Here is a 57,419-nt window from a genome sequence, read left to right as displayed (position 1 = left end):
CCCCATAACGCAGGGATCACGCCCTGAGCTGAAGGCAGACGCTTAACCGCTGTGCCACCCAGGCGCCCCTTAAGATTTTATTTATTTATTTGAGGGAGAGAAAGCACGAGCTGGGGGAGGGGCAGAGGGAGAGGGAGAAGCAGACTCCCCGCTGAGCAGGGAGCCTGATTCCGATTCCGGGGCTCGATCCGAGGACCTCAGGATCATGACCTGAGCCAAAGGGAGACGCTTAACCGACTGAGCCATCGGCGCCCCTCAATTTTGTTATAAGTCTTAGAGAACCACTGGATATTTTAAAAAGCGCTGTACTGCTTTGACTAAAATTAGAGCTATGTGAATATAAACAGGAACCTTACCCTCAGGTTTGAGTCTGGAGAGTTGTCATTTACAAGATTCCTGCAGCCCAAGGAGCTTGACGGTTTCTGTGCGGATCCAGGGAAGGTGCCTCTTCTGGGAGCACTTTACTGCCCTCTGCTGGAGACCTGAAGTAATACCCCGCCAGCCCGCCAGCCACCCGGTGGGAGGGCGCCCCGCTGGCTTAGCTGGGGCCCCACTCTCAGGCAGCCACCGATAGGGGGCACGCTGACGGGGGCCCTTTGTCTTCAGGGTGTCTGGTATGTGTCCTTGTGCCAGGGCGGCCAGACCAGCAGCCTGTCCATTTGGGCGCTGTTGCCCACATTTGAGGAAGGGTCCCTTGGCCCTACCAGCCCACCAGATGTTTGCTGTCTATTGCTGTTTGCGTTGAGGCTCACTTTCAGGAATGTTCTCCAACCTGGCCTTACCTACGATGTGTTTAGAAATTCCTCACAGTCCAAGGTGTGAACTTGTCTCTTTACCTTATTTAAATACACCTGCAATCCCCATTTCCTGCCCCGCCCCCCACACTTGTACATTTTCTAGACGATTTCAGTCAGGGTGGGAGTGGGATTCAGGGAAGTCAGACCTCCGTGAGCACGCTTGACTTGGGTCTGCGCTTTTCTTACTTCTGGTCTCATCTTTCTTGGGGGAGAAGTTGTCCAGCCAGAGAGGGCATGAGAAATTCTTCAGGCTACACTTAGCATTGCCAAGATGGTAGGCCCTGCCCCTTGCAGGGAAGCTTGCCCACGAGGGGCATAAACCCCAGCAGCGGTGGAGAGCTTCAGGCAAGTGTCACTGGGTCTTCCTGTCGCTAGAATCCCGACATGTGGACAGCACTTCCCACACCTCTACTGAGAACTGTCTCACGGGGTCCGTGCGCCCACGTGCCGACCGCATAGTGCTTCCAGCTGAGAGAGGAACGGTCATTTCGGGCACGCGCCATCACTGGAGCCAGAAGGTGACACCCTCAGACAGGGCTGAGAGTATCATGGAATTCGAGATTCGAGAAGGGAAGCGACTTTATGGAGGAAGAGCCCATTCCATCCCATCCAGCACCTCCATCCCTACCAGGAGGCCCTCAGCTTCTGTGTACATTCCTCCAGTGATGGGGAGCTCATTAGCTGCTGTTTTTGGAAGGATCTGACCCAAAGTACTTCTTTCTCCCATCTTTGATCTGCCTCATTCCATTCCCTACATCTCGGTCTTGGTTCTGGGCCATGTGTCCTCCTCCCCATGATGGCTTCAAGTATTTGAGGAGAAGGAGCAAGTCCCCTGAGGGGTCCCCTCTCTAGGGAAGGTTGATTAATTTGGACTCTTTGAGCTGCAAGTATTAAAGCTCAGCTCCTACCAGCTTCAGGAAAGCAAGAGAAATTTCTAGGCTTCTCCCCCAGGACAGCAGGGTGCAGTGGGCTCCCAGAGAGCCAACAGTGCCATCCGGGAGCTGTGGTTTGCTTGGGGCTCCCTTCTCCTTGGCCGAGCTGCTTTCACTCCCGGGCAGGGTGGGAAGGATGGTCCCCGGCAGAAGGAGACCATCTCTCCTGATGGCCCTAGGGCACGGGTCAGGGTGAGCTACAGTTGCAGAAGGGCTGAAATTAGGGGTGGCTCCTGGAGGGTGACTATGCACAGGTCAGAGGTGAAAAGCCAGAGGTCCAGTGCACCCAAGGGGTGGCGCCCACACTTTCAAGTGTGCAGCCCCGAGTGTCCGGAGGTCCGTGGCAGGGAGCCCGGGGCACCTGTGAAGCCACAGGACAAGCCTGGCACCTTCCAGAGAGCTGCTTTTCTTCAGTGGAAGTAAGTTCAAGCACTATTTTTAGAGAAAACAAAGACGGAAACATCAGGGAGCAGAACGCAGAATCTGTATGTAATTTCGAGTCAAAACCTATGACTTCAAAGGAATGTCACACTTGTGGCAGGTACTTTGGGCTGATTGCCAGGCCTGCCGGGGAAACTTGCTCATGCTCACTGTAGCAGGCATTTCAGGGGGGAGTGAAGAAACGGCTGGAAGAGAGGCCCTGGGACCCACCGTCTGGGCAGGGGGTCTGGGGCTCCCCAAAGCTGCGGGGCAGGCCAGTGAGGCAATGGGTCACTTCGGAGACCGCGGCTCCTGCTGGGCCCTGGCTACACATGGCTCCGTGCTCCCACTGGCACCGGCTCATGCTCGTGCCCGCCTCCCCAGGTGTGCCGACCCATCAGGAGGCCATAACTGGCTCTAGAAACCGGCCCCAAGGGCAGGAATCAGAACCCAGGCCAAGTGAGGCATCTGCGGGCCGCAGCAGGACAGGCCATCCGAGAAGAGCAGGAAGCAGGTGTCAGCTCTTTCTTGCAGCTTTTCACCCAGCAGCAGGCACGTAGGCAGGGCGTTCCCCGAAATCTTTAACCCTGGAAGCTCAGGGAACCACCTCTTTGGAACAGACCTCAGCCTAAGTGCCTGAACGAGGTCCTAGGTGCCCCACAGGACCAGGGTCACCCCCTCAAGGTTCTGGATCATGGGGTGCTATGGGGATCCCAGGTAAGAGGCCATGGAAACTGGGGGGCAGGGGGGTACATGCAGGGTGAATGGGACAGCCATTGTTTACCAAGTGCCATGGACAGGTTTTGATGTGTTAGCAACTGGGACAGCTGTCCTGGCTGAAAACGGACCTGTAATGCAGAGCAAGATGGAGACTCAAATCCAGCCCACATTTATTAAGCCCCTACTATGTGCTGGGAACTGCACTGGGAGACTTCGTGTATGTTTTCTAGTTTAATGCTCACGAGAGCACACGAATCTGACCTACCCACATTCGAGAGGGTTAACAGGAAGACCGAAGAGGGAGAAGCCAGGCAGCAGACCTTCCAGGTAGAATCCCATTCACACCTCCACCCTGTCCCCCACTCGGCAAGGGCTTGGACATTCTCTCGAGGGCAGACTGTGTGAGAGTCCAGCCATCTGCTCCTGGCCACCCCTTTGCCCCTCTCCCTTCTAGTTCGTCGGTTCTCCAAGTTTGATTTCCATTAGAGTCACTCCTCACGGTTGAGCACATAAAACCAGGTGAATCCATACGTGTTCAGGGAGAAATCAAGGGGCTTTCCAGGGTCGTCGTGTCTGTACTCAAGTTTTGTCTTACCACTTTAGACCTTGTCCCAGAATAGGCTGTGGCTCTATGAACTCAAATTATCTCCATGTTGCAGGAGAGAAAGTGGGGCTTGGAGGTGGCGGGCTGCCCAAGGTCACACAGATGGTGCAGCCCAGGGTCGAGCCAGGGGTGTCTGACCCTATGACCCTGTGCCTAGCCGCCCCGGCAGTGCCTGGACTTTACATCCCATCATTCCTCAAGACACTCACGTGTGTCCTGACAAAGCTGGGATTGCCCTGTGTCTCGGGGGCAGAGCTGACCGCAGGCCACAGTTCAGACTTGGTGTTTGCATGTGTGCATCACACGCTCAGCCGAGGTGCCTGGGTCCCCGAACCCCAGGTGGGCCCCACATGGAACTACCTTCAGCCAGCCAAGCACAGCCAGCCAAGCAAGCGCGCTCGGGGACCGCACCCTCCCACCCTAAGACAGAACCAGTCCCGTCTTTGGGCTCTAACCGACCTGCTCCATTTCTCCACCCTGGAAACTCGTTCCCAGAACCTGGATGCGGCTCTGGAGAGGCTTCCCGGCTTACGGTAAAGGTTTTCCATAGCTCCCAGCTGTCTTGCTTCTTGGAGTTGAAGGAGTTGAAGGTTGCACGTCGGAAACAGTCTGCCTGTTGTTCTCAGCAAGCGACCGCTCCGGGTGAGTGGCCTGGCCGGCAGGCTGCCCACACATGGCTACAGTATCTCCCATCCCATGTTCTTCTTTCTGTGGGACCCTGACACTGCCGCCATCAAGGGCTAGGACGTGCGCACGACTTGGTGACTGCCTCACGCGGGAGAGTACGGCAGAAGATGCTGTGTGACTCTGGGGGCTACAGACCCCGCCGCGCTGTCTCTGGACACTCACGCTTGGCATCCCACCACCATGCTGTGGGGAAGCCCCAACTAACCCATGCAGAGACCCCTCATGGAGAGGACACCTGGTGTCCTGGCCCATAGCCAGTGTCAACCACCAGATTCCTGAGCGAAGAAGCTGCTTCGGATGGCCCCCCACCTCTGTCATCAGGTCGGTCCCCCCCTAGCCTGCAGGCCTCCCCGCCAAGGCTCCAGGCATTCGGAAGCAGAGACAGGCTGTGACCTGTCCACATTTCCAACTCCTAGAACCGTGATGGTAATGAAATGGCTGTCTGAGGCACACAGTTTGGGGACAGTTAGCACCACGGCCGTACAAGCTGGGACAAGTGGGTAGTGACAGAAGCAACATAGACAAAGTCGCTCCAGCCTGCTAAGGGGTCAGAGGCCACAGGACCAGAGAGTAGCTGGAAGCCCATCCCCGCATGCTGGCACACCCCCAAAGGGTTGCCAAGGCCTCCAAGGGGGGATGACGTCACAGCATACGGAGGGAAGCTGGACCCCAGTGGGAGCTGCCGACCTGGGCAGAGACTCCTGCCTCCACAGGCCAGGGGCTCCTCAGGCCTCGATGACCCCCCAGAGACCCTTCCCCATCCTTGGGGCTGCAGAAGCTTCTGTTCTGTGTGATCCTGAGGGGGGAACGTTCACTCACGGGTGAGACCAGGAGGAAGAGGAACTCAGAAGAACATCTGGAAGGAAACTTGAAGTAGGCGATTTCTTGCACATCTGAGTTTGTAGAGTAAGATCGTGCCCCGTGCCATGGCTCTGTGTTGCCCAGAGGAAATTTTGTTAGAATGTTCTGTCCCAAGCTAACCTGACCTCGTGGTTTCGGAGATGCCTAACCCTGCTCCCGGGAGAGACCTCTGTTCGGTTCACTCGGTAGCACTGGGGCCGGCAACAGGCACTTTGTAGGGGGCTCCGAGATGCTGCCCACTATAGCAGAGGGCTTCTGGGGACAGCCATGAGCTCCCCACCGCAAGCCGAGATCGGCAGGGCCCTACAGAGGGGAATGTAGGACCCGACACACGAGCCTCGTCCTGGCAATGCTCAGTGTGGCCACTAGATGGCGGGGCAGGGCCACACTGGGCTCCCGGAGGGGCCACCCTCCACAGACCTGACCCTGGGAACCTGTTTCTTCCACTGAGCTCCGGAGTCACTAAGGCTGGGAGGAGGGGTCGCGGGGTCAGCTGCAGCTGTGGGGGCTAAGGCTGTGCTGATCTGAGTTAATCAAAGGGCTGTGTTCTGGGATGCCCCGCTCTCCAGTCCCTTTGACCACATCTTCCCATTTAATCTAGCAGGTTTCTGGTCTGGTCTTAGGACCCGACACTTCTAGACCTTTGTCCCCCCCCCTTTTTTTTTCCTGGGCTGTGTTTATGCCACAGCTCATCCGGGGCTGAAGTCTAAGGTGGGAGCCCGGTAGGGTCTGCAGCGTTTAAACCTCAGTGTCCTCAGGGCGAGCCCACCCTGCAAGCTCAGCAGGAGGACCTGAGTGTCTTCACCCCCACCCCCCACCTGTCACTCCGCTGCCATGGCAACCTGGAGCAGCAGGAAGGACACGTATGGGATGAGGAAACCGATGTCCATGGATGAGAAATGACTCATCTCTGGTCACCCGGCAGAGCCTGGATTTAGACCCAGATCTGCCCCGCTTTTCTCACCCACCCACACTCCCACGCTGCCCTTGTCACCCTCTGTTCAGTGGGCTGCGTGACTCTTCCCCACTCACTCTGCTTGAGAGGGGCCCCTCAGGTGCTTTGTGACCCAAAAGATCCAGGTCTCCTGGGAGCCTGTGGCCAGCACCTCGATCAGTGCTTGACTGGGCAGGGTGGCCCCAGGAACTGCTCAGATGGCACATGCTGGCTTGAGGGCAAGGCCCAGGAGAAAAAGTCTAGAACACAGAATTAGACAATCTGGAGCACTTCTCACGAAGCTTCGATTCCTCAGCTGTGAAATGTAGGTCACCTTACGGAATCATAAAGCCAGAAGCGAAGCTATATTTGAAAGTGCTGGTGATGGCAGCGGTAATGGTCACCCTCAGGGCATCCTTACCGAGCGCCAGGCTCTGAGCTGAGCCCCCTTGTAATGTGGTCTCACTGAGTCTTCACAAAAGCCCTGTGAGGGAGGTTGGTATTATTATCGTTTACTTTGTATTGCTACATCTGTTTATAACACAGAGAATGCACAAACCTGAAATGTGAGGCTCTGCGACAATTTACAACTGTGAAGCCAGCACTGTGACAGAGATAATTTCCAGCACCTGGAAGGCCCTCTCGAGCCCCTCAGTCACTGCCTCGCCCAACGTAACACTACAGGGGCGCCTAGCCGGCTCAGTCGTGGAGTGTGCAACTCTTGATCTCGGGGTTGTGGGTTCGAGCCCCAGGTTGAGTGTGGAGATTACTAAAATAAATAAATAAATAAATAAATAAACTAAAACAAAGGTAACACCGTAAAGTTGGGTTTAGGTATGCCCATTTCACAGATGAGTAAACTGGGGACACTGGCAGGGTGGGACCAAGATTAGTCTGTCTCTTACCCAAGCATATGGTGACCCATAGAAGCTAGAAGGCAGCAGCGGCTTCCTCTTCCACCCCCTCTCACTTCCGCCTCCAACTTCTCCTCCACTTGGCCCCACAGCCTCTCCTTGAGGCCTCCCTTGCTGTCATTTCATAAATTTACCACCAGATGGAGCCAAAGGACTAAGTGCAGAATCGAGGCAGGCCTCTCAGGACCTGGTGGTGTGGGCTTTGGGTGGGAGGCAGGGGAAGTTACTGGTGGTCATCCTGGGCCCTGGCCAGCGGATATGGCAGAGGTGACCTCCACCCAAGTCCCAGGCCATGGACACCCAGACAGACAAAAGGGTGGAAATGCAGGCGGGGGCTCAGACTGAGGGAACGTTGGGCTGGGAACAAAGAGACCCAGGTTCCAGCGTGACCCCCGTCACCCGCTCTCTGAGTCACCGACCTGCCTTCTGTGGGCGGCGTTCTCTACCAGTAAGGGTAAAGTCGGTCCCGCTCTGCCTCTGCTCTCCCTGCACTTGGCTGACTCTCCCATCCAGTCTGTCCAGTCCGTCAGCTAGCCTAAGAAGCTCATTGCCATCAAAGTGCCCCCTCCTCCGCCTGCCCCCCCCACCAGAAGGCTTCCCTGACTGCAGAGTCAAGGCATCGATTGCCTCAGCTGTCCCCTGTGCAGTGACTCAGTGAGAGGGAGACTCAGCCTGAGGCTGTTTGTGGTCTTTCACCCCGCTTCCCGGGAGTGGCTGGATTGGAGGGGGCCCCCGCTGGGGTGCTTCACCTTATGCAGGCAAGGGGGAGTGCTGAGAGGCTGGTCTGGTGTCTTCCCTCATCTGTGTCCAGCCGGCAGATGCATCTCCAGCCCCTGGAATGTCAGCCTCACAGAAAGCAGGTCAGGAAGAGCCTTCAGAGCTCATTAATCACACACCGACCCAGGTCAGGCAGCACCTTGGTGCTCAAGACCATGGCCCAGCACTGCCTTGGGCCTTCAGTGCAGGGCTCCCCAGAAGGCCCTACAGGCAGCCTCCTGGGTCTAAGGACCTGGCCACATGCCTTCCCTGGCTGAAGTTCCTCGCCAGTCCCCTCCTCTGATGGAGAAGACGCACCCAGGGCAGGGTGAGGAGAGAGCTCCTCTCAGCCAGCAAGTACGTGCGTCTGGTGGGCAATGGGGAAAGGGGTCTGAAGAAGCTGTCTTGTCAGGCTGAAGTCCTGTGGGGCTCCCTTGTGCCCCTGTTGGAAGACACCAAGGCTGTTAAGAGCCCAGTATTTGAGTCAGACACTCTTGGATTCAAATTTCTTTTCTACCATTTATCTTAGTGACCTTGGCCAAATTCTTAGACTTCAGAAGCTCCCCCACTCCCTCCATCCTTCTCTCCTTCCCTCCCTACTTCCCCTTCCTTCCTTCCTTCTTTCCTTCCAGAAGGTTGACTGCCACATGCAGAGCCTCGTGTGGATGTTTCTGGAGTCTTGGAAGTGTGACTACCCTACGTTCTCCTACAAATGGACCTTGAGAACTTCTTTGGAGGTTCCAGCAGGGGGGTGCAACCCCTTCTATACCCTTGGCGGAAGAATAGTCCTCCTTTTTCAGGCATGGTCCTCCTTTTTGACTGCACGCAGCTTCCAGAGGGACGCACATGGAGCAGCGAGGGAGGAAGGGGACAGCCTTCGCCATCCAGATGGAGAGTCAACCCTGGGGATCAGTGAGGTAGGCGGCAGATGACATAGCCAGGTCACCCACCTCACGAAAGGTGGGGAATTAAACTTCAGAAGTTCCTTAATCTGAGGAATGGGAATAAAAACAGTTGGGACCTCAGCCAGTTGCGCAGGGTCAGTGAGAGAACTCACTCAAAACTCAGAGCGCAACCTGGCCAAGGGAGTGTTCAGTAGAAGGCACTTAACTGTCCTGGTTGTCACAAACTCAGTCCCAGAGAGATGGCTCTCCCCTGTTGAGACGGTGGTCTGCAAGAGCGCTAGGTATTGATTGGCTGATGGGTATGCAAATAACGTTTATGATGTCACCACATGTAGCCTCAAGAAGGGGCGGGCTGTTGCTCAGGACCATCTCACCAGCCAATCAGCAGCAGCGGGTGTTGAGCTCCGGCGGGTGGGTGTGGCTTGTCCCGGAAGGGAGGGAGGAACAGGGAGGCAGACAGGGAGGACAGAGACCTCAGAGCTGGACCTACCTGTCTGGAGACCTGCGCTCCAGGTCTGATCCTGAGAATGAGGAACTGTTTGGGCAGGTTCTGAACAGAGAAGCATGAGTTTCTTCACCTGTGACATGGGGATGGTCCCTCTGCCTATTTTCCTCATGGCGTAGGTGTGAGGATCAGGTGAGCTGAGGGACAGGACAGGGTTCTGAAAGGTGCTCTGGAAATGCAAGGCGCAGAAAGTTTTCAGTCTCCTGGATCCTAGGGGCAGTTAGCTAACCTGTATAGCTGAGGGTCTGCTCTTTTAACGACTCAAACTTTCAAATTATATTTTAGCCTTAGGATGAAAGTGTTTTTTACAAAATATGACCTATTTCCCTACTTTGTTAAGTAGAGTATCCGTTAATAGAAGTTGTATTGGTGCTTTTGAAATCTACTGACGCCACTTCCTTATGCTTTTATTTACTTTCTTAAAAATTCATTTATTTTGAGAGAGAGCGAGTGGGGGAGGGGCAAAGGCAGAGGGAGAGAGAGGATCTCAAGCAGACTCCCCGCTGAGCACGGAGTGTGGAACCCATCGCAGGGCTTGATCCAAGGACCCTGAGATTATGACCTGAGCCGAAATCAGCAGTCAGTTGCTTAACCGACAGAGCCACCCAGACGCCCCTGTTAAGCATTTAAAAAATAGTTTTGGTCTCTTAACATCAGCCAGCATCTCTCATTTCTATCAGTGTGCCCACCTCTTAACAGCTCCTCCATCCTGTAAGACTTCCCACTTCTAATGTGTTGTGCATTTAGGAATCAGACCCTCAACTCCGTCAGAGTTATGTGTAAAATAAAAGTAACTAGGTCTTGAGCAATAGGGGCTCATGAGCAAAGTGCACGAGATTTACATTAGGCAGTGGCTTCCTCACTCTTGGTCTTGGTGTGAACCCTGGAGGTATGTGGCCTGGGCTCACGGTCTTACCCACAGGGTCATGTCCTCCCTCACCTGGTGTTCTTTAGCTGTCCCCTGGCTGGACATCCTACCCATCGATGGTCCCTGTCCAGTCTGCCCCTCAGTGCTTGGTCAGCCGCTTTCCAGAAGACACATGTGAACACCTTCCTTCAAGGCTTGAAACCCTTTATTTTCTCAGAATGACGCCCAACTCCCTAGCTTAGTACAACATTTCTCAAGGGCCCACCTTTGGGCACCCCTCTGGACTCTCCTTCTATCACTCCTCTGTCCCCATGGCCTTTGCTGTAGCCACAAGGATGCCCTAGAATGTGCTGTGTTTCTCTAGCTGCACACCAGTTGTTCTCTCTGCTCTTCCCCCATTTCCTCACCTGGGAAAATTCATCCCAGGGGTCCCCTTATCCAGGAATTCTCTGTTGCCTCTTTCAGGTTTATCCAAATGCCTCCCCACCATGAATGGTGGTCGTGGCTTAAATCACAGACTCTGGAGCCTGACCACCTGGTCAAGTCCCAGCTCTGTTCTTCATCACCGTGTGGCCTTGGGCAAGTCACCTGACCTGGTTTCCCCACCTGTAAAATAGGACTAAAAGCAGTAGCTAGCTCATTGACATCATCATGTGTGAGGCTCCTCGTGCCCTGCTTGGCACATAGTAAGCGCCCAAGTAGAGGGAGCTAGTTTGCTTATTTGCTTGTAATGATTGGTTTCTAGTCTCCTTCACTAACCCCAGGCTTTGCAGGGCAGGCACGGCCTTCATTCATCTGTATTTTTTCCCACAATGTCTGGTGCAGAAGCAGGCACACAGCAGCTGCTCAATGGCAGCCAAGCGCATGAATGGAAATCAAGTCCAACATTGGCTGGGAGGGTCCTTCCACAGCACAAGTGAACACCCAGCACTGTGTGAGTGAGTCTTCCTTGCCTGTCACTCTACTGCCTTGAACCAGATGGTAAGTTCCTGGGGAGAAGGGGAACAAGGCCATCCCTTCCTTGGGCAATGGTGCCAGTCATTGTGCCTGGTACACGAGGGGAGGGGTGAGGACCTGAAAGGTGATTCTGGGGTTGCTGTCCACGGTGCTGAAGAGAACTGACAAGTGACTAACTCCTTTGCTTGAGATGGATGCTGGGAGGTGGAGGGATTTGCTTTGGGGCCGCCAGGAATGGATTTTTCATCTCCAAATCTCAGCCAGCACATTTTGTTCTGACATTTCCTTGGCACCTTTGCCAATGACGTGATGTTTCCTGTGCGGCTCTTTCCCCAGCCTTCCAAATTCCTTGGAGAACTGTCATGTTCCCTACCATCCTCTCCCACAGCTGTAGGCACCTCCAAACTTGGACGCATCACCCAGAGACCCATATTAAAGAGACCGAAGTGTGACTTTTCTTTGATAGAGAAGTTTTGGAATTTCAGTTGGCGAGCAAGGCAACTGAGTCTCAGCCCGGTGAAGGGATTTGTTTAAAGTCACATGGCCAACGAGGGAGAAAATTCAGGATAAAAGGGGATCTTCAAATGCAGGAGCTATTAATATGTTGTGACACTAGGATGCTGTAGGCAGAGGTACGGGGTCGCCCACAGGATGGGGGTCAAGGTGTTTCCATTTAGCTGAAGGAAATGTCCTTGGTTTAAGCTTTGAAACCAAATCCCCTGGTCCCATCTTCATTCCATTGACCTCTCAACCAGCCTACAAGGGTGGTATTGGCATTATCCCCATTTTCCAGATGAGAAAATGGAGGCCCCAAGGGGACGAGACCACCTGCCCGCCACGGTTGGTGTGAAGACGGTGGGAGGAGCGGGGTCCTTGAAGCAGGCCTGGCAGAGAATGTGCTTGGAAATCGTACTGTCTTCTTTCTTCTCCTGAAGGAAACGATCCTCACATTTCAGAGCGGGAAGAATTATCTCTGTTCACGCCACCTGAAGCCTCTGTGATTCCACAGCCTTCAAGCACATTTTCCTGAGAAGATGATGGGAAAGACGATGAAAATCAGAGCCAGTGAAGTGGCTGCCTGGAAGGCAACGGGGAGCTGCTTACCAAGCGTGGAGAGAGGCTGGGCTGAACGGGAGGCATTAAGGACATCTGAGGATGCCTCTTATCTCCCAAGAGTGCGCAGTCAGGCCTGGCCAGGATGGCGAAAACCCACTGGACTCCATCCGAGGCACCTGGGCTCCAATCCCAGCCCCACGGCTTAGAGCTCCGGGGTCGCACTTTGAGTCACCTGTGATCAGAGAACCTCCCTTCCCGACTGGAAACACCTGAGAGTGTTAAGAAAGCATGAATGAGCTGACCACAGTGCCTGACACATAGTAGGTGCTCAATAAATGTCAATTCCCTTGCCAATTCTTGTCCTTCCACCCTCCAATATTTACTCATCAAGTATTTACTGAGCACTTACTATATGCCGGGGGGCTATTCTGAGTCCTGGCAATCCGGCAGTTAATGCGCCAGGTGCCTGCTCTTATGGACTTTACGTTTTACTAGAGAAGTCAGAAGAAAAGAAGCAAATAAGAAGCAAGAAAATGGTAGCTATCAGGAAGTGCTATAAAGAATATCGAGGTTTATTTTGTTAGGGAGTGGAAGGCAGTATCCCCTATTTAGATAGCAGAGTTGGGGTGGGTCCTTCTGAGGAGATAACAAAGAGCCGAGGCCTGAATAAGGATCTGGAGGGGAGAGCATTCTAGGCAGAGGGAACAGCTGGTGCAAAGGTCCTGAGGTGGATATAAGCTTGGTGCCCTGAAAAGAGGGTCAGTGTGACGAGTGTAGGCAGCAAGACAGGGGGTCACAGAAGATGAAGCAGGAGAGGTGGGTAGGGCCCCAATCAGGCAGGACCCTCTGGGCCCTAGTGAGCCACTTACTTATATTCCCTTCTCCCAGGCTTTTTTTTTTTTTTTTTTTTTTGGTCAGAAAGACAGAGCTCAAACGGCGAGCGGCAGGCAGCTCCTCTCTGAGCAAGGAGCCTGATGCGGGACTCGATCCCAGAACCCTGGGATCACGACCTGAGCTGAAGGCAGATGCTTCACTGACCGAGCCACCCAGGCATCCCTACCTTCTCCTACTCTTGATGGGCCTTCAGTGCTTGGAAACTTTTCTACTTTTCAGAGTCTTTTGTTCCGCTGTAGAGTTAATTCACTAGGGGTGCCTTTAACCTTAGCAACGAGCCTCCACCCTAGGTTCTGACCTTAAAAGTGAAAACAAGAAAGGCCCTTGGAGATACTCTATAAGTTTGAAATTTCATTGCTCTGGTGGATCAACTGAGGCCCAGAGACAGAAAGTGACTTTCCTAAGGTCATACCATAAGTTGCAGACTCTACCAATTAGGATTATATGCCTCTACAAGTGACAAGAAAACCCCCAAATCAGTAGCCTAAAACGTTCATTTCTCTCTCCAGTAAACAAAGAGAGGTAAGCATTCCAGCTGGTACAGCAGTTCCATGATCATCAGGGACCTAGGCTCCTCCTAATTTGCTCTACCATCCTCAACATGTAACTTCCACCTCATGACCCAAGGGGGCTGCCCCAGGTGCAGCCATCGTGTCTGCATTCCAGAGCAGAAAATAGAAGGGTTGAAAAAGAACGTGTCCTTCCCAAAAAGGACATGTCCCAGTGTTGCGATAACATTGCATCGGCCAGAACTTGGTTATGTGGCCACATCTACCTGCAAAGGAGGCTGGAAGTCTAGTCTTTACTCAGGACAGCTATGTGCCCAGCCCAGAGTCAGGGCTGCCATTTATCAGGAAGAAGGGGGAGAACAAATAATACGGACAGCTGGCCATCTCTGTCACAGTGACAAAGTTGAGACTGAAACCCACATGTCCCGACACTCTAGTGTTCTCCACACTGCCCTTTGTCCCAGCCTGCCCCCCACCATGATTAGCAAATAGCAGCCAAATGTAGGGGAACCTCTGTGGAGAGTGGCCTGGAGGAAATAGAGGGAGGAAGAGGGGTTCCAGGGGAGGAGCCATGACAGAGGGAGCCCCAGCTGCTGGGCCCTCCCCCATGGCTTTCATTGGGCTGGCAGCTGGCCCTGAGGCCCAGGGCAGGGAGACATTGTTGTCACCTCCTTTTGGAGAGGCAGCTGGTGACACAGCCCCTGACAGTTCCCCATTGTTCCCAGTGGACAGTGTGGCAGGTTGGTGGGATCCCACTGTGGTGGCAGGTGGGGGAGGAGGGAGGTGGTTCAGCAGCTGGCAAGGCTGGCCTGCCCTGCCCCCACTCCAGGCAGCCTCCCCTCACCAAGGCCTGGAAAGGGGCAGGGCTGGCCTGTGGTCCACGCTGGGTGACTCTCTCCTGTCTGACACTGAACATTTTGCTCTGTTGGCCTCCCTCTCAGCCTCCCTGCCTCTGCTTCTCCCCCAGACCTCCCCTCCCCTCTTTACTACTCTCTCTCTCTTGTTTGCTCCTTTTCCCCCGGATCTTTCTGTCCTCTCCTCCCTCCTACCCTTCATTCCTTTCTTCTTCCCACATTTCCTTACTTCCCACATTTTATCCTCCTTTCCTGTCAGAACTCCTCCCCTCTCCCTGTCCTCTCGGCTGCCTACCCTTCACTGTGGGATGCCCCACTCTCTGGGGGGCCCTTCTGCCTCTGGGGCAGGGCTGGGACAGAGCACATCCAGGAGTAGCCTGGGTCGAAGGTCACCCTGGTGACCTGGGGCCCCAGCCCTCCCCCAGATGGGGACAAGGGCCTCCGATCACTGAGCTCTTACTACATGCTAGCCATATGGGCGGCACTGACCTCACCGCAGATCACTGAGGCTGGTGACTGCTATATCCCCACGTTATAGTTGGGGAAACTGAGGCTCACAGTGGCAGGTTATCAGAAGTCACACAGTAAAGGCCGAGAGCCAGAACAAGGTGGGTCGGAGCCTCACTGTTGAGCCCCTGCGGGTCTCAGGCCCTCGGTCGTCGCAGAGAGTGAGAGACAGCACAGAGTAATGACAGTCTGTTGCTGACAGAGATGGTGTTTCCAGAACACCATCCACCATGCAGTAAGACGGAGGCCAGGCTGCGCCGTGCCCCCAGGGTAGGGCTCCCTCCTTTCCCTGCCTTTCTGCCTGCCTGCGGCTCCCTGAAGTGACAAGGCCAGCCCTGCTGTCCCCCTCTGACCTCCTAGGTTAGTTTCCAGGCAGCACTCAGTCCAGACCTGGGCTCACTTCTCCAGCCCCCCTTGGATTCATCCAGCACAAGCCCAGACCCCGGGGGGGGCCTTTATCAGATCCCCCTCACCGAAGCACCCAAGTCTCCCTGGGCTGTGTGCTTGCTTGAAGCTACAAGCTTAAGAAACCTCACGTTTTCTTACTGCAGGCGTCTTCCCGGGTGTGGGGTGGGCCGGCCTCAGCAACACCACGTTCGGCCCAGCGGCTAACGGGGGTGGGAGGGTGGGGAGCGTGCACAGGGCTGGGCGTGAGGGGGCTCGGAAGACTCTGGGAACGTGGCTTCTGGACTAGTAGTATCTGGCCTTTATTTGTTTATTTTTCATAAACATTTTCTTCTTTAAAATGTGTACGTGTTTTATACATTATTTTAATGTACATAATATGTTTCCCAATAAAAAGTACAAATTAACAAGTTAACATAAAAAGGAAAACAGAAGCCAGAGCCTTGCTGAATGACTCTGGGTTTATTTCTGTCACCAGTTGGGCTGAGACCTGCAAAGCATCTCCAGGCGCTGAGCTGCCGCAGCTGGTTCTCAGGACCTGGAGGGGGTGACCCTGGAGGGAGGGGACCTGGACAAGCCAGCTGCCCTCCTCTCCCCCCATTCCAGACCCTCCCCACTCACCCAGAATCTTTGACCCAGACCTTGGCTCCATCTCTCTTGGGGAGAAAAGGGGGGCTGTGTTGAGTGTTTATTTAGAGACATCATGTCCTTACATGGCTGGGTTTTTAAAAAATGTATGTGCCTACAGCTGACTTCATCTCTGGGACGGCCAGAGCGTCAGCAGCCAGAGGGCAGTCTGGACAGGAGCTGGGGGAGAACAGGTAGACCAGAAGACCAAGGAGGTAGGTCCTGAACAGCCTTGGGACCATGTCTCCCCCCGACTTTAGGAAGAAAGAGGCAAGACACAGACAAGAGCAAAGAGCACTCGGGGGTAGGTGGGGAATGGGGAGCACTCAGGGAGCAGGCATTCACCCAGCCTGTGAGTGACTTCGTGGGGATTCCAACCTGCTTGTCCCTTTTCGTCTCCCTTTAAGTATTTTCCTGCCCCTGGGCTTGGCACCCGATCTGCCTCCTGCCTAGGACCACCCTATTTTTGGTTCTTCTAAAGTCGGACCTCACTCTTCAGTTCTGAAAACCACCCCCTGAGCCCGGCTTTCCCTCTGCACCGGCTGCCTAAAGGAAGTGCCACCTCTCCACGCCCCTGCTTGTTAGTCACCCCATTGTCCTGCTGAATTGGTGAGGTTTGCTGATTGCGGGATAGACCGGTGGTGTAGGTTTCCTTCAGACAGGCGTCTGTTGTCTTTATTAATTAATTAATTAATTAATTAATTTATTTATTATTATTATATTATGTTAGTCACCATACAGTACATCCCCGGATTCCTATGCAAAGTTCGATGCTTCATTAGTTGCGTATAACACCCAGTGCCATGCAATACGTGCCCTCCTTACTACCCATCACCAGTCTATCCCATTGCCCCACCCCCCTCCCCTCTGAAGCCCTCAGTTTGTTTCTCATAGTCCATAGTCTCTCATGCTTCATTCCCCCTTCTAATTACCCCCCCCTTCTTTATCCCTTTCTTCCCCTACCGATCTTCCTAGTTCTTATGTTCCATAGATGAGAGAAATCATACGATAATTGTCTTTCTCTGCTTGACTTATTTCACTTAGCATTATCTCCTCCAGGGCCGTCCATGTTGCAGCAAATGTTGTCTTTAAACAGCAAGTTCTGTGTTCTGTTCACTCTTTTGCTGCTACATCAGAAAACCCAACGGAGCTTTTAAAAAATTGGATATAGCTAAGCTATTGGAAGCAGTCATTTATTGAGCATGTGAACTCTGTACTCCCAGAGATAGGTTAATCCCAGCCATTGTGAATGCTGGAGAATGATTTCTGAAATGAATTCAAGCCGGAAAATGTACCATTTCACTGAAAGAATGGGCTTTGGCTTTCTGGTTCTTTTTCTTCAGTGAAGTTTCGTGTAATTTTAACGGGCCTGAGTTTTGATTTCTGAGCTTTTAACCTTGTGGGCTTTTAAACTTTGAACTTTTAACCTTTTTAACCATTTGAAATGGTAAAACAAATAGAACAACATCAGCTTGGTCAATAAGAAACTTAAATTTGAGAGTATGAGGTTAATTTTCATTTCCTTGGTTTTTCATCGCCAAGAAAAGCAGTACAAGATTTCCTGCTTTTTAATTTCCCAGATGATTTATAGATTTGGCAACAATACTGGTTATGGGAAAACATTAGAAGAAAATAATCTTTCTGCCTTAACAGAAGGAATTTCGAAAGACATCATGCAATGAAACGTCTTCCTGCGTTTGTGGTCAGATTTCTCCCTGCTTGAACCTTTCAAAGGATTCCACCGTGACCCCGTGCTCTTAGAACAGAGCCCGAGCTCCTTGGGCACCCGCAAGCCCTGTAAGTTCTGGCTTCCATTACCCTTCTTTGCTCATCTGCGGACCCCAGCACTCTGTGCTGCTATTGACTGAGCTTCTCTAGTTTCCTAAACAAAATCTGCCTCGTGCTCTCTCCTTCCTGGTGCTTTGCACATGCGGTTCCCTCTGCAGGGCTTGCTTACCCTCCCGACTTGCTGCTCATCAGTTTCTCCGGACACAGCCTAGAGGTCGCTTCTTCCAGGAAGCCTTCCCTGACACTCCTGAATGAGTGTGTGATGCACGCTGCTCCTCTGCTCAAACAGCTTCCCACATGGTCTCACATGTGTTCTAGCGTGTCGCTTATCCTTCTATGTTATCTTGGCAACTCCTCAGTTTCTTGTCTGTCTCTTTCACTAGACTCTAAGTTCTGTGAGGGCAGGCACTGTGTATTTAGCTCACTGCTGGATCCCTAGGGTCTGCTATGCTGTTTGACACATGGTGGGGGCTCAGGCAGTGCTGGGTGAAGGAATGAATACACAGCCAGAATCTGATTGACCTCCACCAAATGCTGGGATCTCATCTCTTACAATTTATCATTAATAGCTCTTGGATGGCTTTCTCCTAGTTTTTAAGTCATTCACTCTATCCAGCCACTCAGTTATCTACCCATCCATCCATCCATCCATCCATCCTTCCATCCATCCATCCATCCATCCTTCCATCCATTTCTATGGCTAGGCAGAAACAATGAAGTTACAGTAAGTCTTAGGGAAAGAAGAAAACCAGAATCTCTGGTGTTAATGCCAGAATATAGATCAGACTCAGAAAATTGGAACCACGTTGCAGGCACACCTAGGCAGGGAATACCAGAGAAATGGATTATTCAACTAAAGTGATTCAAGTCTCACACATGCGCAGTGAGCCCGTGAATATAGACTCTCACTCCCTGCCCCCACCTTCCTCTCTTTTTGCTTTTCTCCTTCCTTCCTTCCTTCCTCCCTCCCTCCTTCCCTCCCTCCCTTCCTTCCTTCCTTCCTTCCTTCCTTCCTTCCTTCCTTCCTTCCTTCCCCAAGACTTCATGGAGACCTCTTTTTGTGTCAGGCCTTATCCTGAGGACCGTTGAATCAGACCCAGACTTTTGCCCTGAAGATGGCCTGAGCGTGTAGGGGATCCTACAGCAGGTGCACAAAAATGACACCAAAGGCGCTAAGAAAGGCCCAGATAGTGTTTCCTGAACACCTGGAGGAAGGTTGCAGGGAGGAGGGGACATTTGAACTGGATCTTGATGGATGGGTAGGATTTAGATATGTGAGAAAGAGGGGAGAGCATTCTAGAAGGAAGAAATCAAAGGAGCAAAGGCACAGAGGTGGGATAAATCCACACAGGTCCAGGGAATCCAGCAGCCTGGGGAGAAGGCAGAGGGAAGAGGAGACACGGAGTTTAGGAAGGGGCTTGGCCGCCATCACAGCCCCTGCCTCAGCAGCGAGCTGAAAAACGACAGATTGAGTAATAAATTCATCTTACAAGTCATTTTTCCCACTCAGTTGCCACTCTAGGGCCTATTGGTTCTTCCCTGATGGTCTGGGGTAGCACTTGGCCTGCGCCACCTGCCTCCAGCCGCGTCTGTCCTCCCCCTCCCCTGTAGGTGGCAAAATCTCCATTAAGGAGCATATCATGGGGCCCCTCCCTGGCCTATAGCCCTCCATGGCTCCCTTGTGTCCTGAGCATAAATTCTAAGCTCCTTGTCTTGGACTACTAGGAACCCCCTCATACACACACACACACACACACTCACACTCACACACACATCTTTAATCCCCCCACCCCTTCTAGGCTTCCTGGGGCCACTTTCATTTCCTTAACCGGCTCCCTACATTTTCCTCTCCTTGAGACAGCCTTCAGCTCCCACTGCCCTAGTCGGTGCAGGCCCGTCTGCAGATTCTGCCAGTTGGGGACAGATATCGATTCCTTGGGGACCCTTTCCCCCTCCCAGAGGACCGCAGCTGCTGTTGCCTGTCTATCTAACTCCCCCACCAGACCTTGAGCCCCTAGGAAGAGACAGTTTGCAGGGCTCCCTGTTCTGTGGCCATCCCATCCCTGGCTCGGGAGCGCCTGGTGTGGAGCAGGCCCCAGATTCCTGGGGCTCCAAGGGCAGGAGATAGAAGGCCTTCGACTGTGGGGGTGGAGAACGTCCCCCTCCCCTCCCCCAGCTCCCTGTGTTGCAGAGGCGGGGTGAGGAGGGGCGGCTGCCACCACAGCTCAGCCCGAAGGTGTCACGGGAGGACAGGTACACTTGGGGGGAGGCCCTGGGAGGTCTGGCAGGCTCTGAGGCTGGGTAGAGAGTGAGGCTGGGGCACCCCCCCAAGCAACTGCCAGAATCCAACCCTCAGGTCTGGGCGGGAAGGAGCCACCTCCGGGGTCTGGACAAGGAGTGCCCGTGACTTTGGACTTTGCCTCCATTTTGCCCTTTTTCCCCGGTTTCTCTATTTATCTTTCCAGCTAGACACGCCTGGGGCTATTTCTGCCTCCTCCTTGTTCGGCTGCCTGAGCAGCCTTGTGGCTTTAATTGGCCCATTTTCTACATGCTGGAAAGATGTTTCCCTCCTTGTCCTGCTGCCCGCCCCCCACCACCCAGGAGACCTGAGAGTAAAAGCTAGAAGTGAGGCTAATTAGGGAGAGAAAGGCGGACAGAGACAGCCCAGGAGAAGGAAAAGAGGATGGAGACAGAGAGAGAGAGGCAGATGGACGGAAAGACAGGGACAGAGACAGACAGAGGCAGGGCTCAGCAGGCGACACAAAAGAAGAGGGGGGGCTGGAGAAATAAGACAGACAGAAAGACAGGAGGTAAGAATGAGGGAAACACAGAAAGACAAAGGGACACAGAGAAGCAAACAGATGGATTTTTGTCCCTGTTTGAGCGACAGGAGAAAGAGGCAGCCCCCAGGGCAGAGGGGGGCAGGGTCTCCAGGGAGGTGGGGGCTCCTGGCATCAAGGTCCCTAGCAAGCATCACTCTTTTCTGGGCCAGAGTGCAGGGCAAGGAAGACACATCACAGACTCTCCCATCGGCAGGAGACTGGTGGCAAAGATGTCACGGTGCTTTGTCAGGGGTAATGACTTACAGAGGCAAGGAGGGAGGGAATCATTACTGGGAGGTATGGGGCCAGCTCTCTCGCCTCTTGCATTTTAAATGAGTTAGGGTGGGGGTGGGCAAGCCTTCCTGTCCTTCTTCCTTGTTGATTCCTGAGACAAACATTTACTGACCACTTACTGACCGTGCCCAGCCTCCTCTCTGGGTTCTGCAGATTGGAGGTGATGGAGATGCGTGGCTGCCCTCCTGCTCAAGGCCCGGCAGACATCAGGCGGTCAATGTTTAATGCCTACTGAATACACTGAAAGGAGGAGAAGCTAACCCACCTCTACTATACCCTGGCATTTGCTGTAGCTGAGGGCGGGCGGTCCAGAAGAGGGAGTCCCTACCTCCATCTGGGAAAATCAGGGACAGCTTCCCAGAGGAGGCAACATGGGAGAGAGCCTTGCAGTCTTTCCAGAGTGGAGAAGGCAGGGATGGAGTTCCAGGCAAAGGGATCAGCCTATGCAAAGTGCAGGGACATGGGGAGGAGAGAGCTACTCCAGGAAATGGAGGGTGAGGGTAGGGGAAATAGGGAGCTGAGGCTGGGCAGGGAGGCAGGGGCTGGATTGTGGGGACCTTGGATACCTGACTAGGAGTTGAGGCCAATGATGTCTAGCAAAAGCATAGCATGGTTCAATCTGAGTGTTCTCCGAGAAACCCCGCTGACACAAGCCCAAGCAGGAGCAGGGGGCCCTGGGGCTGGGAGAGCATGAGGAAGCTGTGGCCAAGGTCCGAGGGGAGGAGGAGGGTCTGATCAGGGGAGGGAGGACCATGGGTGAGTGGTCCTGCGCTGGGCTGGCCTGCCCCGGATGCCACAGCCACAGAAGCCTAAAGAAGAGCCCTGTGTAAACTCTGAGACCAGCTCGTCCAGCGGTCTCAAACTCAGGGGCCCTCAGGGGCCATAGGAGAGAGCTGAGGTGAGACAGTAGAAAATGGTGGGACCTGGACAAACTGGGGTGCACTTTCAAATTGCAATTTTTTTTTTAGATGTTTATTGAATACACAGCACGGGAGCCGAGGGCAGGACAGCAAAGGAGAGACTGTCCGCCCAACTGCAATTTTTTTTGAAAGTAAGATGTTGGTCAAAAGAGACGGCTGGCCAGATTGGTCCCTCTGTCATGGCTAAGTTCTGACCTCTGACCTCACCCCTCCCCCACATTTCACAAGGGGGAAACTGAGGCCCAGGATGGCCAAGAGACTTGTCCAAGTGTGAGCGCCCTGTAGTCATTATCCAGCTGGATTAATGCCCTTGTTTACAGGTCAGGGAACCGAGTCTCAGAGAGGTGATGTAGCTGGCCCGAGATCACACAGCTGCAGGGGAAGGGGGAGCGGGCCACTGCCTCGCGCAACATTCCTTTCAGGAAAATGATTCAGCCCTTCCAGAGCCAGCTTGGTCATGGAGGGCAGTAGAAAGCCAGGAGGAACAAGGAACCGCTAATTGCCTGACATGAACTAATTGGCGGTGGGAGGGGGAGGTGGGCCGAATGAGAGGGTGAGAACCACTGGGGGGAAAATGAGGCGGCCCCAGGGGGACGTGCTCTGGCACAGGGACTCAGCTGACCCACCTGCCAACCAGCTGCTGGGCAGGGGGCCTGGGCCAGGGCCGGGGGGCCGCTCCACCTCCGAGGCCCAAATCACCCCAGCCTGGGGGCCTGCTGAGCTGCTGATTATCTGCCAAGCTGGACTTTAGAGGATAATCATCGCCACCAATAATAATGCCTCCCACCAGCTCTGAGCTTTTAATGTGCTCAGCTACCGGCGAACAGCCTTGTCTCATTTGGAGAGAATGGGCAGTGGGGTTTGTGGCTGGCCCCAAGAGCAGGAAAGAGTCCCACAGAGGTCAAAGACAGCCACGTTTACCAACCTGAGCCTGTTTCCTCGACCGTAAAATGGAGAGGTTGTTCTCTGCCCCTGTGTGTCTTCTCCAGCCTCACCGGCTACCTGGCACCTGTCTCACACTCTCAACCCACCCCCAACCCACATAGTCATCATTACAATCCAGACCCACAGAACTGTTGGGCTACCTCTCTGTGGTCTTTGCCTTTGTTCTGCACCAAATGCCAATCTGTTCCAGGCTCAAGTCTTCACCGTGAACTGCTCTTCATCCTATAAAACCCAATACCACCTTCTCCGAGAAGCCCTCCCAGATTATCTCCCGACAGTGTTAATAACTCCCTTCTCCAGGCTGCCACTGATCCGTGTACGTCATAGGAAGATATTCTATCTTTGCCTGTCTCTCTCCCCTTCCCCCAGGTCTGGAGCTTCCTTGAGGCCAGGGAGACTAGACCTTACCTCTGGATGCCCAAAGCCCAGCACAAGCCCGGCCCCAAGTAAGTACTCAAGAAATAGTTCCTGAAGCCAGTTGTCCCACCAGCCTTATGGGGGGCATTTTCTGCGTCTGTGTCCTCCACTAGACTGGGAGCCTCTGGGGGCAGGTCTGAGCCCTGCTCGTCTTCCTATGTATTTCCTGGCACAGAGGAAGTCTGCAACAAGGGTTGGCAGGTAGGCGAACAAAAGAAAGAGCTTTGTTCACCATGAAGCAAGATCTAAGGGAAAGGAAAGACAAAGAGAAATCCCTGGATGGAAAAGCAGATGAGCACATCGTTCAGAGTGTGTCCTTAAGGTGGTGGGTTCATCTGCCTGCTTGTCCGTGCGTATATGTCTGCGTTTGTGTGTCTGGGCGGCCCCGCGGGATCGTGCGTGCAGGTAGGGGAGCATGTGGCTGTGGCTTGCTCGTGCGTGCGCCTTACTGCGTGCGGTGTGCCGGAATCACTGTACTATTGTGTGTAAGTGTTCTTTGTCCAGAGCTTGTGGGTAAGTCCTGTGCGTATAACTGTGCATGTGTCTATGCTTTGTGTGGAGGTGTGTGCCTCTATGTGTGAGTGTGTGTAGGTGTAGTGATGCATCAGGGTTTAGAAGATGAAGTAGGAGGGAGAAGAAAATACAGCACTTGTGATTGTCAAATGCCAAGTGCAGAGAGCAAGAACGCACAGGTGTTCCCGGCAGAGACCTGTTCGCAGGCCCTGTAAATCCCATCCCCAGCGTCGACTCCATTCATTCATTCCCCACTCACTGGTGAGCCCATGCGGACTCTGCTGGGCTCCGCTGGTTGCTGGGACTGTGACAGGTCTCCTCCTCCCAGGAATGCTCATTCTCCTGGGGGAAGACAGACAGTAAGCAGTCACAGAAGCATGCGATCAGCGCCGTGACAGAGGGACCCCGGGGGTGTGGGAGCACAAAGGAGGGACCCCCTATTGCAGCTGGGAGGGCAGAGCGGTTTCCCAGAGGCGGTGCCATCCCGGCTGAGCCCCAGGACCACCGTCTGGCCTGGCACGGCTTTCCTGGCAGCCACATATGCTGAGGCTGCCGTGGGCCTCCACGCGGGCCTCCCTGCCTCTCTTCCCCGTGTGGAACCCCCGCTTTTGCCGTCACCTGCCTCCCTCCCGCTGTCCACCCTCCCAGCAGGCCGTGCAGAGAAGAGGACTGTTCTCACGCAGGAGAGGGAGGAGAAGCCAGGGCTGAGCAAATGGGGAAGGCTCCTGGCACCTCGTCTCTTCCCCTCCCCTCCCCTCCCAGCCTCTGGAGCGGTGGGTGCGCGGGCGTGGACTTGTTTGCATGTGTCCAGCCTGGCTGTTAGCCCGGTGGCTCCTGGAAGGCAGAGAAGCATCGGTCTTGGTCTCCCCCTGCCCTGGCTCCCAGCCAGGCCCGGGCAGCGGGAGGCTCAGGAGGGACAGTCAGGCGGGACAGACTTGCAAATCCGACAGCCAGTGTGGACCAGCAGCCCAATGTGGTGGACAAGGGCAGCTGGTCAACAGACCAGATGCTGGGACAGAGACGATCCGGCTTCTCTGATATGATTTTAAATCCTTATTCATGGGCAGGCCTAGAATTTTTTTTTTTTTTTTTTTTTTTTTTTTGTAATTTCAGGAAAAAGCTTGATAGAATAAATGTGATGGTAAATGAGCCAGAATCCTGAAGGCTCTCAGTTCCCGTCAGTGCCTGTCTCTGACTGAGCACCTACGATGCACCTGGATCCGTGCAGAGCTGGGAGCTTCGCCCCCCCCCCCGGGGGGGGGACGGGAGCCGGGATGCGACTCAGGCCCTGGCCTGGGCTGCAGAGGAAGGGCAGGCTCTCTGTGCTTGGAGCGGACTCTGGAAGAGCTTCCTGGAGAAGGTACTATTCGGGCTGCAGTCTGAAGAAGGAAAGATGTTTCTGAGGAAGATATCAGCATGTTCAAAGGCCCGGAGGTGGGGCTAGGCAAGCAGTTTTCAAACAACAGTAAGCAGCACCCTTTGGCCCAAATATGGGCCAGACCAGGGAGGCGTGAAAGGGTGCAGTGAACTCAAACAGGAGGACCTCGAGGCAGCCCTGGGCTCCCATCTTCCGCGACCGGGGGCGTGTGGCCTTGCTCTGTTCCCTTCTCCTCTGTGCGAGCTGGTTTGCGGCTGAGAGAACCGTGGACTGGAAATGTGGCAGCTGAGACTGAGACGTGTGGCGCACTCGTCCCTGCCTGCTGGGTCCGGCAGCGCAGACACTGGCCATTAGCTCCTGGGGAGTGTCTGTACTGTCATTTTTGAGGCTGCGCGATGTGGTGGGGACGGGCCCACGCTCTAGGGCCAGACGGCATAGGTTCAAACCCCAGCTCGGCCCCACACTAACTGGATCCTGGCACAGGGTCCCTAAGCTTTCTCCGCCGTAGAGATAATGTGAACACTTATCAGGTTGTTGTTGCGGGGGTTCAGTGAGCTCCGACCAGACACGGGGCCCCTAGCCGCGACCCCCATCCTGGTGTTTCTGCACTCGGTGCTCCAGGCAGCCACTGTCATCGATGGCTGCTTTACCTGGTTTAACCGGCTCTCCCCACTGGAGGGGGGGGACCGCACGTGCGGGAGACAGGAAGTCCTTCCCAGGGTCTCAGTGACTTAGCAGAGCTGGAGTTCACTGTCCCCTGAGGGACACTGTCCCCTGTGCCTGCAGGAAGAATCCTGTAAGTAAGAACACATACAGGGTTGGAAAGAGCTTAGTCCCGCTCTGTGAAGGGGCTAGCTGGTCTCCCAGCCCTCCCAGCTCTGCTGGCTGTGACTGTCACCCCCAGGGCTGGCCCAGGGGAGTGAGTTAGTCCTGGGCGTGGGGGATGGCCAGTGCCCCCTCCTCTCAGGCACCGTCTCCCCACTCCTGGGGTCTAGTGAGCCTAGAGTTTCTGGTGCAGGGCTCCTCCCCATGCTCTCCTGGGCCCTTACTGCTGCCCCTTCTCGGGAGCTCCAGCTCCAGCCTGGGGTCTATGGCTTCTCAGGGCAAACTGTGGGACCCCTCAAGGGACCCGCTCTGGTCTCTGGGTGGGCCAGTTCCAGCGGCCTGCATGAGCCTTCAGAGACACTCTGGTGCCAGATGGCCTGGGTCTGAGGGGCTTTGGGAGAGATGAGGCCTCCAGCTTTGCGACCAGAACCTCTTCCAGATCCTCCCTGGTGTTCCAGTCCTTGGGGAGTAGACCCAAGGAGGAGCTTCCAAGGTGTGGGTCAAAGACCCCCTGCACCAGAATCACCTGGGGCTGGGACGGGGCAGACCCATGAAACAGGCCGTTCTCTCGACCTTGCACGAAAGCTACTGCATTCGAGTCCGGGGGACTGGGGTCCGGGAACCTGTGGGGTAGCAAGCTCCCCTGGGGGATCCTGAACATTCAAGTGGGAGAAGCTCGGAGTCAAGGGGCAACAGGGTTGGGGAAGCCCTCGGTACCAGGAATCCTAGTACTGTTTGCGCCTCAATGCCCCACTTCCTGAAAGATGCCAGGGAATCAGTCTGTCCGATGAGCAAGCCTCAGCCTGAGCCTTCTCCTCTCCCCAGCTGCCTACACTGCTCACACATCCCCGCAGTTTCTAAATTCAAAATGGGGCCATTTGAGCTGTGTGTCAACTCCCTTCCCCTGGGCGCCGTGCCTTAGGAGGCTGCCCACTGGGGAGGCGTCCGGGCTCCCATTCTTCGGAGCCTTGCAGGCAGGGGCCAAGGAAGGCACGGGAGGGCACGGGGAAGGCCAGGGGTGCGGGCTTTCCTGGCCTAGAGCCTGCCTCTGACCTTCTGGACACAGCGAGGGCCTCCTAAGCCCCTTTCTCCCAGAAGTCCCCTGCTTTGCCCCCCATCGCCAGTGGCAGTTTGGGTACCAGCCAACTCACCTGCAGAGAGACACCCGTACCGGGCCCTGGCGCTGGTGCTGGCGTGGGGTGGACGAGTCTGACACCCACTCTGCCCCTGCAGATGGTCCGATGCCTTACTCACTTGGCAAGCGTTCGCTAACACCTGCTGAGCGCGGCTTGCTGTGCTGGGTGCTGGAGGGGGGAGGGTGGGGGATGGGGGACTGTTTGGGGGCGTAGAAAGAAATAGAAGACTGGGGGAGTGGAGAAGCCCACACGCGGGTTTAGAACAATCACTAAGCAGCCTGCCAGGCAAAGCGAAACACACTCATCTAAATCCAGGCTGCACTCGCTTGTTTGGTGGGCCCCAGTGGGGTGGGGGTGGGGGGGTGGATCTCAGGTGTAAGGGGTGCACTAGGGTTGGAGGGGCAGGAATGGGGCAGGGCAAATAGGATTTGAGTTCTAGTCCTGTGGCCACCATGCTCTTGCTGTGTGGCCTTGGGTAAGTCCCTTACCCTCCCTGAGTCTCCATTTTCTCTGCTCCTATCCTTTTCCCCTATGCATCTGCCCTGGAAAATGGCAGGCTTAAACCAAGTTTACTTGACACCTAGTAGGGATATGGCTTCTTGATCGTCTGAGTAGTCTCTCAGCTGAAGGTCTGATAGCGACCCAATAGGCAGGATAGGGTAATGGTTAGAGACCCTGTGATTTGGGGTCACAGACTTCCATGGGAAGCCAGCTGCATCACTGACATATCAATGTCCCCACTCTGGAGTGGGCGGATCTCCTGCATCCCTTCAGGGAGGATCACATGAGACGGTCTGGCTGGGGCAGGGGTATCTGGATGGGCACCCAAGGACGGGGTGGGGGCTTGTGCAGTTCATCAACAAAGCACTGCTTTCCCCCATGCTTTTATTCAGTGTTAATTGCAATATCTCTTTTGGGGGGGTTTCAAAGAGTACGAAAGCGTAGAGAGGCTTAATTCTCCGAAAGATGGCACAAAGTCTGAGGTCTGAGGGGTTCCGTGATGAAGGGGCCCCGCACGATGCCCGGCAGGCAGTCAGCTCTCCCCGCGGCTCGGGCACTCTGCTCACCCCTCCGCCTCCTCCCTGGACCGTCTGCAGCTGACTCCTTTCTTATCTTCCTCTTCTGCCATGTTGCGTCCTGGAGACAACTGGAGCCCTCCATGTGGCCCAGTGTCTAGCTGAGCCTCTCCCCCCAGCAACTTGGTCTTGGGCTAAGCCAGATCCCTCCCCTGACTGGGCTGTCGATAGTTTAGGAGCTGTATGTACAGTGTCTAAAATGAGAGACCTGTGGCTCTGTGACCTGGGACACATCACTCAACCTCTCTGTGCCTCAGCTTCCTCCTCCATAAAAAAAAAAGACGAATGAACCCACATCATCATCGGGCTCTTGTAGAGATGAAATGAACCCATGTGTATAAAACACTTAGCACGTACTAGGCACTCTATCAACATGCCTCTCTTCTTCGAGTTAAAGCCAGGGGGCCATTGGATCTGATTTCTTCACTTCCACAGAGCTGTCTCCCTGCCTGGACCAGTCGTGCCGGAAACTGTAGGAGTGAGTAACGAGAAGGATCCATGCGAGTGCGTGGTCAAAATAGAAGCTGCCGTGTAGAGGCGAGAGATGAGGCGTCCGGGAAGAGCCGGGATGTCTTCAGCACGGTGGGCCACAGGTTGTCATGGAACGAGCGGCTCGCTGACGCCTGTGGAGCCACCTTGCACATACCAGGACCTGGGGTGTGGGGCCCCATCGCATGCACCTGCTGGTGGGGGGCTGTGTTCCAAAGGAGCAAGGGCATGAGCAGCTCGAGCCGGACTCAGCAGAGAGAGGAGAAGAAGAAGCCTTGTGAGGGCCAGCAAGCTGGTCTGAGCCCTGGAGACTTAACATTCTTCTCCTGTCCCCCCCAATCCCTCCCTCTTCTCCCTCTCCAGCTCCCTGCCCTCTTCGGAAGGAAAAGTGATCTTGCTATGACCCAGCAGAAGAGAAAATCCAGTCCAAGGGCATTTTACGTAGATGTCCTTAAGAGATGTTACATTCTAAGAGTGCAAAAGAAGGGAGATTGCATCCACTTCAAAACTCCTGACTTAAAAGATAAATATGTGTGCATGGGGTCAGAAGCGAAACATGACAATGTAAGCATGCAATCAACCTTGGGTAAACATAGGCAGATGAATGACGGAGTGTATTCATTGCCAGGGTGCAGGGATGGGCCCAAGGAGCTGGTGAGACAAGCCCTCCTGGGTTTGGGTTTTTTTTTTTTTTTTTTTTTATGCCCACGACAGAGAACCTGGAAAAAGGGTTCAGGGAAGCTCTCAGAGGCACCAAGAACCCAATAACATCCCAGGAGAAATTTCCTACCCTCAGCAACCTCAACCAACCGGCTGTAACTGCCCCCCGGGGGGGGGGTAGGCAGCCCCAGTTAACGGGGGTCATGGTTTTTCTTAGTGGGTGCCTCAAATCCAGGAGGATTTGAGGTCACACATAGACAAACTTAAGGGACTCCAAACCACAGTATTTCATTTTCTGTTAGATGCTTACTTGCAATGCTGAAATAATTTGGCCCATTAAAGTGAGAGCCTAATCATTCTAATTTAAAATATAATTGTGTAATTAACTTCAGTGAGTGAGTTTAAGCTGGAATCTTTCTAAGCTTAGGCTCGGTGGTAGAATATTTAAGAGAATTTTAGGTTCACCACCTACACTCATTGAATTCACTAGACGTAAAAGAATTAAGTACCCAGGGAGATTTCCTTAAAACTTAAAAACAGGCAAATGGATTAGAATGGAAATCTGATTGATGACTAAGAATGTTTTGGAGCTGTCCCCTACACTCAGAAAAGTCCCCACGGCTGGAACAGGATGGAGAATTCTAGCATTGCTGGAACCCCAGGAACACCCCTGACCCTCCACCCCCCCCCCCAGGGAAAGCCACTCCCCCAAAACATTAAGTTTATAAACACGGCATGGATTGTTTGAGGCCTGTGTAATTCCTTAAGTTTGTAAACAGGACCAGGTCATTCAAAGACTTCTCAGAAGCCGTTGCTAAAACTTGCTCCAAACAAACAAAAAAGATTCATAAGCAGATTTAACAAGCTTCAGAGAGAACCAGGGTTAAGAAATGCCAGTTTAAAAAACTGAACTCTCGTTACTCAACTCCAAGTGAACCTATGAGTAAGTAGTCTTTTCTGGGCACAACCAGCACTTGGGTAAACGTGCCAAAACGTCAATGAACCCGCTCAAGTCTGGTTCCAAGTCAGAGTCCCAAGTCCTGAAGGAATTTTCCTTAAATTACCATCACGCCTAATTACTTTCCTTAGGTGGAGGGCGCGTGCCCAACAGCCAAGGCTTGCTTCCAAATATCTCGCTTTCTTCTTGAAATGACATTAAATTGCCTGTGACTTACTTCCAAGTGCTTCAGATCGACAATGTGACATATCTTTTATGTTACTTTTAAACTGTACTTGAGGGCAGTGAGAGCAAACAGGAGTACAGACCCTGGGGATGGGTGGTCAGAATCTGAAAGACCACTCAGAGGCCTGCCATTCACAGGGGCGATGCACCTGATTCTTGAACAATGAGATGGGGGGAGGGGCGCCGTCCCTACACAGGCAAAAATCCACCTGTAACTTTGGACTCCATATGTATGTGTATTATAGTCTGCATTCTGGCAATGAGCTAAAGAAAATGTTATTAACCGTAAGGAAAATACGGTTTTCTGTGCTTTTCTGTATTTATTGAAAAAAACCCATGTGTCAGTAGACCGACGCGGTTCAAACTTGCGTTACTCAAAGGTCAACTGTATGGGATTTCGGTTGCCTTATTCACCAGCAGGACCACTATGCTTGTTGGCATAATGGGTGAAGAATGACTTTTCCTCAGCGAATGCAGTGGCGTAAGTGTTGCGGAGATCGGGCTGGAGATACTGTTGAGACAACGTCCCTCCTGTGGAAACAGGGTCTTAGAAACCAGTGGGTTTGTCAGCCTACAGAAAGCCCAATGTGCATGGTTGTTGTGGAGAAGTGGGTGGGCTGCCTGCTTCTAGAATCTCTGCTGAGTTCAGCACTGGAATACCGCTGCGTCTGCCTTGGGTCAGTCTTCCAAGCAGGGAACATCTAAACCGAGACCTGGGTCTTTGTGGAGTTACACAGCCGGCAGTTTGGGGGCCCCCCGATTGCTGATAAATAATGTGTGCTTGCTGATAAACGTGTGTGTGGCCACATGTGGTGGGAGGCGCGCTTTCGTTGTAACTTCCCATCATCGGTGGCCAGCTTGTGGGGGAGGGGAGGGTGACATCTTCTCTCCCTCTACCTGTAAGAAGTCACTGGTATTTATGGAAGCGAGTCCAATATTTGTGGATGACTCAGTTGGTTCAGCAAAGAAGTCCAGTGGTGGGATGCCGGGGTGGGGGGAGCGGTGTCTCCCCCCCCCCCACTAGCTCTCATCTGCTCAGGCTCTGAGTGGCGTGCGTATTCGGGACTTAGCTCCTTCAGACTATGAAATCCTACCCAGGGGCTCTTGGCCTCACCCCTGGCCAATCCTACCGAGGACCTGGACATTTGGGCAGGGGTGGGAATCTCTCTTCCTTATAGTGGGACCGGGGCTCCTGCGAGACCCTCCTGTCTTCTCCTCCGGTTGATGTCAAGCATTGTACAGCCCGCATCTCAGCGACAGCATCCAGGCTGGTTGGAAGGGTCAGTGACTTCTCTTCAAAGCGCTCCTTGGAGGAGGTCCTTTGGAAAACGGCTCTTTTGAAGACAAGACAGCAAGCACTTTGCACAGTGCCTCCCCACCCCGCCCCACTTTCCTCCTTCCTTCTCCTTCCCTCTCTCCCTTTCTTTCATCAGGAGCGTGAAGCTCTCTTGGGCCAAACGGAGCACAAGCCAATCATACATCCATTTCATAGCTTAAGTCTCAGAGCCCCACGCTCAGCTGTAATGGATGTTTTTCCTTCCTGCTTCTTCCTCGACTCTCCCCTGCAACAGAACAGCTCAAACCGGGGCCTGAAGAAGACATCCCTTTTGGGTCTAAACCCTCAAGCTCCCTCCAGGGAGTCCCCGACCACACACAGTAAAGCTCTTCCCTGTACCCTTACCAAAATCCCTAGGAGCTTCTAGAACACTCTAGATTGCAGCAGGAGCAGCCTGTCCTTGAACAACCCCCCCTCCACTGACCCTCGGAGGACTCCTTCCACTCCGACACCCGACACCCGCAGGCGTTCTAATAGCTTCCTTCCCCCAGCTGAGCCCCGGGCCCCAGGCAGCGGGGAGGCCTGCATTGTCTTCATATCCGCACCCATCTGCTGGCCTCCTTGTCCTCTGAGCCAGCCAGACAATCAAAGTCCTGACGCTAGCGAATGGTTACTCGGAGGAAAACAGCTCACACAATATGGGGAAGGCAGCTGGATGTGGAGGAAAAAGGTAGGCCAAAGGCGGTGCTATTTTTGGAACAATTTTCAAGGGTAACGTAAATATGCTCCTTGTGAGGGTTCTTTCCAGAAGACATTGAAGGAAGTGGTGTCAAGAGGGTCTCGTGTCCAATGGCTGTCGACTAAGCCATGAAAGGTTGAGAAGGTGTTTAAAAGGCCTTTTATTTGTAGCACCAGGACGAGGCTCCCATTCACCCCGCCTTTGTCTTCTGTCTCCCGCCTTTCCCCACACCCAGGCGCTCCTTGATCTCAGAATACAGCTGCTGGGAGGTGACAGTGCACAGCCCCTCCTTCCTGCCTCTCACACATGCGGCTTGTCCAGTGACCGCCCATCCTGTCACTCCCTTCCTAACCTTTCAGGGTCACTTTGTCCACAACATCCACACTTCCAGGGTCTCAGTAGGAACTGGGCATTTTAACCCATCCACCTGGGGCTCAGGCTCTGCTCCTTGACACCGTTGCTCCCCCCAGGCTCTGTGAGCATGCCTTAACCCTTTAGGATGTTGCAGAATCCAGGATCCTGGAAGGCACATGGGGCTGGGGTCAGAAAAGCCTGGATTTGAAACCGGTCCCTTGAACTCACTAGCTGTGTGACTTTGGGCAAGTCACTTAACCTCTCTGAGCCTCTGTTTCCTCATTTGAAATGTAGAGATTTGGAGAGTCCTCCGAGGGGTTAGCCTGCTCATGGACCGCATCAATTTCCGGCACATCCTGGGTGCTCAAGACATGGTGGTCCTTCGCCCTTGTCCACCCACCTCCCCCATCCCCTTCCTAAGTGTGCAGGGGAGACAGGGCCCTGGGCTGTGTGGTGAAGTGGAGCCTGGCCGGCTGGCTCTGGTGCACGGGCTGCCGGGCAGGCATGGCTGAGGGTGGTCTGTGCCAGCCATGCAGCGGGCTGTGTTTCTATTATAGCTGGAGAGGCCCCCGCCCCCGAGGGCCAAGAGTCCTCTGAGTCTCCGCCTCCCTGTGGGGAGCAGCCCAATCCGGGGGGCCCCGGGGTGGAGGTGGGGGTAGGGGTAAGAATTGCAGTCGAGGATGTCATCCTTCTGAGCCAGGAGCTGTCATTAGTTGTTCTGACCCATAATTGGTCTGTAACCACCCTCTGACCCAAGATGAGTTTGGGGACCGTGATTATCTGTGATTAGCCTCTTCGTGCCTCAGAATGCTGATTCCACACCATCCCCTCTTCTCCCACCCCAGCCCTTCTGGAGGAGCCTGCCAGAATCAGACTAGAGCTTCTTGCTCAGAGACCTGCCTGGAAAGCCCTTGCCTCCACTTTGGTTAAGCCCACCCAAGCCCTAGCCCAGCCCCAGGAAATGGACTCAGCAGGTGCCAGCAGCCCTCCTCTCCAGCTGGGGAGAGAAACAAGCTTAAGTAAAGTAAAGCCATCCCAGGGCCGTGTGGTCCGGTGGTGCAGCTTGCAGACTGAAGGCAAGCGGGCCTGGGATCCCACACCCGCTCCACTGCTTAGTAGCTGTTTGGCCTTGGGCAAGTTAGGAAGCCCTTCTGGGCTTTTCTCATCTGTGCAGTGGGGGTCCTGCCTCACCAAGTTACAAAGACAATGACATAGGCTGATAGGTCATTCCCCTGGGCAGCTGGTCACAGCACGTCCTCCTATGTGGCTGGCACGCCTGCTGTCAGAGGGAAGAAGGACACAGACCTGGGTTTCGTGCTGGGGAGACAGAATAGACATGCGCATTAATAAAGCAGTTCCATGGGCAGCTCAGTCGGTTAAGCATCTTGATTTCGGCTCAGGTCATGATCTCGGGGTCGTGAGATCAAGCCCCGTGTCGGGCCCTGTGGTGGGCGTGGAGCCTGCTTAAGATTCTCCCTCTCCCTCTGCCTCTTCTCCCCACCCCCAGCCAAGGAGCAACCAAATCCCATCTCCACCTCCCTGCCCTTCTGCGCACCTGCGTAGCCATCTTCTGTGGTCTCCTGATTGCCGCTTCGGAGAGCCAGGGGCTTGTTGTTTGCTGCCTGGCTGTTGCTCAGAGTACAGCTGGTTTGCTGACTTGGTAGGTTGGAGGTTGGAGAGGTCAGAATGAGAGTCAAACTCAGGTTTGGAAAGCCACCTAGGCCACCTGGCTCACCTGATACTTCAATCCCTTCTGTGGTATCTCTGGCATACCTGCAGGGATGGGGAACTCACCACCTTTAAGAGTAGCGTCTTGCCTGGGAAAGCCCTCTGTCTCATAGAAAGTATTTCCCGAGCAAGCTGAACTTGGCCTCCCACTAACTCACTAACTCTGTCTGAGCCTTCCCACACGTTCAGAGTTGCGAAGTGCTCGGGGCCTGCTTTGTCGCAGGGCTCGTGGGCCCCCACGCAAGGGCTTCACCTCTGCTTCTGGCTCTGTGCCAAGGAGAGCTCCTGGCTCCAGAGAAGACATCTGCCTGATGCTCTCTCATCTGACGTCTTAGGGGGTCCATGAGCCCCTCCATCCTGGCCCCTCCCTCCAACTCCTCTGAGACAGCTTGGGACCATAGGGCAGAGCCTGGAGACCTTTGAACTCACTGCTCCTGCAGCAGACCTGGGCCATCCATGCTCACTCTGAGCATTGTCCCCTCTGCTTCCTCTTCATAGCTGTCTCCCGAGACTCCCAGGGTAGTGCTCTCTCAGGGAGCTGTGAGAGTGCTACTGAGGAGTCAGCCTCCAGGCTGCCTGGGGCCTGGGAGAAGAGAAGAGCCAGAGGACATTTTCTATCACCCTCTTCTCTGCTTGTGGTGAGTGTTTCCCAAAAATCGAGAGCTCCCTTTTACTGAGCAGTAACTCTTTGCCAGACACTGTGCTAAGCAGGGCTGTTAAGCACAGCTGTGGAAGATGTGCACTGCTCAATTCCCTGGAGTTGTGCAGTGCCCAGCGTGAACGCCCATACACAGTGGTACCGTCAGCACTTTGCCTGCTTTGTCTCATTTGTTATCACAATAGCCCTATGAGGGCAGTGCTATGAGGATGCCTGTTTTATAGATGAGGAAATAGAGGTGCCTCAGAAAGACTGTGTAATGTATCCAATGTCAGAACAGTGAGGTGGTGGCCAAGTTGGGATTTAAGCCTTCAACTCCAGAGCCAAGGTCTTTATCACTGTGCTCTCATTCAAGGAGTCGCGTGCAGAGTGTTCATGGTACAGATTTTGAGTGTGGGCTTGCTTCAGCTCCCAGCTTCATCATTATTACCCTACCCACTCTGTCTGACTTTGGGAAAGTTACTCTGAACTTCTGTCTCTTCTATTAAAGGGGAGAAGTGAGTCCTACCTCACAGAACTGTCAGCAAGACTCAGAGAGACGGTACATAGCAGGGTAGCGGCGCTGACCAGCACCTTAGAAAAGAGAAATAAACAGTGGCTTAAAAACCCACGCTGTCCAGAGGTTCGGGGCAGGACTGGGGGCCACGCCGGGGCAGCGTCAGACCGCCCATACCCACCAGCCTTGGCGGATCAGAGCAGCAGTCCAGCGGCCTCACTTGACTTCCCAGCTCCGCCCTCACCGGGGGCGCTGATGGATTTATTTTGGAAATGGCCGGTTTCGGTCCAGCAGCGGGGCGCCGCAATCTTGCCTGCGGCAAATTGTCTCCTGCACAGCGAGATCAAGCCTCTTCCAAGGCAAGACGTGATCATCACAGTGTTTGGCGTCTGCCTTGTGAGAAGAGAGGAGCTCAGTGTGTTCCGTGGGGCCCTTTGAGCAAAGGAAAGCGAGGGGACAGCGACGACGGGTGACGGGCTGCTGACTGGGGCTTTTCTGTTGCCTTGGAGTTGTGGCTCTAGGGACAAAGTGGAAAACAAGGGGGCTGAGGGGCCCCCATTCTGAAGACAGAGCTGCAGATTTACAAAGAGGAGGCTAAGCACTCCCTCCCCCCGCCCCCCACACGCCTATGCACAGACACCACAAAGCCTGTATCAACCGAGGCCTTGGGATTCAGGAGGGATTCTGGGAAACAAGTTGCTGGCCAAGGGCGGGCATGGGTGGGGCTGTTCCCGTCCCTGCCCACGGGTGGTCCTTCCACCAAGTCTAGTGAGGTGGGGCCAAGAGGACAACGTCGAGAACAGGGCTGCGGATAAGAGGCCCACCTCCTGGCCTCTCGGGGTTTGTGTGGGGCCTACTCTAATCCAGGCGGAGGTGAGAAGCAGAGAGACCGCAGAGCAAGAGAGGTGTCGGGAGCCGGGAGAGGGGTGGGGGGTGATGGCGTGCGTGCCCATCACTTGGGGTCAGCGCCAGACCGCCCATACCCACCAGCCTTGGCCAATCAGAGCAGCAGCCCAGCGGCCTCACTTGACTTGGAGGGCTTTGGAGTGACCCTCGGCCTGAGCCATCCTGCTGAATCCTCCAGTGAGGGGGTCCCTGCAGCGACAGGTGGAGGTATCCCCAGCAAGGAGTCTCCTGCTTCCCGCCCCCACCCCCCCACCAGGAGAGAGGGGAAGAGGTGACTTTCTGTCTCCCCACATACCTCCTGGGGCAGACACTGGAGTAGACATTGACGTTCAAACTCGTGTCACTCTGGACTGGGCCGTGTGTCTTCGTAAAGTGTCAGGAAGGCTGTGAGACCTGCCTGGATGCCATCGAAACGTTGAATGCCGAGTAGACAGAGCAGGCTGGGGCAGTGCTGCGAGAAGACAATGGTTCCTGATTGCGTATCCTCAGTTCAGACTGTGTGATAGAACAAACAATGTTTGACTGGCTTTTTTGGTCTGTTTTCTTAGAAGCCCTATCTGAAAGTATGACTGTGTGTGTGTGTGTGTGTGTGTGTGTGTGTGTGTGTGACAGAGACAGAGATAGTCTGGATCCTAACACTCTTTGGGGGTGTGGTTTTTGGTCCCCTGGTCCCAGAGCAAGGCTGTGGAAGAAGCCGGATGAGTGAACATAGGATCCAGTGTGATGGGTACAGGCAAAATTTGAAGAATTGTGAGTGAAGAAAGGAAGAGGCAGGTCAGTTGAACATTTCAAAACATGGATTTGGGGGTCATGCTGGGCCACCTAGACGCTGTATGGCCTTGGCAAGTCATGTCACCTCTTGGGTCACCTGAAGTCATCCTTTGCAAAGTGTAGAAAATAAAACTTACTTTCTAGAAAAGTCACTGTGAGGATTAAATAAGATAATTTATGGAAGTATTCCACTTAGTGTCCTGATAAGAAAATGCAAAAGAAACAGAAAAATAAAGGAGCAGGGCTTTGCTTTACAAATACATTTATATTAAGAAGAGTCACCCCACATTCACAGTCCTTTGGTATGTATGCCTCTTGTGTCTTGGAAGCCAGGTTGGTCTAACTCTGACTTACAAGCTCCTCTCCAGGAATGGCAGAGCTAGAACACATGGGGTAAGCCCTTGCAGAATGTCAGATTCTGTTCCAAATGTTCGACTCATATTGACTCAATGTCTACTGCCTAGTGCCAGGTCTGCCTGAGTGACGGAGGTTCGCTCTTCAAGCCGGACCCCCAACTACAGCCTCAACTGGACGGAAACACTTCTCCTGAGGGAAGACCGGGAGACTGAAGGTCATGGGAAATGCTGGTGGTGGTGCCATGTGCCAGGTGGCATGGGGGGCATGAGTGTGTGCACACACGTGGGCGCTGATGCTGAAGGCAGCACCATCAAAGATGAGCACAGATGTGTAAGGGGCACACTTGCCAGAGCTCCGAATGACCAATTACCATGACATTAGCTTCTCTGCCTCACATGATGGACAGACCCTAAGGTGACCCCCAGTGACATTCTGCCTCCAGGTGTCCACACCTTTGTGTAATCCCTGCCCCTTGAGTGTGAGAAGGACTGATGACCTGCTTCTAACCAACAGAATATGACGAAGGTGATGGGACATCACCCCCGTGATTATATTTCATCCTTAGCAGAATGCAGAGAAAAAAAGAAGGGTTTTCTGGCTTTGAAGAAGTAAGCTAGCATGTTGTGAGAGGGCTTACAGAAAGGGCCACCTGGCACAGAACCATAGGTGGCCTTTGAGAGCTGAAAGTGGCCCCTGGCTGACAGCCAGCCAGGAAACGGTCATCTCAGTCCTGGAACTACAAAGAGAAGAACTCTACCAACAGCCTGAAAGAGCTTGAAGCAGACCTCTCCCCAGCTGAGCCTCTGATGAGACTGCAGCCCTGGCCACACCTGGATTGCAGCAGGGGAGACCCTAGAGCCAAGGACCCAGCTAAGCTGTGTCCAGACTTCTGACCTACAGATACTGAGATATAAATGTGTGCAGAATGGAAAGTCTCTGTATTTTTGGTCATTTGTTCCACAGCAGTAGAAAATGTAACCTTTCTGGAAGTTCCGTTTTGGTGAGACCGAGAGAGTAAAAATCTAGGCTTCTTTCTTCCCTCCATGACTCCTGGCCACTAGCCTCACCAGGGAAGTGAATTGGATAAATAGCTGTAAATTGTTCTGATATCCTGGAGAAAAGCACTAATGCAAAGTATAGTGATTATATCATCAAAGTGGCTGTTGGATTCATCCAAAAAGCAAATTAATGAATTGGGTGAATAGAGGTTTGTGGAAGTTTGCAAATACAGAGTGCTTGGCAAATGCTGAAAATTAGGAAGATTTCCATTACAGGTGCTCATTTCCCATGGTGGTAATTATTGAGGCAGAACAGGATCTGCAAAGCAGCCTCTTCCTGGGTCCTAACAATAGGCATAGAGAGATGAGGTTAATAATCTCTAATGAGGAAGATAACTGGAGTTGGTGTCTCAAAGGGTAATTGTCATCCCCAAGGACAGCAGTGCCTTCTTATTAATCTTTCATCCTGTGACCAAAAGTTCAAATGGTGTGTTTTTTGAAGGTGGCACAGCAAGGGGCAGCCATTCTTCTTGCTGGTAGGGAAGGTAACAACTCCCACATCATTAGACTGGTATTTTTCCACTTCCCCTCACAGCAGAAAAATTTGGATGCAATTAATGGAGTGTGCTGGTTAATATCTTCGACTTTGGAATCAGGTCTGACAGACTGGAGTTCAAATCTCATCCATATCTCTATCACTGTATCAGTTAGCTCTTGCTGCATAACAACCCCCCCCCCCAATTTAAGAACTTAAAGCAACAAGCATTTATATAGCTCACAAGTTGGCTGGGGAGTTTCACTTCTCTGGACTCAACTTGGCTGATCTTTGCTGGGCTTGCTCACGGATCTGTTATCAGTAGCTCGGCTGGGAGCGTGGCTGTTCTTGGTTGGCTTCCATGGGGAGCCCTGAGCCAATTTGGTTCTGCCCCTCATGGTCTCTCATCCTCCAGTAGGCTAGCCTGAGCTTAGTCAGAGGGCAGCTATCAGAACTCAAAAGAAGAAGCAGAAATTTGCAAAGCCTCTTGAGGACAAGGCTTAGAGCAGGCGAGCCTCACCTTTACTATAATCCACCCATCAAAGCAAGTTATAGAGACAGCTCAGATTCATAGACTGGGGAAATCACTCCCACCTTTTATTGTGAGGAACTTCAAAATCACAAGCAAAGGGTGTGGATAGAGGGACGCTATCACCTGGGGTCATCAACGCTTCTTCCCAAGGCCACACCATTCCACGAGCAGCAAGAATGGGCAAACTCGGATACACAAGCACTATCCAAGCCTCTGCTTGAGTGTCGTTTATTGAAGTCCCATTGGCCAAAGCAAGTGACATGGCCAACTGCATCAAGAGTGCAGAAACACACTTCACCTCCCCATGGTGGGGAGGAGTCTGTGGCCATTTCTGCCCTTCTAAGGGTTACCTGGGAAAATCTTAATCATCATTAAAATGAACCCCAGATGAGGCAAATGTGGCAAAATCTTGACAATTGTCAAATATGAAAGGACCGCAGTCAGCAGGTTGGTGAACATGGAATATGGCATTACCGCAGGAGTCCATGTACCCACGTCTTCTCCCCACTGCCCCGGTCATCGGCCCCTGTGCAACTTGGGCACCCGCCCTGGGCCCCACGCTTGAGAGCAGTACCATGCGGAAGACATCTGGTGTGAGCCACATGGGTAGTTCTGCATTTTCTAGTGGCCACATTAAAAAAAAAAAGTAAAAAGACGCAGGTGAACTGAATTTCGATAATGTATTTTATTCAACTTAATATATTTCAAATATTAATCACTTCAACAAGAAATCAATATAAAAATTATGACTGAGGTGTGTTTTTTACATCTGAAGGCTTCAGGACCCAGTATGTTTCTCTCACACTTACAGCCCATCTCAGTTTGGACCAGGCAAGTCTGAAGTGGTCAATGGCCACACGTGGCAAGTGGCTACTGAAGTGGGGTCCTGCTCTGGCTGTCCTCCGGCTGCACCTCTTTCGTGGGGCGAGGAGTCCACGGAACCAAAAGGATGCACCTGCTTGGAGTTCACACCCTCCGTTCCTAGAGCAGATTCTAGAACAGGACCAGAATACCCCAGACAACAGCTCAGGCTGGCTTCCAAGGTTTCTTCTCCAATTCCACCCCCCAGACAGCTGTCCTGGTGCTCACCTCTAGGCCCAGGGAGGCTACAGGATGACTGTCTGCTGGTGGGATGTGTGGACATTCTTGAATGTGCATGCATGTGGGCTCCTTGCAGTGAGGGATGGAGGGAGCTGGAGGTGGGAAGAGAAGGAGGCAGGAGGCTTTGATCCAGGAGCTTCTGCTGGTACCCCTACCCCACGCCTTCCCTTATTGGTGGCCATCACCACTGCCTGGAGTCCAGGCAGGAATACAGGAGCCCTCTCTGGTTCCTTCTGCCCCCACATCTAATTTTATTGGCAAGTCTCATTGATTCCACCTTCAAATACAATCAATGCCCATTTTTCACAGTAACTGTGTTCCATAAAGTCACACAAATGCTGGATTATGGAATGCTGTCACCCTTGCTCCTAGGAGAAATGCATGGTTAGGTTCCTGCAAGCCTCTGGTCACATTTTCAACCACATTCTGCACACAACTTTGTTTGATGTATGTTTCTCTTTAAAGACATTTAAAACACGTTGATGGAGCACCTGGGTGGCTCAGTCGTTAAGCGTCTGCCTTCAGCTCAGGGCGTGATCCCAGAGTTCTGGGATCAAGCCCCACATCAGGCTCCTCTGCTGGAAGCCTGCTTCTTCCTCTCCCACTCCCCCGCTTGTGTCCCTCTCTCACTGGCTGTCTCTCTCTCTGTCAAATAAATAAACAAAATCTTAAAAAAAAAACCATACATGTTGATGGACTAACCTTGAACTCATGGCCAACCACACTCAGCCTGAACGAAGCTTATCTAACGCAAGAATTTCCTCGTGAGACACACACAGCCTCCTTGTGCTCAGGAAGAGCGGACGGCACTATGACTGGCGACGGTCTTAAAGAACAAGACCAACAAAAGGCACGAAGGTGAAAAAGGCGGCACTAGATAGACTCCAGAAAGACCCTCGCTTATAGTACGAGGTGAAGCGAGAAGGCAGATCGTCACCTTCTTTGACCTCACCTGGGAGCAGGCACGTGGGCAAATGAAAGTTTCACTGCTCTGCACATGCCCACGAATGGTCATGAAAGCACCACAAGCATTAGTTTTGGTCTTAGAAATGAATTGTAGCAAGTAGGTGAATCCGCAAACGCGGAACCCGGCGATGATGAGGAACAGCTAAATATCTTCGTTCTGTCTCTTTCTCCTAGGCCAGTGCGTCTCTGTCTTGGAGGAAGGTGCAGCCTCCTCCTGGCCTCCCTCTGTTTGTGTGATTGACGCTCCTACCTCCATCACACCCTATCTGCTCAGCAGCCAGAGTTCTCCTTCTGAAAGGTCAAACTTTCCATTCTGCGGCTCACTCGGGACTAAGTGCAAATTCCTCACCGTGGTCTGTAACGCTGTCCTTGGCCCGCCTCCGTGGACATTGCAGGCATCACCCGTGCCCTCTCCCTCACTCACCTCTCTCCAGCCACACTGGTCCCCTGGTCCCCACCCCCAGGGCCCTGCACTTGAATCTTCTCCTTCTGACCACCTCCCCACAGTAAGGCTCCCACCCCTCGGTTAGTTCTCCAGCAGGGCTACTCTGTGAGTCTCCTCTCGGGTTCTCACAGCTTGCAATGCACAGATGATTTACTGTGTCGCAGGTCAAGGGCCAGAATTCATCTCGGCTCACGTGGCTGCCTGTGCATCCTGTTCCCACAGAGCGTCTCCCCGCAGCTCGGGCTCCGCCCTGACCCTTTGAGTGGCAGACACTTCATGCTTTCTTCAGACCCTGGGAGGCACGTAGAAACATCAGAAATACTTGAGATCCAAGTGCTGAGACCCAAGACCTTTGCAGCTACAGGGTTCTGTGGCCTTGGCCAGGAAGCTGATCTCTCCCTGTGGGAAAACACACATTCTCAAATTTAGAAACCATGGGCCTTTATGATCTCAAATAGCACATCCTTATAATTTTGAAATCTTAGCCTCTCAGGGGCTCCACCCAAGAAACAGATCACCCCCTTGTCCTCCAAAACCCTCTTTTAGGTAAGTACCATATTTTTATAATTATGAAGCTGCAGGATTTCATGGTCCACCCAAGGATCTGACCACCCTTCTAAGACCCGCGTTTGAATAAACACCCTCAAGTTTGTGAGGCCACAGACCTTCGAGAGCCCCACCCAGGAAGACGGGCCCCTTGTGATCCAAAACCACACTTGGGAGAAACACCATCGTCCTGGAATGATGGACTTCACGGGGCAACATAAAGAGATGTTCTTGGCATTATGCACCGTTTGAAATAAAAACACAGAAGAAGCCAGAATATCCTCATGGCGTATACCATCCACCCATAATTATGGAAGGTTCGGCCTGGGCCCGGCCACATACTCAGATACACAAACAGTCCCAGAGGCAGGGCAGATGGTGTTTTCTTCTCTACTTCCAACACTTTCTGTAGTATTGCTGCCTTTATAATAAAAACTGTAACCAAGACTAAAAAAAAAAAAAATGCTTTGTTTCCCATCCGCGAACTGATGAGGATGATTTATCAGAGTTTAACAGCCGAGTTACCTCTCTGCCCCGGGCCAGCTGACCTTCTGGAAAATCACTAAGATTTATCATTATTAAAAAAATTGATGCCCCGGGTCCTGATGCAGTGCGCGTTCGTTCTGCACAGTAATGGATGAGGGAGCCGGTAGGTGCCGGATGTGGACGGCGCGTCTGTCTTCTCACACGCTACAACAGGGCAATTATGATCCATTTCCTAGTGGAGACCAGCTCGTCCTGGGTGATGATGGGAGCCCAGGGTGAAGCTCTGCCTGCTCTTTGCCAGAAGCGGCTGGAAGCGGGGAGGAGGGCTGCCCTCTGGGAGGACATGAGTCCGCTGATCCAGGGTAAGGGATCCAGGAGGTCCACACCTAGGCCCAGGGATGGAGGCCCTGGAGCAGTGGTTCTTAACTGGGGGTGATTTTACTCCCACTAGGGCCATGTAGCAAAGTCTGGTGACATTTTTGGTTTTCACACTGGGGATGGGATGCTCCTGGCATCTGGTGGGCATAGGTCTGGGGTCCTGCCATGCCCAAGACAGAGAGCTTCCCCAGCAAAGATTTTTCCTGCCCCAAATGTCTGTAGTGCCAAAGTTGAGAATGCCTGCTCTAGAGTAAGGGAGGGCCTCGTTCATCTCGTAGGTCTAGGGCTTTAGGCAGCAATCAAGGTCCTCATAAGGAGGGGGGCCTGGCACAAACAGGTGTGGCCAGTGAAAGCTGACACTGAGCAGGGAGGGAGCTGGAGGGGCAACTTCTCTAAGTTGGTTCTATATAAGGCTTCAGGGCCAAGGCCTGTTGGGCCTCCTAGTTTTGGTGGCTCCCTTACCCCATTCCCACTCCACCCCACCATACCAGAGGAACCATGCGCTATCCTCCATTAAGTCCTACGCTCTGGTCCTCAGTGCATTTTTCATGCTGTACCTGGGCCTTTTCTTCCCCAATTTCCACCTGATGTAATAGGACCTATACCCCAAGACTTAAATGCCACTGCCTCCATAAAGCCTGCCCTGATTTCCTCTAACTATGCCAACAGCCATAAGCCCTTTTCCTTCGTTGGGTGGAAGTAGGGAATTCCTTCCGGGTTGGACGGGGCAGGGCATAGACAGGAACCATAGTTAAATGCTCAGACTTTGGTCTGGGGCCACTGGGCTGGCAGCCTGTTTTTGCTGTTTGTTACTTAGCTGGTGTTAGATACGTTGCTTTAAACTTGCTGAACTCAGTTTCTGTAGCCCTGAAATGGGGCTCAGTCACTGTTGCTGAGATGAGTCACTGCACGGAAATGCATTTGCAGAACTTAGCACGCAGTGGGATGGAGAAACCATTGAACCAACCCTTACCATGCAGCTACTAAAGACTGGGTGCTGCTCTCCGAGCTTCGTCTTTTCTGTGGGTGCCATCCTTGTCCCCACTTTTCAGATGAGGCCCCGAGGCCCAGAGGGTGAGCGGCCTGCCAAGGTCACCCAACCAGGAAGCAGTGCTGCCTGCCACCTGCAGAAATCAGAGGTGAATGCTTCCCTTTCCTGGGCTGCCCTGGGTGATGACAGGCACGGGCTCTTGGCTGATCCAGCTGTTACTTTCTAAGTGCTTCATGCGTGGCTGGCTGACCGGTACATAGACTGTCAGGTCTCCATTCTGCTATTCTCCTGATGGGCCTCTGAGATCTGTACGTTATACAACATTTTACAGATGAGAGGTTACATGAAATGTTCAAGGTCACACAGCATGTAAGTGGCAGGGCCAGGTTCAAACCAGTCTGTTGACTCCAAAGCTAACACTATTATTTTAATAACAATAACCTTGTAACTATCACAAGAGGATAAAAACATCTAACGCGTTCCAGGTACTGTGCTAAGTATCCTACAGAGATAACTTACAGCTTTCCCGTGGTTGTCCCCCACATACAGATCAGGATCCCGACACTTGCAGGGAGAGTGACATTCCCAAGGTTCCCAGACACTCCGACTCTTACACCCCACGGGTTGCCAGCTTCCTGGAAGTTCTCTGTCCCCTGTCAGGGACCCTGCACCCACAGCTGGGCCCTTGCCCCAGAAGTCCTCAGTGAATTACTCTAGCCACCACAGCTTGCCCCTGGCAGGCCCAGTCCTGCCCTGGGAGGCTGAGCTCAGCTGGTCACTAATGAGCATCGCTGGGGACAAAGGCAGCTGGAGCTCCTTGTTCAAGGCCCTGTTGTGGGGACAAAGGCATGAACTGATGCATTCTCTGTTCTTTTGTACTAAATAATTGGCTTCAATTACATGGGCTGGAGGAGTGTGGCATTAGAGGAACGTGGAACTTATGAAGATGGAGGTCCGGGGGTGCAGAGCCAGGAGGAGGGGCTCTGAAGGGCTTGCCAGGGGTCCATCCTCCCCAGCACCTCCCCAGACCTTGGGGAAGGGTCTTAATCTAGCTTCTCCCAGTTTCCTCCTTTGTAGAATGGAGAGAGGAAGAGGGAACCTCTGGCTGGGGGTTCTCAAATGGCACTTGGCAAAGCTCTGGCGGTCCAGGAGGCTGGGCAGGACTCCAGGCAGATGCCCTCAGTTCAGCCAGAACAGCTTCTTCCCTTTCCTGTTTTACATGTTAGGCTGGTACCCTCCACTTTGGGTTGAGCAAAGGATCCGTGGACAAAAGGAAAAAAAGTTTGAAACTAGACAGTGTATGTTTAGGGTCCCTCCCAGCTTTAGAATTTCCAAATCCCTCCTTGAGGGACAAAGGCTTTGTCCAGGTGGCCTGATCTGCTATGGCCATGCTCTGTGATCCTGAACTCTACTCTCTGCATTGGAGAAAAAAAGATGATGATGATGATGATGATAGTGATGATGATGATGGTGGTGATGTCACGTGATGGCGGTGATGATGATATCGATGGTGAGGAAGATGGTGATGATGATGGTAATGATGACCATGATGGTGGTGATGGTGATAATGATGATGGTGATAGTGATGATGATGATGGTGGTGATGGTGATAATGGTGATAGTGATGATGGTGATGGTGATGATGGTGATGGTGATGGTGATGATGGTGATGGTGGTGATGATGATATCGACGGTGAGGAAGATGGTGATGATGATGGTAATGACGACCATGATGGTGGTGATGGTGATAATGATGATGGTGATAGTGATGATGATGATGATGGTGATGATGATGATGGTAATGATGATATTGATGGTGATGATAGTGATGATGATGGTGGTGGTGATGGTAATGATGATGGTGATGGTGGTTGTGGTGATGATGATGGTGATGATGGTGATGGTGGTGATGATGGTGATGATGGTGATAATGATATTGATGGTGGTGATGGTGATGATGATGGTGATGGTGGTGGTGGTGATAATGATGGTGATGATGGTGGTGGTGGTGGTAGCCATGACAATAACATTAGGACTGACCTTTCTGTGTGGACCCATGTGCCCTAGCTTAAGCAACCAACCTGTACTCTCTCTCATTGAAGCCCAAACCCAGTGAGGCAGGTGCAGAACTGCACTTGTTTGTTCCTGATTCATTAACAGGTATTTATTGAGCTCCTACCCTGTTCTGGGTGCCATGAACAACAGGAATCCTTGCTCTCATGGAGTTTACAATCTAGAGTGGAAACAACAATAAAAATCATAAATAAGTATGACGGAAGGATCAAGGGGGAAGGGGTTGGTGGACGGAGGGGTGTGGTGGGGCTTGCAATGGAAAACCTGGTGCTCAGGAAGGGCATCAGGAGAAGTCCAGATCTGATCACAGACTTGAAGGAGCCATGTGCATACCTGAGCCAAGTGCTCCTGGCAGAGGGAACAGCCACTGCAAAGAACTTAGGGTGGGGTGTGCCCCTACCGAGTGTTTGAGGAGCAGTGCGGGATCAGTGTGAATATAGTAGGGTGAGTGAGGGGGGCAGTGACAGATCAGTTATGCTCAGGACACTCTGGCAGAGCCCAGGGACCAGGTTGGGCTGTATGGTTCAGAGCAGGGACCTGGGCTTTTACCTTGAGCAAGAAGGTATCTCTGGGGGCTGGTATTTGGGGCAGAGAAGTGACACACAGGGATCACTCTGGAAGAGGAAGTGGGAGGAAGCCAGGAGTGGTCAGGTTAGGGACACATGTGGGAGGTAGAACAGACAGGAAGTGCTGAAGGGCTGGAGTGAACACCAGAGGAAGGAGAAGGAAGTTGTCAGGGGTCATCACTCCAGGTGCTGGGGTGAATGATAGGAAGGGGGCGTTCCTATTTTCTGAGTTGGGGAAATATGGAGATTCCATGCCCATCAGTGGCTGGGCAGAGGTATCCAGGAAGAAGTTGGGTACGAGACTGGGGGTCAGGGCACAAGTCTGGGTGTGGTGTTTGCCCCTGTACATGTGGTATTTGTGTTCGTGATCCCCAAGGAGGTGGGTGTGGACAGAAAAGGTGAAGACAGTCCCCTCAGGGGTGAGAGGCTCAGGGCAGAATAGGAAGAGTGGGAAGGGGGTCTGCCTGCCTTCTCAGATGTGGCCCTGCAACTCTATCAAGGAGCTTTGCTCTGATGGGCAACTGAAGAAACAGATGTGCAGGGCATGGGACACAGCCAGGGTGTTCACGGTTGGTGGTTTTAAGGTGGGAGAAACTTGAGAATATTCATAGGCTGTTGAGCATGACCCAGGAAAGAGGGGGGCAACTGATGATGCAGAGGGATGGGGAAGAATTTCTGGAGCAGAGTATTTAGTGAGTGAGAGGGGCTGGAATCTGAGGCTTGAATCCGGGGTCGGCCTTAAATAGGCTACAGAGAAAGAGACTGAGGCCCAGAGGGGTGAAGGGACTTGCCCATGGACCCGCAGGGGCGGAGCAGTCCGACGCCAGAGCCTGGGTCTGTCACCACCAGATGTCCTTGCCTTCCCGCTTCAGAGTTGGACCCCAAGGCTAAGGGGGGATGTCAGGGAGGGCCCATGGGGTTCTCCACACCCAAGGCAGGGTGGGGCTCAGAGGCAGCATCCAGGGCTCCAGCCTCCTTTCTGTTTGGTAGGCTCCATCCACCAGCCTCGGGGGGCCAGGAGAATCCCAAAATGCCAGGGCTGGTGGAGCCCCAAGAGTCCCCAGAGTCCACAGAGAAAATGCCCCAATACTCTGTTGGATTGTGTCTATCCTACAAAACTCAAACCGAGCATTTGAGCTGGGGTGCCACGGCCCGGACTGGCCGCTGTGGGACACAGACGTGAGGACACCCTGCTCTCATTCCCCCATCCCCACCCACCCCCAGGCTTCTGCTTGAAGGAAGGGGGCACTGGTTCCCAGCCTTGGGTTGGGAGGAATGCCCAGTGAGGGCCACAAACACAGGCAGTGACACTTAGGCTGGACTGCCCAGCCTCCAGCCACGCGGGAGGACTTGTCTGTGGATTTCAGTTTGCATTTGTGTAGCTGTGACATGGGTACAGGACACACCCCATGTATGTTCATGGACGAGCTTTGCGTTGTCTACAGACACGGATGGGCGTGGGGTTTATCAGACCGCGGGTGCTACGGTGCTTCCGAGCGACGAGCAGCCACATTCCGTGGCCCGCTGGGTCTGCAGTCAGCTCAGGTTCAGCAGATCTCTGCTGGGTTTGGTCAGGCGTGGCTCCTGGCTGGGGTACTGCTTGGGGCATGTCCTTCGGATGGCAGATGGCCGAAGCGCGGGAGAGCGAACCGGATTATGTAAGCACAGTCCCATTCCATTGGCGCGAGCAAGTCACGGGGCCAGACCCAGTCACGGGTCGGGGAAGGCTGTTTCCCCTACGGACAGGCTACGGCCAAGTCCCGTGGCAAAAGGTGTGGATATAGAATTCTTTTTTTTATTATTATCGAGTCTTTTATTTTAATTCCAGTGTGGTTAGCATAGTGTTAGAGTAGTTTCCGGTGTGCGATGTAGTGATGCAACAATTCTGTACGTTGCTCGGGGCTCTTCATGGTAAGTGTGCTTGCTCTCGAGTCCCCAGTGGGTACAGAAGATGTGGCTGTGGAATTCTGTAACGGGCAGGGAGGGAGTGGAGAGCCGAGACATGCCTCCAGTCTTGCACAGTAGGGAGTGGTGCGCTCACATGTGTGTGGGGGGGTCGCTGACAGCAGCTTCCTAACCCCATCACCGTCCTCATTGACAGTGAGAGTGGCTGTCCTCCTGCCACCTCGGGGGAACTCCCTGAAACCACTACCCCTTCCCCAGCTCCGGTTTCTGCGGGACTTGGGGACTGAGTGATCATTTTGATTCTAATTTTTAGAATTTTTGAAGGAAGGAGGGAGCCTTCTGGATGGTCATTGAGGCTGTGGAATCCTATCGGTATTCAGCGAGCTGCACCTGGTAAGCAGGAGCCCCGCCGACAGGCCAAGGGTGATTTGGAGCCCATCACCCTCCTCTGCCCGCCCTGTCCTCCACCGTGCCCAGCCCCGAGCCTGGCTCAGCCCAGGCAACTGCCGCAGGAGAGTCTGGAAGGCAGACAGGCAGTGCCAGCCCGAAGGAGTCCTTCCGTGAAGGGCCCAGGGGACCAGCTGGTGGCCTTCCTTCCTCCCCAGGGTTTCCGCAGGCAGTCCCCCTGCAATGGCACTGAGTGTCCCACCTCCTTGCTCCATAGTATTGACGCCTTGCAGAGCCTTGGGGAAAGCTGAAACATCACCTTGACGTTGGGGGTTCAGCCAAGTTTCTGGACTGGCGCTTTTCTTGCCCACTCTCCTGCTCTGCCGTCCCCCTGACGGGCCTCTCCTTGGCAGCTGGGATGAGAGCTGGGGGACGGGAGTGACGGCTCCCAGCACAGCCCCTGGCTCCAAGCGCGTGTTCCTCGGACTGGAGAGGAGAGAGATTGGGGTCGAGAATGCTCTCTCGCCGCAGGGGCACCCCGGCTCCCATGACGGGCTGGGGGAGGCGTGGAGACGCCGCTGTGTAGACAATGATTTGAGAGGGGGGTGGTGCAGATGGGGGACCTCAGCATGGACCTGCCCTCCTCCAGGCTCAGGTGGGAGCGTGCTACCCTCCTCCCCCACCTGAGGCGCCCTACCCATTCCCTGTCCAGGCAGCTCTGGAGGGCATGGGCTGGCCACGGCACCAATGCGAATTTGGACGGAGAGTCTGGCCTCCATTTAGAGATAAGGTGGGGGTGGGGGATGGGCTAGATGGGTGATGGGATGAGGGGGGCCACTGCAGTTGTGATGACCACTGGGTGTTGTATGGAAGGTTGAGTCGCTAAATTCTACTCCTGAGACTAATGTTACCCTGTATGTTAGCGACCTGATATTCCAGTAAAGACTTGAAACTACAACAAAAAGATAAGGTAGGATACATATAGATAAGCTAGGATACATGTAATGGAATATTAGCCAGCCTTAAAAAGGAAGGAAATGCTGGCAAATGCCACAACATGGATGAACCTTGTGGACTTTAAGCTAAGTGACAGAAGCCAGGTGCAAAGGGATAAACACGTACTGACCGCACTCACGGGAGGTGACCTAGAGCAGCCGGATTCAGAGATGCAGAAAGGACAGCGGTGCTTGCCAGGGGCTGGCGGTGGAGGGGACGGGAGTTAGTGTTTCATGGGTACTGAGCTGAAATTGCATGAAAAGAGCTCTGGAGATGGACGGGGGTGACAGCTGCCCAGTGATGCGAGCGTGCTCAATGCCACCCAACGGTACACCCGACAACGGTTCCGATGCTACGATTCACGATGGGTGCATTTTACCGCAGTAACACTAACCTCCAGAGAAGGCGAAACCCAGAGGAGTCATTTCCCTGAGGACACACAGCCACTAGGAAGTGAAGCGTCAGTGCTAGCCCACACAGGGCGAATGCAGTGTTGACACTCTTTCCCCTGGACTTTTCCCTGCGAGCCGCTGCCCTGAGAGCAGGAGAAAGACCCCGGCAGGCACATGAGCCAGTGGCCAGGACAGCATAGGCAGACAGAGATGGAGCTCTGGGGGCCTGGCTCCGCCTCTCACCTTGGACCAGGAGCAGGTCACAGCCTGGGTCAAGGCCACCTGGTGGGACAGAGATTGCACGGCCATCGCCTCAAGGGGCAGGTGTGAAGATGGGGTGCTCTCATGCTCCCAGCATGGTGCTAGGCTGCGGGGCAGAGTTCAACAGACACAAAAATGATACAGATTCAGTGCCACCCCACGGGTCCAGGAAGAAGAGTTCGCTCTGTCCGCTGTGCGTGGGAGTGGCTGCAACGCGTCCGGATGCTCCTTGAAGCAGGTGGTGTTTTTGTGAAGGGTAGAGAAGGGCTTCAACAGGACGTCTTGAGGTGGGGCTGGCAGTCCTGCTGGAGGTTACAGCTTGAGAAAGAATCTGCTGGTGGGGGATGTCTGACCTCTTCTGAGAACTTGCAATGAGGCTCATGTGGGAGGAGTGGAAGACTGAAGATAATCAGTGGGTTCTTTGATTTGCAAATCACAGAAACGGCTCAAAGGGAATGTTTTGCTCCAGTTATCAGAAGAGTGTGGGAGATGAGCTTCAGGAACAGCTGGATCCAGGATTCACTCTTCCTCATTCCATCTCCTTGTCCTGCTTCCCTTGCACTGGCTTCCTTCTGAGATAAATAAACAGCTTGGGGCTTCCTTCCCTCCTGCTTCAACCTTAGTTGGGGAAGAACATTTTGTTCCTGGTAATCCCAACTGAAGTCCCGGGCTGACCTCGATTGACCCAGCTTCCATGTCAAGCCATCCCAAAGCCATGCCAAGCTCAGGGCTATTGTCTGAGCTGGGGCTCAGACCCACCCCTAGATCTCAGGAGTGGGAAGGCGTCAGCCCTGCCTGGACCACACGGCCAAGAGTTGGGGGGGTGGGCAGTTCCTCAAAGGAAAGCCAGGATGATGTTTCCAGAAGGAGGGATATGAGCGTTAAGCAGGCAGAGCCACCAGACCTCCTCCACAGGCAGCAAGAGCTAAGGCTGCAAGGATAAGCCCTCCTCTAATTCATACCGCCACCCCCCAAATTTCCTGCCTCCCCCTCCTGCTCCAACAAGATGTGCTCATTCGCGCCTCGTTGGTTCCTCTCTGCACATGTTCCCAACCTCCCTGGATGCTGGGCGTAATCTCGTCCCCATGAGAGATGCCAGCAGCACCTTCTGGCAACACAGCAACTGCCAGCTGCCACCCCCCACCCTCGCTGTGGCTACATTATTGGAGTCAATGGGGATGGGTGGCTGGGGGTACGCGGGTCTCAGGCTGACCCGTTCCTCTAGTCCCTCCAGCCTCCCCTTCCTGCCTGTGAGATCCTCGGCCTTCTGGGGCAGCACGCGACATTCTGGCCCAAACCCGCCTTTATCGGGTTTTTTGAGCACAATCCCAGCAGGCTCTTGCTGGCTCTGCTGATATGCCAGCACCAAATATAGAACAGGCTTAGCCAACCCCACCCTGAATTCTGTAATTTGCTCGAAATCGGATGATAACACTAGCCTGGGGAGACATAATTTGTGATAACCCAGCCTGGCCCGCTGGGTTTGGTCCAAGATGACATCAATGGAGAGAAGCGTGCCTGTGGCTTCAGCCCCCTTCTCCGCATCATGTTCCCTTTTTAGCCTTCATTCCTGGTCCCAGTGGCCATCTGCTGCTGCCGCCTCTCTCCCCTCCCCCACCAAGTCCCTGAAAAACTCACTGGGGCCTGGAGGAAACGGGCCATTTACTCATTCATTCACCCTATAGATCATTGTGGAGCTGGCACTGTGTGTGCAGACACTGTGAGGGACGGGGGACTCGGGAACAGGATGTCGCAGACAGGCCCTGGGGCATCAACGCTATAGTCTAAAGGGGGAGGAGAGGCCAGCATCGCTCTCAGGAGGACCTGAGGTTTCAGGTCCTCGCTTCCAAGGGCAGCAGAGCCAGAAGGGGGTGTCGGGCATTACTTGGGCGGTGGGGGTAATAGGCCTCTGGGAGGAGGAGAGAGTTGCCCCAAGGGAGCCGCTGGGTGTGCAGAGCTCTTGAGAGACTTCTGGCCCCTTGACCATGGCCATGGGCTCCTCTCCCATCCGGAGGCTGAAGGCCAGGTTCGGGAATGGTCGTTTCTTTCAGGGGAGATGTGAGCACGTGGGTGCCTCAGACCTTCCTTCTTTGCCTCCTCCCCACTTCCCGGAATAGTTTCTGTTCATCTCCATGGCACAGATGGGATGGTTGCGGCGCCCGCTAACTTGGGGATGGGGGCCAAGCGCTGGGGTACAGCGGTGAGCCAAAGCTTCCCTGCTTTGGCATTTCACAAGTAAATGTTGAATGGTATCTGTCTGTCATGAGGGAAAGGGCCAAGGGCGGTGAGGAATAGTGGTGGAGCCCGCTGACTCCTATGGGGCAGGGGGGAGGGAAGCGAGCCCCAGCAGGAGGGCTGGAGGAGGGAGGGGAAGTGGAAGAGGGTGCCAGGGCACCACAAGGGCTATGGGGGTGGGATAATAGGCACCAGCGTGATGCTGGGTGGAGCTGGGAAGCGGGTGGGCCTGGCCGTGGGCCCTTGAACTTCATGGGAGCAAGGAGGCCGCTCCTGGGCCCCTGGATCTGAGGTCGCACTGTCCACCTGGCTCAAGGCCGGCACACACCGAGCCCCGTCACACTTGAGTTTCAGATCTACAATGAATCATGTTTTAGTATAAGCATGTCCTAGCTTCTCCAGGCTTACACTAAAAAAAAAAAAAGATTTGCTGCTTATCTAAAATGTAACTAGGTCTCCTGTTCTGTTTTCTGTTTCTTTGCTACATTGAGCAACCAGTGGTGGGGAGGTGGGGACCACTCCTGTTTCTCCTTGGGGCTGTCACTGTCAGCTCTCAGGCTGAGGAACCAGACGGCCTGCCTGCCCCTTTGCCTTCTGTTCCGCCCCTCTTCATCCTGTTCCCTGGGCTCCCGCGGAAGCAGCCATGGGGAGGAGGCAGGACAGACAAAGGAACTCCTGAAGTCACAGGAACAGAGAGAGAGTTGGGACCTGCCCTTTTTAGGGCCCAAATAGGTCCCCTGGGTCCCGCCTCCGAGCTTTTGCCCGGGTTGTTCCCTCATCTGGCCCTCTGCCCTCATTGCACTTGCTTGCGGAAGGCCCGGCTCGTCCCCGCCGCACGACCGTGAAGACGGGATTGAGATCAGGTGCCAGCTGCTAAGCTCCGAGCGTGCTGGACACTTTCCCTTCCCGTGTGACTGTCCCCGTCACCTGTGGGGTGGGCTCCTTTCTCGTTCTTGTACAGATGGGAGAGCAGAGAGTCTGGGTGACAAGGACACAGACTTGGGCCACGGCCGTGGGACTGCCCGGCCTCCTCCATCCCAGAGGGCCCCGGGCAGTGCGAAGCTCAGTGGCGTGGAATATTCCTGCCAATGGCATTTTCAGGCCTCACAGACCCCACGCTCCCCCTCCCCACCTTTCGATTTCCAATTATAAACCCGCTTCCTGCTCTAACAGCAGGAAGCAAGGTTTCCTGTTTCCTTTTAAAATGTCCAACTTGATTTTTTGTTGACTCCTGGTTCCTGAGGCTGGTCCAGCAGGACCCATAAAAAATTCTTGATTAAAAAATAAAAAAGTAAGTCTGCTGTCTCCTGGGCTTTGGGGTTTTTATCATCTTGAGCAATCTCAGGCTGCTTGGCCTGTGACTAGTGCACCCCCGTGCATCCCAGTCCTCTCTCCCCGGCCCATGCCAGGGCCCTGGCCTTTGCTCATTGGCAGTTCCAGCCTGTGCCAAGCACCGCCTGGGGTTGGGCATCTCAGACTCTCTGGGATTAATCAGGCTGATTGGTTTTAATCAGTTCCCTACTGCCAACAAAACACCAGGGAGCTGAGTGGGGGTGGGCAGGGAGAAAGTCTGATTCAGGGGGTGCACAGACTTGCTGTATGTGAGTTGCTGAATGCTTACCCTCTCTGGGCCTGTCTCCTCATTCATGTAAAGGGGACGGGGACAACGTGATTCTGCGATAACAGAGGCATTCATTCATGAGGTTTTTCTGAGCACTTACTAGGTGTGCTAGAAAATGTTCTGGGCCCTGGGAGAGATCCATGAACAAAAGGGACAAGGCTCTGCCATCGTATGCTTATATTCTCTGGGGAGAGACGGAGGCTATGGCCCTGCATTGCCCACGGGGGAACCACTAGCATGGCTGTCTATTTAAATGTAAAGGAAATAAAATGAAATAAAGTCGAAAATTCAGTTCCGGGGGCACCTGGGTGGCTCAGTCGGTTGAGCGTCTGACTTCTGGTTTCGGCTCAGGTCAATGATCTCGGGGTCGTGAGATCGAGCCCCATGGTAGGCTCCGTGCTCAGCAGGGAGTCTGCTGGGGATTCTCTCTGTCCCTCTGCCACTCTCCCCACTTGTGTTTTCTCTCTCTCTCTCTCTCCAACATAAATAAATAAATCTAAAAACAAAAAAGAAAGAAAATCCAGCTCCTCCGTTAGGATGGCCACATTTCAAGTGCACAAGTCCCCTAAGTGGTCTGCACCTGCACACCGAGTCACGCCGGTGAGGGCTCATACCCACCATCACAGGGTTTCTGCTGGGCGGTGCTGCTGGGGACGGACACGGCACACGCCCTCAGAGGGATTGAGGATAGCTGGAGCGGACCCAGACTAAACGGTGCTTTTGGAGAAACAATAGTCCGGGAAGGAAATACTTGAGCCCAGGTCTGGCTGCTGTGCGGAGTGCTCCCTAGGGAAATCTGAGGGATGACTCTTCCCAGCAGAGGGAACAGCGAATGCGAAGTCCCATCAGCTAGGAGTGCGGTTGGCCCACCTAAGGAGAGGGGAGGCCAGTGAAGCTAGAGTGCATAACCCTGGAGAAGAGTGATAGAAATGGAGACCCGTCAGGGGTTTGGGGCCGAATCACCGGGGGCCCTGCTGGCCACACGAAGGACTTCGGTGTGATGGGAAATCATTAGCAGGTTTCCAGCTAGGGAGCGCCAGGGTCTGGTTCACATGTTAACGGGATCATCCTGGCTGCTGTGTGGAGTGAGAGGTCAGGGGAGGAAGCAGAGGCCAGTTCAGAGGCTGCTAATCCTGTTAACGGTCATCAGAGGGTAGCCATGGACGTGGTCAGACTCTGGAAACGCTTTGAGCTAGAGCACCAGTCCTGCCGAAAGATGAGAAGAGCAGAGCCCAGGAGCACCCGAGGTTCCTGGCTGGGCATTCAGGTGCGCAGCGGGGCCATTCGGGCAGGAAAGAATGCTGATGGGCAGCCGCGAGGGAGCCGCAGTTCTGTACCGGCCAGGTCAAGTTCGAGATACGCACGCAGCATCCAAGGGGGGGTGTTGGTGCGCTGGGGTCCAGCTGAGTCTGAATACCAGGGCTGGAGAAGCGAATGTGGCATGATCGGTCTGCAGAGGGTATTAATGCCCCGGGGAGTGTCATGGAGCACTCTGGGATTAATGGCAATTACCTCCATTTCTCCAGTCCCAGTTCACGTCCCGAATACTGTGATCCGGTTTATCCTATTCAGTCCTTGAGTCGACTCCAAGACGTAAGCACGATTACTTTCATTTTACACCGGAGGGAAAGGAGGCCCCGAGAGGTTAAGTATGTTCTTGAAGGTCACACAGGATTCGACCTGAATCTGTCTGGTTTCAAAGCCTTCATCCCCTCAGCGGCCTGAGGAAAGCAGTCGTGTGTTCTGAATTCAGACTGGAATGGGCGGACCAGTTTGTTTGGGTTTGGTTGTCGAGGACCTCGGATGCCAGGCCATGGAGCTCAAATCCATGCAGAGGCAAAAAGGTTCCCAGCAGAGGACCAGGGCTGCCGGCCAACTGCCCTGGGTTATGTTTCCTCCCGAGACCTCATCCTCATGGTCTTTCAGCCCTTTGACACCCCCTGTGGGTCTGCCAGACGGCCAGGGGCCCAAGCAGGTAGAGAGGCCTGGGAGTCGCTATCAGCATCCCCAGAAGCAAGCAGGGGGAGCACCGAGCTTCCAGGCTCCCTGCTGCCCCAGGAGACAGACAGCCCTTCCCCAGGACAGTCAGACTTCTTTTCTTCCTCCCTAGGTGTCCAGGACGGGTGACAACTTTCCACATTCCCCTTTCCCATCCTGGGCTCCAAGACTCATGAGACCCCAGAGCAGAAAGGCCCCCGGGATCATTTGGAACAATGCACTCTCTCCCTATGGATGGGAAGACTGAGGCCAGGACAGCTGCGTCTGGACCGGAGTCTGAGTCTCCCGCCTCCATCTCATGTCCATCTTCTGAGATCTCAGGGACTGGAAACCTTTCTTTTGCTTCCCAGGGCTCCAAGACAACATGGGTGGTTCTCCGGGGGGCTCCAAGACAACATGGGTGGTTCTCCGGGGTGCTCCCTGGGCCTGCAGCAACAGTACCCATCCCCCGAATGTGGCAGAAATGGGGCCCAGCCATCTGCCCTTGAGCCAGCCCTCCCACCAAAATTTGAGAACCACCAACGGTGGGATAGCCTCCCCACAGCAGATCCTTCAGACCAGGTA

At 53.7% G+C, this 57,419-nt stretch overlaps 1 long non-coding RNA gene across 1 annotated transcript; it reads left to right on the top strand.

Annotated features, from left to right (window-relative positions):
* The first annotated feature begins 15,855 nt into the window (after positions 1 to 15,855).
* Positions 15,856 to 26,852, top strand: LOC109490093. The gene is made up of 4 exons (XR_002143314.2): positions 15,856 to 15,927; positions 17,366 to 17,509; positions 22,851 to 22,927; positions 24,525 to 26,852. It is a non-coding gene; the product is annotated as an uncharacterized LOC109490093 (long non-coding RNA).
* Positions 26,853 to 57,419: the final 30,567 nt, after the last annotated feature.

This window comes from Ailuropoda melanoleuca, chromosome 16 (genome assembly GCF_002007445.2).
Source record: "Ailuropoda melanoleuca isolate Jingjing chromosome 16, ASM200744v2, whole genome shotgun sequence".
Lineage (NCBI taxonomy): Eukaryota > Metazoa > Chordata > Mammalia > Carnivora > Ursidae > Ailuropoda > Ailuropoda melanoleuca.
Note: the sequence above shows the minus strand (reverse complement) of the source record. Positions and strands in the feature narration are given on the sequence as shown.